The sequence below is a fragment of the Lycium barbarum genome, chromosome 12, assembly GCF_019175385.1.
Source record: "Lycium barbarum isolate Lr01 chromosome 12, ASM1917538v2, whole genome shotgun sequence".
NCBI lineage: Eukaryota > Viridiplantae > Streptophyta > Magnoliopsida > Solanales > Solanaceae > Lycium > Lycium barbarum.
The window spans coordinates 73,945,375-74,017,463 of NC_083348.1; the positions used below are offsets into that span (position 1 = coordinate 73,945,375).

The 72,089-nt window shown below is 35.5% G+C and overlaps 1 protein-coding gene and 1 long non-coding RNA gene across 3 annotated transcripts; both read right to left on the minus strand.

Annotated features, from left to right (window-relative positions):
• Positions 1–27,745: 27,745 nt before the first annotated feature.
• Positions 27,746–36,615, minus strand: LOC132621473 (uncharacterized). Of its 2 annotated transcripts, XM_060335757.1 has the most exons (11): positions 36,471–36,526; positions 36,298–36,377; positions 32,968–33,346; positions 32,251–32,495; positions 32,022–32,106; positions 31,743–31,928; positions 31,499–31,666; positions 31,222–31,413; positions 29,343–29,514; positions 28,319–28,490; positions 27,746–28,179 (listed from the first exon to the last, which is right to left on the minus strand). In XM_060335757.1, the coding sequence occupies exons 3-11, from the start codon at positions 33,313–33,315 to the stop codon at positions 28,083–28,085; spliced, it is 1,665 nt and encodes a 554-aa protein (XP_060191740.1). In that variant the 5' UTR covers positions 33,316–33,346; positions 36,298–36,377; positions 36,471–36,526; the 3' UTR covers positions 27,746–28,082. The 2 variants fall into 2 exon arrangements, with proteins under 2 accessions (XP_060191740.1, XP_060191739.1); XM_060335756.1 differs by lacking the exon at positions 36,298–36,377 and having other exon boundaries at positions 36,471–36,615.
• Positions 36,616–39,587: 2,972 nt separating this feature from the next.
• LOC132621210 (uncharacterized) lies at positions 39,588–40,901 on the minus strand. Its single transcript, XR_009575455.1, has 3 exons — positions 40,820–40,901; positions 39,854–39,940; positions 39,588–39,768 (listed from the first exon to the last, which is right to left on the minus strand). It is a non-coding gene; the product is annotated as an uncharacterized LOC132621210 (long non-coding RNA).
• Positions 40,902–72,089: the final 31,188 nt, after the last annotated feature.

The following is a 72,089-nucleotide window of genomic DNA, read 5'->3' on the forward strand; positions in this document are numbered from 1 at the left end:
CACTATTACATATTGATCAGACTCAATAATCTATTTGAAGCCTGCCTTATTAAGAAAACTAGACATTAAATTTTTTCTCATAAAAGGAGTAAAAAGTACATTTTTTAATGTTAACACCCTTCCTGAGGTAAAGCTCAACTCGACATCTCCCTTTCCAAGCACTTGAGCAGTGTGAGAATCACCAAGCATGATGGTTTTGGGATCCTCGAATGGAGTATACACTTTGAACCAATCTTTATCATTGCAGACATGACAGTTTGCACCAGAATCAGCACCATCCATCAACATTTTCAACCATATTTATGTCTGTTATCACCGCCACAAGTGGCTCTTCGGTAACGTTTGCCTGAGGTGTAGGACCAAGTTTCCGAAACTTGCAAAATCGAGCAATATGCCCACTCTTGCCACAGACAAAGCATGGTCCTCCACTTTGTGCTTGTTGATTTTGTACTTGGTTATTACCACCATTATTTTTCTTGGGAGGTCTACCATTATTTTTCTTGAATATTTTCTTCTTAGGCTTTATAGAGGTATTTTTGTTAGCATTAGGAGAAACATTATTTGAAGTAATTAAATTTACCTTATTTGTGATGGGTTGTAAGTTAGAGCCCGTTTGGATTGGCTTACAGCTTAAAGCTGTTTGCAGCTTATAAGCTGAAAAAAATAAGTTGGGGTAGTCCAACTTATTTTTTTTGGCTTATAAGCTGTTTTCAGCTTATAAGCTGCTTTAGATAAACTAACTCAAATGGGTTCAATTATTTTTTTGAGCTTATTTTAAGCATAAAATGACTTTAAGCTGGCCAGTCAAACACTCAAAAAAGCTGAAAACAGCTTATAAGCCAATCCAAACGGGCTCTTACTCTCTTCCGTTTGCAAAAGTGCATCTTGGCCCCTTGCCTCTTCTTCCATGCGGATTCGCATAATCAACATCTCAACCGCAGTGTTATATCCCGTGTGTTTGTCGATTTGAAAAAATTTGAAATAATTTGGGCTTGAAAGAAATAAGGTCATGTTTGATTTTATTTAATATGTGTGTGTTGTTCATGGACCATTAAGGTGGAAATAGCGAGAAAGGCGAGGGGCAAAATCAAGAATTTCGGAAATTAATCTCGGGAACTACAAAATGGGCCACAACTAATTGGGCTAGAAAGAGCAAAAAAAAAAAAAAAAAAAAAAACAAGGCCCAATTGTTAAGGGGTGGCCGGCCACTACATGGCCAAGCCCATGGAATTAATTAATTTATTCCATGTGCTAAATAAATAAAAGGGACCATATACTTATCATATTATCCATAGAACATTCAAGAGAAAAGTTGAGAAGGAGAAAAACAAAAGAAGAAGAGCAAAAAAACTAAAGGCCATTCGGCCAAGACCAAGAAAATTCACCCCTTAAAATCTTGTCCCAAAAATTATTTTCTTGTGGTATTCCTACTAATTCAAGGGTCCTCTATAACGTGGTGTAGTTGTTTCGGAAGATAGGTCGCTTGTTCCGTCGATTTAGAACTTTGGTCAAGTGAAGAAGCTAGGAAGAAAAGGTAAGATTTAATTCCTTTTTATATGTTATGAAGGTTTTGTTTATGTTATGGAATGTAGAAAAGGGTGGGATTTATGGAAATATGGAAGTTGCATGATGAATGTATATATATATATATATATATATATATATATATATATATGTGTGGCCGTGTGCATGTGTTGTTGTAAAAGCAAGGATGAGTTAATTTTATGTAGTATTCTAGTTGTGGTTGTTGTGAACTCTACATTGGAAATGAAAGTTTAAAGGTGTCACGACCCGACTAGGGCCGCGACAGGTACACGGGGCTAACCACCGAGCACCGCTCGTTTTCTCACTCGTCATAACCATTTTACATTTCTTTATCATTCATAATCTCATAACCATAAGACAACCATTTTTCATAAAAAAAAAAAACAAATGATTTTATATACATGTGCCTCTTAGGCTATCAAAATAACATATACAAATATAACATAGTAATCTTGTGAGACCATCTAACCCACACTGCGCGTCTACGAGCCTCTACTGACATATTATACATATAGACGGAGCAAGACTCCGTCGTGCGCGAAATACATATAGGAACCAAAAGAATAAACATAAGCACCTCCGAACAATGGAGTGCTCTCAATCAGCTGACAGCTACTAAGAATCTGGATCAAGCTCACCTCCCTGTCTACCTGTGGGCATGAACACAGCGTCCGAAGAAAACAGACGTCAGTACGAAAATTGTGTAGAGTATGAGAGGCATAAACAATAACAATATATCAATGAAATAGGAAGGCATCAATGAAATAAGGAGGCAACAAGAAAGAGCAATTTGTACTGGCTGTCAAATATAAATGAAATAATGCTGCTGACTTACTCATAATCATTATCATGTCATGTATGTATGCATATATAAGCTGCCCGTCCATGTAGGAGCGGTGTGATAATCATAGCCTGCGTCCAGACCTCCCGCGTCCGGGGTATAAGCTGCCCACTATAGTGGTGTGCACATCTACGTGCCTGCCCGGCCGACTATAGCGCGGCGCGGTGTGAGAAAATACATACATATATATATATATATATAAAGCATGCATAAGAGCCCAATCAAAAGCCATAACTATATCAGAGTGACGTAAGGTCGGTGGCTTCCGACGTCATTATGGAACATTCATTGACATCCTGCCTCACCTTGAAGGAATTAGCATATAAGGTGAGTGTAAGCAATAAATAGCATCATTAACATCATAAGATCATTACAACATGAGTATTGGGATTTCTATATTTTACTCATTACCTTGTGTGGCTAATTATGGACATAGACTCATATTTTCCGGAACTTAAGGGAACTCATGGATAAAAAGAGAGTCAAGCTATAAGATTCATGCCATAGAAAGAAAGAACTAGCCTCACATACCTTGAACTCTATTTAATGTCCAACGTCTACTTCTCGAGCTCGCAGGTCTAAAATTAAGATAACATAGGCCATAGTTAGATTATCCACATCACTTACTAACCAATCCAAGTACGAATGAAACTTAACAAAATTCGGGCAGCATTTCCCCTATAAACTTAACAATCCTCGAAATCCCAACTTAGCCAAACATCAATAAAAATACCAACAACAACAATACTAATAATTCCATATCAAACTATAATTAAATCCATTCTTAAATTACTTCCAAAATAGCCCACACGATAATAAACAGCAACAACAATTAATTTAACAACTCCCAATTGTCACCCCGTAAGTTTCCATCCAAAATATGGCCATGACTCATATAAGCTTAACCACATAATGGAAAATAAAAATATTACCTTTGGTAACCAGAGCCGGCCCTTCCAAATCCTCCTTCCCCTTTGAGCAACTTCTACTTTACAATCACAATGAGATAATCAAGCTAACTAGCATCACGGGCATTCCGAGAGGGAGATATGCGTTATTCTCATGTGTCTTTTTTTTTTTTTTTAATGTTGTAAGAACTCAATTGAGAGGCTGTTGTATATTGGTTTTGCTTTACAATCTTAAAGGGAAAGTCCCCAACGTAGAACATGTGTAGCAGCCCATATTTTATAAGAAAGGGACAAAGAAAATAAAAAGTAGATACCTTTAATAATACTCCCCCCTAGGCACGTGTAACTCATCATAATTACTCATGCAAACTTTATCACTATACCAAGCAACAACATCCTTATGTGTCATGCAATTAAATACATTGCTGGCACTTGTCCATCATGCATGGACCCTATTTATATTATTTACTCCACAATCCAAGATAAATTCTTAATCACAATTTATTTAAATAGCAATAATTTTAGCACACTTCCTACACTCATTATCATAATCATGTAGTAAAACATAGTCCATAGCCTCTTTATACACACACCAAATATTATTTTCAATCACCATCATTCCACTTTCGAGTCTTAAATAATTTTGGGACGTCATTCCTTTTACACATTGATCTGTTGATCCCCATACTTAATATGACCAAATCCTCAAGGCTCGGATAAATTGGAAATGGGTCTGGTCGTGATCCCTCTCAACTATTGTCACCTAGTCCTTTGTTTTGTCTGTGTCTTAAAAAAAATGAGGACTTTGACACATGAAATGACCTTTGTTTTCTTTAATACAAGTTAAAGTAAAGTGGCTTTCAACTAAATGATAAAAGTTGATCTCATAATTCCCTTTTATGACCAAGTAATACACATGTATGAAATGTAAGGATTGTCATTTGGTTTTGAATATGTGTGCCAGCTTGCACACTCGAAGTCTCCAGCGAAACAAAAAAATCATTACTTTCATTGCATGTATGCGTCCTTATGTGGAACTATCCCATGTTGCTACTGATCACATTAATAATGGTCCAAAAATATTTAGCTTAACCTTTAATCTTTCCAACACATACCAAACATGGTTTTAAACACTTACAACCTTAAGAATAATAATTCTCTCTGAGCATACATAGTACTTATGACTTATCTTAACATACAAAAACACGAGATGTAACAAAAGGTTTTGGTTGAAGTTGGAAATAAGGGGGGGGGGGGGGTGAGCCGTAGGTGTGCATGTGTGTGTAGAAGGATGAACCAATTTTATTTATGATGTTAATTGTGTTTTTGTAGCCTTGTGGTGTGAATGGAAGAATACTAGCCAAAATTGGCATGAAAATTGGTTGTTAAGTTGTTGTAGGAAGTTTTGTGATTTTATGGTAGATTTATGTAATTATGGAAATGAAATTGTTAAGGTGAAAATTGTGATCATTGTTAATGAATTGGAAGATAAAAATGTGTTGTGAATATTTACGTCGAAGGTTGAAGGTTTCGGATGAATTATGGTTTCGGTGGAATTTTTATATAATTTGTAAAACAATATGAAATGCTTCCGAATTGCGTTGGAATGATCTTGATTAGTAAATGAATATGAAAACATTGATATTGGTTTGGAAGTGCGAAGTTAGATTGGAAGTTGTCGCACTATGTAGAAAAGAATACTATTCATGCTAGAATGCGTTTTAATTCGATTATTGATGTTGTTGGTATGGTTGTTGACATTTGGAGCCGAGTTAAATCTCGGGGGTGTTGTATGTATAGGGGAGATGCTGCTCAAATTTCTGTAGACAAGTATGAGTTAAGATTGAATTCCTAAAGGCTTGTAATTGATAATTGGTAATTGTGACCAATTGTAGATTCTAGAAGAAACGGGAATTGAGTTTGGACAAGCGTAAGGAGCAACTAAGGTATGTAAAGCTTTACCTCTCTTTCTCTTGGCATGTCTTAGACATAATAGGTTTGGATACGAGCCTCGGGGACGACTCTATTCCTAGAAATCCGAGTTTGAATTTAACCCTTTTTCATTCAATAGAATTGAATCATATGTTCCATGCTTTGTTGAAAGAATAGTGTAGGTGTCTATAAATTACCTAAGAGGATATGGGATTGCCCTAACGCCTTCATAGATGACTCCATAAGCTTAATGTACATAATTTGAGCCCACCACCTCAATTGACCCGAGGTGGGCCCACTATTCACGATTCCTCTCCTATTGTGTATTGACTTACTTTCAAGCGATTTCAAAAGGGAACGTTTTAACTACCCTTCTAACTACTAAACGACAATTGTTTTAAATACTCCATTGAGTCTTATAAGATATTTTGGAACATGGAAACGATTCCAGAAAAAATTTATTTTTACGTAACCTATTGTGGTATCCGAAATACATGCACTGTGATTATCGTGCGATTTCATTATTAAGGTTTGTTATCGAGATATTCCATCGAGTCTTTGTAAATGTATTATGTTTTATATTGCATTTAGTTTCTCACTACTCCACTCGTGGATGCCTCAATGTTTCCTTCACTGAGCCCAGGCCAGGATATGTTATCAAGCGTATTCCACTGCATTGTTCGCCGTGCCTCGATGTGAGGGGGCAGGTATACACGTACATGGGTTGTGGAGTATGCTGTGCCATGTACGCCTATTCTGATATGATATGATATGATACGATATGGCCATCTGATATGATATGATATGTTGCGGAGTTATTCCCTACTCTGGAGTATGATGTGTTGTGGCGCCGGTGTCGGGGTGGCGACCACGTTCTGTTCACCGAGTCCCTTAACGGGGGCCGGATATGGAATATGTTTTTGCATACACTATTTATGTTTTGTAAATATGTATTTGGTATTCTGGACATTACACTCATTTTCTGTACGTTCTGTTCCGATTATGATTTTATTACTGTACTCCAGGCTTTACATATTCCGTACTGACCCCCTTTCTTAGGGGGCTGCGTTTCATGCCGCGCAGGTACAGACGACCGATTTGCTGATCCGCCCGCTTAGGATTTTATTCTGCTATCTTGGAGTGCTCTCTTGTCCGGAGCCTACATTTTGGTACAGACTTTTTCTATTGTACATATATGTGTTATTCAGGGGTATGACGGGGCCCTGTCCCGTCTTATGATTCTGTTATTGTTCCGTATAGGTCTGTAGACATACATGTGGGTTGTGTATATGTTTTGGGTTGATATGTTCTGCGATAGCCTTATCGGCTTTCCCGCGTTATATCTGTTTACCTGTGGTAATTAGTAACGCTATCTGCCTTCTATATCTGTATATTCTGTGTAAATGCTAGTTTGGGTTGCTTCGGCTGAGGCGCGGATATTGATACGCTCAAATTACACCTATTAATGGCGTAAAGCGGACGTTGTCAAATATAGTAACCCAAACAAGGTTGGGGTCGAATCCCACAGGGAATATGGAGAGAAAATGGTACTAATTGTATGCGATACTAATCTTTAAAGGCTTTAATCCTATTCCGAATATTTTAAAAAGGAGATTTGGTTTGTATTTGCTATTTTGAACTGTTTGAAATTTGTTTGGTTTTGGAGAACCAAAGTTGTGTCCCCGCAATGATTAGACGTTATGCTATGGGTGTCAATATGATATATTTCTAATGGGTAGCGGTTATGCATGCACTTAATCTCTAATACACTTTCTAATATTTTCCAATAGTTAGAGAGTATTTCTTTTCATGATTTTCCCAAATGCAGAAAAGTTATAAATAAGGTTGATTAAATATGCCAAGTAGAACTCATCTTATTCCTAAGCGAGTTCATTAAATGAGGGTTAGCGCCCCGAGTCCTTGTTATATTATTTCATATCACACCCTAGTTCATCTTTCCAAATAAACTAGGGTTTGTGCATGAACAAGTGTTTGCAACCACTTATAGAACAATGAATACATGAAATAATAAAATACATCACAACCCATTATATATATATACAATGTTAGATACCCATTACATAGCACCCATCAGTTTGGGTCCACAACTTTGATTAAAGAGACTACTCACACATTATGGTCTCAAAAGTAGTAAGCAATAAATGAGACATAAAGCTTACAAAGGTAATAAAGATGATGGAATATAAAATCTTGTTGTCTTCACTAAGCTCCAAAAGGGGAGTATTCAATGCTCACCTACCAATGGGACTTCTTAAGTGAGTGCAAAAATAAAATCTGCCTCCTTAAAATGACCTAAAATATTCTAAAATGCCTCGATCGTTCGACGATCCGTCGATTTCTTCGTCTTTTGTAACTTCAGCCCTGTGTACCGTTCGACGGTGCCGTTGACCAGTTTGACGCTCCGTCGAGTATCCCGTCTTTTTCTCCTCTGCTGAGATATCCTTCTTAACGACACCAACGACGAAGCGTCGATCAGTTCGACGCTTCGTCGATGTCTCCATCCTTCGTTGTCTTCAACTTTGTCATCACTGGAAAATCAGGATTATCGACGATTCGAAGGACGGTTCGTCGATCAATGGACGAACCGTAGATTCTCATTTCTGGCATCTTTTTTCTGTTGTTTTTTGCTTTTTTTGCTTTTGGGCCATTGTTTTCCTAAAACACAACAAAACATATTAACGAGAACCATATTTACTTGAAAACAACCAAGATTCATAGTAAAAAGGCGTCAAATGTGCCACAAATCTGCGGCATATCAGATATCTCGCTCTCTTTAAGGAGATTCAAGCCCACTGCAGCAAATCTACCGGTCCAGCAGTAACCTTGTGAAGAAATAAAGTTAATTTTTTGGAGCTACAAAAATACTAGATATTTATTAAAGGTTCTAGAATAACCTAGTGTACTATCTTAGATAATTATCTTGAAAAAAAATCTAGATATTCTAGAGTAATACTAGAAGATAAAGGTAACTAGATTTTTCTTATGGACGTATCTAGAATAATATGTAGAACATCCCTAGAAAAGTATAAATAGGGGTGACATTAGGCATTTGTAATCAACCCATACAAAACTCAATTGTAACACAATTCATGCCAATTCAAGAGAGTCTTCTTCCATTATAAAGTTCTCCTTTCCAAAGCTTCCTCTTCTTTAGTTGAATCTTTCGATTTCAGTTAACGATCTTGGCCTAGCAGAAGGTCTCCTTGATTTACTTTTTCTTCTGGTATATTTCTCTACATGGTATCAGAGTCATAGCCACAAGTTGGCTTCTGGATTTTATTTCAAGATCGGGTTTGTGGTAGATTCAACTGATTTCTCTAAATGGATTTGAGCGGCTGTGTTAATGACTGAGGATGGAGTTGTTGAATCAGTCAAATTATAAGGTATGGAAGACATGTATGAAGTCATACCTTGTGGAAGAGGATTTGTGGGATGTTGTAAATGGTAGTTACACAAGTCCTCCTATTGACGGACCGAAAAATAGCAGCGCATACAAGAAGTGGAAGCAAATTAATGCGAAAGCGGAGTTCATCCTAAAGATGTCCATTTCTCACAACTTGTTTGATCATATTATTAGGTGCAAATCAGCTCATTAGATATGGAGGACCCTCGATCGACTGTGCAACAAGAAGGATGAAGCCCGACTACAGATATTGGAGAATGAATTGGCGAACACCACTCAAGGTAATCTATCTATTGCTGAGTACTTTTTAAAGATTAAGAATTTATGTTCAGAGATCTCTTTATTAAACCCCGACGAGGCTATCTCTGAAGAACGAATGAGAAGAATTATCATTCGTGGTTTGAAGCCAGAATATATTCCTTTTGTTACATCAATTCAAGGATGGGCTCAACTACCATCCTTGGAAGAGTTTGAGAATTTATTGTCACCACAGGAGATACTAGCCAAACAGATGACTAGTGTATGTTTTAAAGAAGGGGAAGGAAATGCTCTTGTAGCCGACAAGAGGAACTTCAAAGGAAAAACATTCACAGATACGCCACACTCCCTGTTACGCCCTATTTTGAACTATTCCAAGATAGTTTACAACTTCACGGTTCTTCTAACTGGTTTTAAAAGGGTTAGAGTCGCCACCTAATTTTAAGGAAAAATAGGAAACCTATATGTATCTGTGTGTCTAGCTCCATTTTAGTCCACGAAACCTATGAGATTCTAGATAAGGGTTTTATTTACTCCGAGGGGAAGGTATTAAGCATCTCTCAGAGCCCGTCCGAAGACAGTCCTTAAACTTAGTTTAACTGAACACTAGAGGGGGATCATCTATCTGTTTATCATTATTATAACCTGTTTTCAAAATATTGTGATTTCATTAAAAACTACACTAGGTGATTATATGCTAAGTATATACAGTGTATAAAAAATGTATTTAGACCAAACATCAAGTATTTATAAAGAATGTATATATAAAAAAAGAACATATAAAAGAGTATAAAGAGAATGTAAAGAATGTATGTATATTAAACATATAAAGAACACATTTCAAGTATAAAAGAGTGTATATCAAACATAAAATGTATAAATAATTGTATAACTAGATATATTAGTGCATAAAGAATGTAAAAATAATTTACGAATATCCATTGGTGTAAAGATTTTAAATAACGAAATTATTCAAAAAAGTGAAGTTTATTTGACTTGTTTCTACCATTTAGTTAAAAAGAGAGTTCGTTTAATGAATATCTTATCAAAACAATAAGGAACAAAACACTAGTAAAAAGTTTTAGTAAAAAATAAGTATAAGGAATTGTGGATAAAAAATGAGTGAAAATATGTAATGCCTCTAAAGAATAAAAGATTTGTAAATGGACGATTTAATATTTTCCTAGCGTCAAAATGTGAATTTAACTTAATTAAAAAATGTATTAGTGTACACGAAACAATATAAAATGTAAGTTGTATTAAGAGTGTATAAAGAATCTAAATTAAAGGATGGACTAGTATTTTTGCCTAATTGTCAAAAGTGTGAATTTATTTAACAAAGTATTTATACCAAGTCAATTTAATCTAGTTATGAAAGTATTGACGGCCTAAGTCTTGCCTAAAGCGAATGACAATTTTAAGTTTAACAAACAAGGCGACAAGTAAATAAATATATCAACCCGTCATTCTAAAAATAAAGTTTCCACTATACCATGAGTTTATGTTTTGTACAGTTATATAAAAAAAATGCGGAAAGTAAATACAAACAGTGATTCGATGAAGTCTCCGGGTTCCTTCCGAGTGTCGTCTTCCGGATGTATCTCCGGGTACCTGTATAAACACTTAGTAAAAGTGTTAGTAAGAGAATAAATAACTATCGAATGAATTAAAGAAATAATGAATAAACTTAAAATAAAAAACCTGTCTTTTGTACATGGGAGGCCTTGAAATTTTCTTCATCGGCCATTTGGGTTTAGTATTCGCCCAAATGAATTTAACTAAATGCGATAAAAAAAAGGTAACAGTACCATTGACCGCCAAAAGTATTTTTTCGAGCACAAAGCCAACATTTATTTAGTAAAAGAAATGTAAAATCAGTCCGAATACTGATAGTAACAGTTGGCAGTAGCCAAAGGAAGCAAGTTTCGCCCGTAAAGACGAAGCTAAGCTCATCGCTGAAAAATAAAATAAATGCAAAACCAGTCCCAAAACAAAAAGAGACAGTAGCAAACACCAATCATTTAAACGCTGGCCGGAGATCTCAAACAGTCACCAGAAAATTCAACTCCGGCCAGATCTAAAACGGGACAAAATGGATTGGCTGGAAACGCAAAAAATAGTCCAACAGTAGCACAACAAACAACCAATAACAAACATTAGCAGAACCAAAAATATACTACAAAATATAACTAAGTAAAAAAAAAAATTCCACAAAGCAGCAGAAGCAACGGGTCATCAGCGAGCACGGTATGCCGGAGACGATGCTCCGGCAGTGTCAAAATTAGCATAGGGACGTCGGAGAATGGTGGTGGAGCTCGGAATGGGAAGGGGATGTTTGGTTCGTGGTGTGAGGAAGAAGAAGTGGACTGGTGGTTGCTAGAGGTGGAGTTGTTGGTTGCTCCGGCGACGTGAGTTCGCCGGAGAAGATGGCGGAGAGGCGGCGGTTTTGTGGGGGGAGGAAGAGGAAGTTGTGGGGTAGTGGGGGTTCACGGTTGGTGGTGGGGACGGAGAAAAAGGGTTGGTTTTGTGGTGGTGGGCAGCGGTGGTGTGGTGGTTTGCGGTGGCGTGGGTGAGAGAGAGAGGGAGGCGAAGTGGTGGGGCAATGGTGGTTGATGGAGGTGTTGTCGTGGTGGTGTGGTTGGGAGACGAAGAAGGAGGTGTAGGGGTGGTTTGGTGCGTCGCCGGAGATCCGAGCTCCGGCATGGTGGCGGCGGCGGCGGTTTTTTTTTTTAAGAGGGAGAAGGAAAGAGAAATAATGTTTAGAGAGAGGAAGGAAAAAAAATCTAAAAATTGTGTGTTGTGTGTGTTGTGCAAATGAATACAAAAGATGAAAAATAAAATTAAACCCCTCCCTTTTCTTATAATATCAATGAACACCCTCTTTTGTCCAAAAAATAAAAGAATGCACCCCCTTGTCCCCTTTACCTCTTTTTAACTATTGTTTAAAAATGTATTAACCAATGGATCAAGAACTCAACCCATCACCTCAAATGTCAACTTTTAAAAAGGTGACGAGACCTTGACTTGATCGAATTTTTGTTCTGCGTTTAAAAATTAATTGCTCTGGTTTTATCTGCACTGACGGACTGTACTAAAATATAGTTAATTAATACATGTGTAAGTATAAAATGTAATTATTAATGTATAAGATATGAAAATGTATTGCTATAAAATTAAGAAACAATTATTAATTGCACAAAAATATTAGTATTATGCTGTATATGTGCAAAATAATAATTCTTGGAAAATGATAGTAAATTGATAAAATTCCTAAAATAAGGATAATCATCAATAAATTATTGAAAAATGTAAAAATGTGTAAAAAACAAAATGTATTTCACGCTCTTTAACGAATCAGGGCACCCAAAATGTTAAGTTTAAGCACGTCGAGCCAAAATTAGGTGTCAACACTCCCGATTTTAAAGTGTTTCCAGCTCGCCAGAAAAGGAGGAAGAGTCTACTACTAACTATAAGAAGACTCTGAAGTGTTACAGGTGTGGTAAAATTGGACACATAAAAAGATATTGCCGAACAAAAGAGAGCAACATGGCTCAAGTTGAGAAAGCTACTGAAGAAGAAGAGGACTGGGGAAGGTTCTTCGTAGCTGGGGCTCGAGTAGTAGATGCCCTGGCTTCCTTCAATTTTGAAAGAGACCGGATCATGGATTCAAGAGATAATACGGTCCATCATGTGGAGAAGGAAGGCATTAGTGTCATCAACAAAAATCAAGAAGATTCCAAAGACGTTCAGACTAGTGACGTGGTAGCTGCTATCGAGGAAATCAACGAAGCAGATCCTGAAATTGGTAATAAAAGTCTGGACGTGGAGGATGTTGAAGTAGATCCTGAGCATGAAGTTTCTGAAACTATATATGACAATGGTGACCATTCCGGAGAAAGCATTGAGGGAGTTGTAGTGGAAGTTGAAGTCTCTGGCCAACCATCTGCCATATCAGAGTCAATCACTAGCTCAGATCAACTACTGGAAGCAGATAGAGAAGCTAACGATCAAATAAATAAAAAGGTTGACCTTGAAGGCTCAATTTCATATGGAGAGACGGATAATATGGTTCTCGGATGCTCTGAAACTGACAAACAGTTCATTGAGGAGCTGAAAAGAGAATCTGGTGGTGGATCCTACAGTAGTGTTGAGTCTTCGTAGGAAATTAATAGTCAGATCGTCACCGACTCAGGTGCTTCTCCAGATAACACAATTGTTAAGGAGCTAAGAGAAAGGGGGAGTCTGGAAACTCAAGAATGTGAAGTTCAGCATGAAGATGAGTCACGTGGTTCGCAAAGGCCAAAAAGAAATACTGGCAAGTCCGCCCACTACCGAGATGAAAATTTTATCAAGACATATTCACGTTTCTTTGGAGGCTCAATTATTAGTGGAAAACCATCATCATTTGAAAAAGGAAGAAGTGTCGGGAAAATATTGTTGAGATCTTCACCAAGGCACGCCCAAAAGCTTCGGTTGAGTTCTTCCGCAACAAGCTCGGGGTAGTTTCCAAAAAATCACTTTAAGGGGGAGTGTGAAGAAATAAAGTTGATTTTTTGGAGCTACAAAAATACTAGATATTTATTAAAGGTTCTAGAATAACCTAGTGTACTATCTTAGATAATTATCTTGAAGAAAAATCTAGATATTCTAGAGTAATACTAGAAGATAAAGATAACTAGATTTTTCTTATGAATGTATCTAGAATAATATCTAGAGCATCCCTAGACAAGTATAAATAGGGGTGACATGAGGCATTTGTAATTAACCCATACAAAACTCAATTGTAACTCAATTCAAGCCAATTCAAGAGAGTCTTTTTCCATTACAAAGTTCTCCTTTCCAAAGCTTCCTCTTCTTTAGTTGAATCTTCCTATCTCAGTTAACGATCTTGGGCTAGCAGGAGGTCTCCTCGATTTACTTTTTCTTCTGCTATATTTCTCTACAAACCTTTCTGACTTGTCCCCTCCAGGATACAACAGCCCGATCACGTCGTACAACTCAACAAACTCTAGACAAGATGTTGAGTCCAAACCTCCACCAAAAAGAAGAACACCTTCCTTCAACTAATAAACTCTCTTTTATTTTCCTCGCTTTTCAAGAACTCTCCAAAGTACATATTTTTCTCTACTCCCCACAAGTTAAGGATGGATAACTATTTATAGGTGAGTAATATTATCCTTGTAATAAATTGGATGAAGAGGTGAAATAAAGGTGTATTAAAATGATGAGAATGTGGAGTAGTAAATGAGATAATGGAGAGATGAGTTTCAAAAGAAGCAATGGCCATATTAATTCAGCCAAGTAACGTTTGGAAAATGAAAGGTCAAACGGACACACCATTACTGCCTATTATGGCTGCTAACTAAAAAGCTTAAATGTCACTTTATTGCATCAAAAAACCGTAAGAAATTAGGAGACTCACGCTGCCTCTTTGTGGCTACCAACGGAAAAGGAGTTACAAGACATAAATTGCCACAAAAAGGAATAAGTAATGCAGATTAATGGAAACTTTAATATGACATTTTTAATATTAAAATGTTCACCAGAACCATCAAAAAACCATACGAGTTGGTAAATACTAACATTTTTCCATGTCTTAGTAGCATAATTTATTTACATAAAACGTTGATCATATGTTTTTGTTTTAGCAATAGTTGCAATAACTAATTATTTCACATAATTCATTTCCTGCGGTTCACATTAGGTAGGGCCATTCCCCACATTTCAACCCAAAAATATGATACTAGTACTACTTAATTAGTCAGAATTCTGAAATATTTTGAGACCCAAATAGCAAGATGCAGCTTAAAACGCCCTTCCCCGTTAATAATGGAACTCCATTGGCATTTCATGTTATTTCTTTTGATGTCAAATTTCCCTGTAATATAATAATCTAGTTGAGAATATTTTGAAGTTTTTCTTAGAACCCTCATATTTTCATTCAATTTAATTTTCTAAGATGTGCTTATATCCTTGAGAATATCACACGATCTAAATATCGAAATTAAATAAACTTATATACTTTGGGTAACATGTTATCTATTGTGTAGTTTGAACAAGTAAAGATGATCATTTTAAAAAGTATACGTGCATAGGTCAAAACCTTTGAGCTGCGAAACTTACCATTTAAGCTATTGAATATATTACTATATTATGCAGCATCATTTTATTGTTTGGTGTTTTTCAATAATTAAGTGATGTTAGTAAGAAAGTAGCCAATGAGGTAGGCCTATGTCAAATGGTTATTTTAGAAGTTTTGGCTTAAAGGTAGAAAGTCATTTTCACCACCAATAAATATATCCGCAGTACCTTTCTCCAGATTTTTTTTTTCTCCCAGAATAAAAGTAAAAGAAATTTATTTGATAACCTAAATAAGATGGACAAGTTTGGTGAAATTGGACCGGCAAAATATCCCAAACATGACACGTTGCTCAAGTTACATGTGAACAAAGATTATATGACTATATCTATTTAACAATTCATTATCCAATTTGACGGTGTCCAAATCATAGCTTAATTAATTAACGAAATCCAGAAGTATCTAATGGTAATTCATGCATCCTTATTGTCTTAAATCATGGATTAATATCAAGGGGCTGAAACCTGAAAGAGGGTTTAGAGGTTGCCTCGCTCCCATTGGAGTTCCAGTTTTACCCTTGACATTGATAATTATTGATCACCCCATGATAAATGTAAAGCATAAATTATGAAGAAGAAAAAATAGGTTCTTGATATTATTCCTGTTCCCTCCCACGTATTTGTCACTTATTATTACAAACAAATAGTATACTAGATCAAAGGAGTCTGCAATTCACAATAGTATATTTTGTTATATATAGTAATGGTTTGCAAGATAACCATATATGCAGTAAGCAGAATATAAAGATCATGGATAATTTAAATTTTGACCAAAGAAATTTCACGCATTTTTTGCCATTAGTCCTTCTCATGACAACATTATTACACCTTTGGTGACTATATTATTGTTGCTTGTCATTTGAAGTATTTGTGACCGTTGCTATATTTTCTTGTAGTGTCCGTACAACTTTGTTGTACGAAAAGTACATTGACTTTTATTACTCTTTTAAGTTTTTGCCAACAATAGAGAGATCAGAGATGTGGACTTGGTCGCCATTAATATTTTTTCAAACAAAATTACTTGCTGAGCAAGATCGTTAGGATCATGTCATTTACTTTGACCGACGAATTTGTCTCCTACGTTGTTTTTTCCTTCTTTTGACTAATCAACACTGTGACATATCAGTGTTACAGAGGAATTCAAATAGTGATGTCAATTCCACGACCTGTTGAGATAAAAATTCCCGTGATGTTCGTATTGTATTTTTATTTCTTATTCTTTTTGCCGTTTACTTTTCTTTGAAGTAATGAGTACATTATAATTTTCCTAATAAATCACAGAAGCATAACAAAATAACACATTACGATGAGATATAATAACAAATGCTAATGGTTATGGTAAACCGGTAAGTATTTCTTTATCCTTAATCGAAGATTTCGGATTCAAGATCAAGAAATGAAATAGGTTTTAGTAACTTACATAAACAACTACAGTTTTGATAGCACTTTCTCCCCAAACCGAGGCTTCTAAGCACAAATTAATTCAAATTAGTCAAGCCCATAACGAATAGTGAACCTGAGTGTGTGAAATCAAAAGAAACAGTTAGTGCAGATTATTTGGAGAAGTGTATAAGGTTTTTATAAGGCATCACATGATAATAAAATACCTATGGCTGGACGATGTAGTTATTGAAACTGAAGTAACTAAACAGGTTAACGGCTTGTGATTTCAATTAGTAATTAAAACTTGCAGCTGCTCCAAGTTATTCAAACATGTGAATTCGTGATGTTTAACTTGACTTCTAAGTTTACTTAAGCAACAAGCCGATGACTTTTTCAAAAGATAAGTACGAGAAAATTTTAAATAGCAAAAAGAAAAATCTTACAATAGCTTCGTATGTGCAGCTCACTATTTTGTTGACTCGAGTATATGCTTCTTACAATGCGATGGGATTTTTTTTTTTCTTTGGATAGGAACTATCGTGACGTGATGTGATGAGAATGGGTGATGATCTTGAGATAAAGAAAAAGAAATTGTAATTTAAATGACGTTTGATTTGATGGAATGATAATAGCTTCTAAGGTTGGCTGGGTGTAGACTTCCAACCAACCACCTTAGTTCCATGTCTTGACTTGGTCTATTTTGGCAAAAGAAATCTCTGTTTGAAAATTCCAAAGCGTGACATGTAGTGGTGCTTTTTAAAATATTTGTGGTATCTGACTGAGCTTGAACGACCTTACTTAATTTCCCAAAGTACTGTAATCAGATTTTTATTTACATTTGATTCGTTAAAAACCTTTTTTAAATCCTTATAAAAGAAAAATTAAACTTACATGTAATTTAAATTTTGTGCGCTGTCAGTATACAATTTTTTTCACTCCATCAGGTAATAATGATTTGCTATAACAAGTTACCCATATTTTTTTCAATTTTTCTAAAATGTAAAAGAGTTTAAGTTTGGTGCACCGACAGTGTATCAATTTTTTACACCATCAGGTAATATTAACCTGCTATGGCAGGTTACCAATTTTCTCCTAATTTATTTTCTTTTTCCTTTTTCTAAAATTCACACTTATTTTTTCTTTATCTCTCTCCCCTTCCCTTTAAATCCTCCATCTGGTTTTTTTTTATCTCCCCTTCCTCTCTCTTCCGTTCAACTACTTGGAAATTGGCAAACCTGATCTGCTGTAATAGTTGTTCTATATGTTGATTCGCAATTAAAGTAAAAAAACTTTACAAACACTTATTAAAAAGCGATATACTTATTCCAAGCTTTCTATTGTTAAATTATTCAACATTGATAATTGTTAAAGTTCCATTGCAGCAACCCTTCAGATGCTTGTAGATGGAAAAAAAATTGAAATTTATAAGGACTTACTCTTAAACAAGAAGTTCTCCGAATTTCAAAACATATGAGATGTTTAAAGAATAACTACTAATTACAAAGTTCACAAAGTTTGAAGGGTTAAAAGTATCAAGAATTACTTCACCAATGGTTTTGAGAGAGAGAAAAAAAAAGGTCAAAATTGTAAACAACTTTGAGAAGAAAATTATTTGGTTACCATTAAAACTAGGAATTAATTTTGGTTAGAGTATATAAGTAGGATTCTAATTTTAAAAAAGAAGAAGATAAATATATTTACTAAAGAAAGTTATTGTATTTACCTTCAGAATTACTTGATAGTGTAAAACATTTTGTACACTAACAATGCACAAAACTTAACGGTTTTTTTATCCACTCTCATCCCTTTATCCTCCCATCATTTTCGTTTCTCTCCACCTCCTTCCTTATTCGCTGATTTCGCTGTCTGCCATGGCGGTGGAACAATAGCTTCGAAAGCATCTCTCTAGAAATTTATTCAGAATTAAAGTGACAAACTCAACAAATACTTAATCAAAACTATTATGTATTCAAAATGCTTTCCATTGTTCAAAATTCCACTTAATGAAAGTTTAAGCAATAAAATCCCTTCAGAGCAATAAAGAGCATAACGAAACACAATGTATACGAATGGACCCTCCCATTCTTTTTTTTTTTTTTTTTTTTTTTTGTTTTTGGTTTTTGGTAGTGATCAGCTTTTAATCTCCAGTGTACTTTTTCTTCTAACAATAAAGCTCCCCCTGATTCAAATTGTTTGAGGCAACGAAGCATAAATTCTTAGTAATTGCTTCAGCCATGGTTTCAGAGGAACCCAACAAACATGTCTAAACTATAAATAATGTTGGAAGGAAAATAATTCAGTTATCATTAAAAGTAGGAAATAATTTTAGTTAGAGTACAATTAGGATTCGCTTTGCCTTTAATGTTATTTTTCTCTAAAAAATGTTACTATATTACTTGAGATAATTAATTTGATTACCTTTGAAATTACCTGATGGTGTAAAAAAAAAATACACCAATAGTGCACAATACTTAAACTCTACAAAAGATTATTTGGAATACATTTTGTTTTCGTTTTATTTTTGGTTCTTTATCGGAGTTGCGTCAAGATATCCATACATTTGCATTGACTTGGTGACAGCAGTCGAATATCTACCATATGGAGTTTCTTCACTTATAGGAGACAACGAACAAATTAACTAAGGACCCGTTTAGCCATAAGAATTATTCATTTTTTTTTGAATTTTTTTTTTCACTTTTTTAAAAAATTAGTATTTGGTCACGAAAATTCCAAATACTCCCTCCGTTCATTTTTACTTGTGCACTTTAGATTTTTCACGCTGTTTAAGAAATAATAAATGAGGTGCATAATTTACAAATGTACCCATATTAATTGGTGCATATTTTTATTGGATTTCAAAAAAGATTTAAGGTAAGTAATTAATACTGTGGGTAAAACAGGAAAAAATAAATTGTTTTATCTAGATATGCTAAAAGGGACAAGTAAAAGTGAAAATCTATTTTTAGAATACTGGACAAGTAAAAATGAACGAAAAGAGTACAACTTGAAGTTGTATTTAGAATTTGAAAAACAAGAAAAACTTGTTTTTCAAGTTTTTCACTTTTTTCACAACCAAAACAAGTACAATTTAACAAAACAAAAGCTATTTACAAAAACTATGGCCAACCACAACTCCAATCGCAAAATTCCAAAAAAAAGTGAAAAAGTTTTTGGTTTCCATGGCCAAACGCCTACTAAGAGTGTTACCTTCATTTATTCATCATCCTTATCCACCTCTTAGAAATCTAATTTTCGACTATCATATTTCACAAAAGGACTATACTTAGGATCTTATTCTTGCACTCATCTTTCTTTCTCCCTCTCCCTTCCTTCAATTTTCTTTTGTACTGTATTTCTATTTTGCTTGAGGATATATGCAACAGTTTATATCAGAAACAAGTTTGAGGTCATATATATTTTACATCAAAGATTCTCTGTGTGAATAATTCTTGATTGTCTGTGAAAATATAAGTCTAAAAATGAAGAAAATTAAACAATTCTTCAGATTGAGGTGCGAGTACCTCACTCTCTCTAAAGATATTCAAGCTCATTGCAGTAGAAAGTGATTGATGGTGGGATAGTGGTTTGGAAGAAATTATGGTCATCTCCTAATAGGTATAGCCACTAGAATATATAAAAGGTCATGCACTTTAAATATAGTAATTTTTAATACTAAAATGTTAAATTTCCAAAATTGGGTAAGAACCTCAAAGGTGAATAGTAGAGAAAAAATAAGTAATTCTCCTATTACAAAGGAAGGTGAACCAAGGAGGAGAATAGAAAGAACCATGAAAATGCTTGCGAATCTAATAAATTTCTTACATCTGATGAACTGGAAAAAAATAAAACAGTTTTCCTTTTCAGTATTCTAACTAGTCACTACCATCCATAATCATCGATACTCAACTTACTATTTCCAGAATTACTATAACTAGCAGAATGAGATGTACCACTCTCTTGTTCTTCTTGCTGTAACTTGTCCTTTGATAATTTCTCAGCCTGATTTTCATGATTATAATAGTATCCATACATATTCCTAGTGTCCTCCCCTATTGAATTACTTCCAAAAAATTCATTCTGATCATCATAAGTTGGTGGTCCAAAACTTAGGTTAATTGGACCCTTTTGATTCTTGAATATTGGCGAAGGGTGACATCCAGTATGTTGTTGCACTAGTGCCCGAAAATTCGTGATGCTAGCGTTTAGAAGAGTTGTAGGGGTTTTCTTGGATGCTCGAGACCTCCTTCGAACCGGCTTCACTATGCTGTTTTTAGGGCTCAAATCATGAATATCATCATTTCCAGCAATTTGTGAAGAATTTTCGGGACTAAAACTATTGGAATATTGATAATCAAAAGTGTTTTGAGTATTTGTAGTTATGATGGTGGAATCAGAAAAACACTCATGTGGATTTTCTATTGCAAAATCAGTTTGTTGGTAATAGTATGGCATTTCATGATCCATCCACTGATGAGTAGGTAAAGTGGGGATAGTGTTATCCATGGTTAGGTTTTTGGATTGCATTCATTATGAAGCCAAATGCTTTGGCTATTGTCATGAGATTTATATAGGACCTCGTTGTAGTCAAATTGAGACATTTTTGACTTTGAGTTTAGAAATAATGTTCATCTTTTGAAAAGTAAAATGTTGACCCTCCCCAACCCCCACCCCCCTACCACCACCCCTAGATCTCCAATTATATCAGGAGGGAGAATTTGATTTTATGGATTATATTCTAATTCTAGGAAAGCACACCAATTGTTAGTAATTGAATTCTGAATATTTTTTATATATATTTAATGAATTTCTTAATATAAATATAGATATTGAATTAAATTTATTGGGTTCGACTGAATCCGTACGTAACCTTCTAGCTCCGCCTTGTATCCAACCAATAAATTTATTGGCACACTAAAATTGTATAGAATCTACTTGTAATCATGACATTGGATATGAATTCAACTGCTAGATCTACACGCACCTACATTTTAGAAATTCTTATACGGTCAATATATTTTAACCTCTTGCAACAGCTAATTTGTTTTATCTTTCAAATTGCTAGTCTCATTTTTATTGATGATTATACGTTTTTATTTTTAAAATAACTTGATTGTGTAAACCTTTTCTCATCCAGGAATATTACTTTGACTTTTGTTTTCTTCGTTGGAAAACTTTAGGTGTGAATGCAATTGGGGTTTGATATAGAAGACAAGGTACATGTAACTTCTGGGAAATAGCACGCACGCTACATGACAAAGAGTGGAGATAATATGCCAGGAAAGAACGATGAATCATATCTAGGAAAATCCAATAGCATGTTATTTTAATTTTGCTTCTTCTTCACAAGATTAATTAATACATTTACAAAGTACACAAAATTAATTGGCATATAATTGTTGCAACCTGCACATGTTTACTGCGAGTGCATGAGGTAGGTGTTTCTTGTCTTTTTCAGACGACTATGAATTCTTATCATGTCATATCTTTTTTGCCCCATGAAATCTGTCTATATTTAATTATGATGGATATATACAGGTAGAATTTTGTTCCAATCGGCACGAGTCAAAATTACACTAAAAGAGAACAAAAAACTTCAGGGAAAAACGTGAAAGTAATTGGTTGACAAAGTGATTTGATATTTAATGAGATGATGTACAGTCGATTCTGTCTACGGCTTTATGTTAGGTTATAAGTTTTAAAAAAATTCATTTTTTTTAAAACTCCGTATTTAGTTAAATAGTGTCACATAAATTGAGAATGAGGAGTATTAGGTAATGTTAGTATAATTAGGTGGGAAGCAAAAGCAAATCAGTGATTTAATTGTCAGCCTTCTTTAAGTAATACTTTCTCATGACAGGATCAAGATTTGGTTTTGTTATTTCTTAACAACAGGAAAGGATTTCTAGTCAATAAAAACATTTTGGTCCGACTTTTCCTTACTTTTCAACCAAGAATAGATAGAATATAGTGCATGAACTTGACCATTCAAATGTTGGGAAAAAGAAGAGTATTTGGGAATCCTTTCAGTTCAAGTGAAAGTTCTCTTTTAATTACTCAATTTAAGCCCCTCATATCAGCTTTATCGTTTATTATATTTTCTATATAGTTATTTCTTTTTAAAATATCATTATTAATACCCGATTCGAAAAGTAAACTAATTTAAAGTCAAAGTCAAGTCAAGTCAATTATGGATGCTCCCTACTCCGCAGTTTCTTTCTCCTATATCTTAGAGCTGTTTATTTACATCTCTTGGATCGTGTTGCTTCTAAGAAATATCATAAGGATGGAATCATGCTTGACGACGAAAATGTAGATATTACTTTTGGGAAAATTTAATTAATTGATTATCATTTACTTTATGATGCACTACTCTTGCTTCTTCCTCATTAATAAGTAGATTATTGGAGAATTACGTGTAAAAACAAAGCATAAAACTATAAATTATCAACTAAATGGCACCACTTAAAAAAAATGATAACTGCACTTCAATTCTACATCAATTGAGATGCTATATAAATCATCACCGACAATAAAAAAACAGAAATAAAAATGAAGGATTGGTGTGGTCAAAGGTCACAATTAATTTCACTGTAACTTGATGCGTGGAATTTGTTGTTTACTTTGTAGTCCAATGTATCCATGTTACTTAATATCTAGTCAAGTAGAGTAGACTGAGTCCATTGGAGTATTCCTATTTTTTGCCAAGTCCGGAGCCAAAATGGCTTATTTTTGGAGCTAATAGCCCAAAATAGGATGCGTTTTTTTTTTATACTAAAATGGGTATTTCGTTAGTTATCCAACGAAATACCCACAATCAACATTGTTCCGGTCCGGATTGTTGCATTTTGCTACACTTGTAGCGAAATGTAACAAATAATTTTTTATTTTTTCTGCATTTCGTTTGTATTCCAACGAAATAGATTTTTTTTTTTTTTTGTATTTCGTTTATAAAAAAACGAAATATGAATTTTTTTTTATTTCGTTCATATAAAAACGAAATATGAAATTATTTTTTTTTGTATTTCGTTGGTATATGAACGAAATAGGATAATTTTTTATTTTTTTTGTATTTTGTTTATAAAAAAACAAAATATGAATTTTTTTTTTTTTACTTCGTTCATATAAAAACGAAATATGATTTATTTATTTTTGTATTCTGTTGGTATATAAACGAAATAGGATTTTTTTTTTGTTGTTGTATTTCGTTTATAAAAAAAAGAAATAGGAAAATATATTTTTTTATTTCGTTTTTATAAAAACGAAATAGGAATATATATATATATATATATATATATATATATATATATATATATTTTGTATTTCATTCATATACCAATGAAATAGGATAAATATTTTTTTTTTGTATTTCATTTATATAAAAACGAAATAGGAAAATAATTTTTTTTTTGTTTATATACCAACGAAATGTTTTGTCCCATTTCGCAGGTATATAACGAAAACCCCTTTTTTTTTACCGTTTTTCTGCTCTCCATATCGCTATGGTTTTAATTTTATTTTTTTGTTCATTTCTGTTTGTTTAATCAGTTTCAGACGGGCATTGAATAGTTGTCAAAATAATATCTTTTACATTTCGTGACTTAATCTGCGAAATTTTTTACTTTTCTCCGTTTATAAATATTGTCCTATCTTTACCTATGGTATATCCTTCGTCTTTCAATTTTCTTTTATCAATCTCATATCTTTCATCTATTGTTTTTCTCGTATCTGTTTCATATGCTTCAACTTTTATTTTTTCTCTCATATATTTCATAAAAGATGACGGAAACTCATGTTAAAGTGTATTTATTTTGGGGTGGTGAAGTTGTGTATGAAGCAGGTTCCGTTAGACACAGCTGTGGTCCTAAAATAGGGCAAAGGTTTCCAATTTCCCTAAAATATGATCGTCTACAACGCGTCTTAAGGAGTAAAATGTTCGTAAATGATCCTGAACTATCGGTGGTTATAACCGGATGATGTCCAAGTTCATTTACAGCCGATGGTTCACCAATTTATGGTGAGATGCCAATTACGGACGATGAATCTTTATCGTCATTTCTTCGTTGTCCTGAGATTTTTAAAAATCACATACGCATAGCGGCGCTTCACATGTATGCTACAGTTCAACGCTCTATCCAGGTCGAAGTACCGACCGACAATGAGTTCGATTTTGGAGGTACTACCTATCTCCCAAGTTTGAATATTGGTTTTTCAAGGGGTGTAGTTCAACAACAAATAATTGTAGGATTTGGTAGTTAGTCAAATGATACAACTAATTATGGTACACAGTATGATGGTATGGCTTCAACGCACGATCATAACTTTGATTGGAGTGGACAGAATCGTGAGACGGGTGGACCAAGTAATGCTACTACGCAGTTGCATAATTTGAATTGTAATGTACGACACCCTTCACATCCTGATCCAAGTGAATTGGACAGTGATAGGTAAATATAATCATCTTTTATTCACTTTATTCATGGATTGTATAATTGTGTTTGACTTGTAAATTCTATGAGTTTTTCTTATTTATAGGCATAACGATTTTGAAGATAACCCCACATTGACTCAGCTCACACAAATTCTATGAGTTTTTCTTATTTATTTCATTTTTTTATAAAAGAAATACAAAAAGAAATCATATTTCGTTCATATACCAACGAAATACAAATATATATATATATATATATATATATATATATATATATATATATATATATATATATATATATATATATATATATATATATATATTCATATTTCGTTTTTATATGAACGAAATAAAAAAATATATTTTCATATTTCGTTTTTTATAAACGAAATACAAAAAAAAAAAAGTTATCCTATTTCGTTCATATACCAACGAAATACAAAAAAAATATATATTTTTTCATATTTCGTTTTTATATAAACGAAATAAAAAAAAATCATATTTCGTTTTTTTATAAACGAAATACAAAAAAAAATCCTATTTCGTTGGAATACAAACGAAATGCAAAAAAAAAAAAAAAAAAAAAAAAAATTGTTACATTTCGCTACAAGTGTAGTGAAATGCAACAATCCGGACCGGAACAGTGTTGATTGTGGGTATTTCGTTGGATAACCAATGAAATACTCATTTTGGTATAAAAAAAAAACGCATCCTATTTTGGGCTATTAGCTCGAAAAACAAGCCATTTTGGCTCCGGTTTTTTTCCCACCTCACACCAACAGGAGGATTAATAATGTTCCCACTCTAGCGTGACTCAACTCTCTACACCTACCAGTTGGTGGAGGTGCTCAGCCACTGGAGCAAGCCTCACTTGTCCTATAGTTCACTTGCATTCTAGTAATTAAAAAATTTCTCATTATAATATTCCCTTTCCCACGTACTTATGCAATAATGAGGTACCAATTGATACCATAATGTGATGAAAATACAAAATGGGATGCTTAGCTTTATCCTTCAACTTTGGTAGTCTGAAAATGTTCAAAGATTTGACAAGTAAAAAGGAAGAACAACTCGAAACAACAGTCAAATATGAAAACCACAAAAACAAAAGAAGACTAATAGTCACTATCAGTTCACACTTATTGACACCATCATTCCCTCTGAAATAACTATACTTACCCACTACAAGTTACAGCATCCTGGAAAGAAAATGATATTTCAAAATTGTCTCAATCAGTAGTATGTTTTTCATTCATTGCATTAAGAGAAGAAGAAAATTTATTGTGCCATGCGTTGCAATTAGATAGAGATGTCCAATAAGGTAGGAACATGTGTTATGTGTACCTTTCAACTTTCAAGGTTGAGAAGATCCCTTTCATTGACTCTTCCTCCTCAAGAACAAGTGATATCCTATCCTTGCTAAAGAAGAATACATTAGGATCATGTTTGCACCATAATACTTATATTTTTGGGAAAAGGGTCAAACTTACCCTCCAAGTATGGTTTATAGTTTAATTTTGCCTTCCGTCAAAGTTTGGGATCAAATTTGCCCTCTCCGTCAAAGTTTGGGATCAAATTTGCCCTCCCCGTTAGGATACTTGATAAATTTGCCCTTATATGGATGGAAGTCTGACTTGGAGTCCACAACACAAAAAGTTAGCCACGTTGGATCCACATAGGCTCCCAATCCCAATTCTCTTAACCCAATTCTCTTTTGGAAAAAAAAAAAAAGTGCCCCTGCAACATTTGTTTTGTCATAGTGAAGGTTTCTTCATGAACTCTTCAGAGCATTTCTGAACAGAGGAAAATATTTTTTCTCATAATACATTCCTAAACGTATACCGAAAGTAAGATCAGAAAAGTTAGGCAAAAGTGATAACAAGACAACAAAATAAATTTGTGCATTTCAGCGTTGAAAATCCATTTTCAGTTCTCTTGAATAGTTTTTGAGAGCTTCTGACGGGGAGGCGACAACAATGAGTTAAGTTAGCTCCATCAAAGTTCACCTAAGATAGATGTCATGTCAAGAAAGTTTTGCTGGTCAGATAAATTCTATGTTTCTGGAGAGAACAACGAATCCTTGGTCATATTAAACATTTGTTGTTGCTGCTGCAGAATTTTTCTTACATGCCTCCTATTTTATGCATTAAATGTGTACCTCGATGCGATTAAAACTCCGGCTTTTCACATTACTACATGTGCCTTAGTGTCAGCAATAGTCTAGACGGGTTAAGAGAATTGGGATTGGGAAACGGGTTAAATAGAGAATTGGGTTTGGAGTCTACTTGAAGCCTATGTGGATCCATCGTGGCTAATTTTTGTGTGTTGCGGAGTCCAAGTCAGACTTCCATCCATATAAGGGCAAATTTATCAAGTATTCTAATGGAGAAGACAAATTTGATCCCAAACTTCGACGAAGAGGGCAAATTTGATCCCAAACTTTGACGGAGGACAAATTTAAACTATAAGCTATACTTGGAGGGTAAATTTGATCCCAAACTTTGACTGAGAGAGTAAATTTAATCCCAAACTTTGATGGATGGCAAATTTAAATTATAAACTATACTGTAAATTTGACCCTTTTCCCTATATTTTTCTTTTCATACAGAGTCCTATATTTCGAGTGATCTAATCCACCCTTATCAATCATTTTACCTAATTTTAAGGGATATTTGATCATAATCAAAGTTCCAAAAAAAAAAAAAAAACAGTGAAAACATATAAAACTAGAATTACTAAAATTAGACTTCTGCTTCGAATAACAAATATATACGATAAGCTGAAAATCAACCCCAATCGTGATAAACCCTAAATATCGTAAGTCGGTTTACTGCGAAGAGAGTACATAAATCCATTTCACATAAATTTTAGTTAATCTGCTAAAAATCTTGTTGAATTCACAATAAGATAAAAGTTTAGTCAAGTTGTTCAATTGAGATTTCCCACTCAATTGTCAGCTATAATTCCTACATCTGGAGACAAAGGCACTTTATGTTCCAAATTCGAGAACCTACCGTACAACAAAACCGTCTGCAAATAGTAATCTTAAGCCTAAGCACCATTAAAAAAAAAAAAAAAACAGAGATTTACAGACAGCAACAACAAAACAAAACGCAAAATTCCCTATCCCTCAACAAGTACAATACTCTTCACTAGATCTCTAAAAGTCGTATCGGCATTTCAAAAAGCAGAGATTGATGTTTCCAATGTTACTTGTCAGGTTCATTACTGCAGATGCTGCTCATATATCTGCATATAAGTCTCAGAAAGTGCAACCATCTGAGGAAGAGTTTCAGAAACATGTAGGTCTTGCATCTCATACCTGCATCAATTTAAAGCATTCGGTTACCAAGTTAACAGAATAAACTACTTCCTCTTTTCTTTTTTTCCATGTGTGTATTAATTAAAAAAATTCATATTAGAAACACATAAAACTTATTGATATGAGCTGTGTAACTAACCAAAGTTCTTCTGATTTTCGCTGGACAAACACCCTGTAGGATCCTTCGCCTGGCTTACCATCGTGAACAATATTAGCAATCAAATCATACTTCGAGCGAAGTTTCTCATTCTCCTTTGGTGCTGGCAGAGGAATATAATCCTTGAGCTCTAGATTCTTCACAGGGAAGTTAACTGAAAAAAGATGCATGAAACGTCACAAGTCATGGGATAGAAGCCTAACAATGCAGCCCCTAAGTCTACGATACCTACTCTAAGGCTGAGAACCTTTTCTGTTATATCTAGTTTTCATTTCTTTCCTCCTCTACACAGCCCTCTCCCTGCTCTACCTAGATGTCTTGTGTGAGAACAAAGTGGAAATGGAATAACTCTAACAAGTAGATTTAGAAAATATTGATCAGGAAGAAGAAATTAGACCTCACTGACAAGCAGGAAAGTAAACCTGGAAAACTAAACTCCACATCATTGACCCAGCAGGAAAGTAAACCTGGAAAACTAAACCCCACATCCCGTCTCCCCACCCCCCTCCTTAAACGCCCGCATGTGGAGAATTTGCAATCAGAAAGAACAATTCTACAAGCAATTTAAAAAAAAAAAAAAAAAAAAAACCTTCAAACTAACAAAACTAGAACTTCAAACCCCTTGCTCCTCCCCACCACCTACCCCTCAAAAGAGGTTTACTGATATTCAGGTGTAAAAGAGGCTAAATGACACATCCTAATCTACAATAAGTTCTATGGAGTAGTATATACTAAATGAGTAGCAGAACCCAGATTGTATAGAACAGCTTGCTATCATGTCCAACCAAAAATGACAATTTGAGGTATGTGAATTTGATGGTATGAGCAGCTGGGTAGGGTGGGGGGAACTGGCGAGCTAGAAGGAGTATTGACGAGGCTTTTACATCCATTGGGGAGGGTATATTAGTGATATAGTTGGAATATATACAAGGCTTCTACATCCATTGAGTTAAATATCTTGGTAATTTAATTCAATTCAAGGATATCATCAATAACGAGTACTCACCAAGTGTAGGATTCTTCTCCATGAAGAAATTGTTCTTTGTAAACCTACGCATGTGGAGAATTAGATACTGTGGCAATTTTGTTACACGGTATCTCATCCTTGCTATACGGGGCCTTACAACTTCAGTCACAGTCTCACCATCAAACTTCTTTAGTATGTTGAATAATGGAACCTGCATTTACAAAAATCAAATGAGTACAAACTTCCAATGCATCATACTACAGAAGGATACAGATAAGGATGTCACAATACTCAGAGACTAAAGTTTACAGATTTTGTGAACCATATTAGACATAGTTCAAAAGCAGGTGTTTCATTAAGTTTCAAGCACGACACATGGAACAGAAAGTCTTAGATAAATAGCATCTTCTCCAAGGTTAATGGATGAAGAAAGAAACAGGCAAAAGTGAGCAGAAATGGATCATGAATGTGTTAAAATAGCGTCTGGACAGCTATGATCACATTGCATCACGAACAAGCATAGTCCTTCAATCTAGTTAATTGAAACTCCAGAAATCTGTATCTCACATCCAATTCAAAGAATGACAAAGACCACCTTTGTTGACAAAGACAAAAAGTGAGTGAATTTAAATGAGAATTGTATGATTTCCCCTGAATATATTGTGAACTGCAATTCTCTTGGTTTGGGGGTTTCGGGTTTTTTGGGGAAGGGGGGGTAAATCGTTTCCTCATTCTTCTTCCCTTTAATTTCTTTTATTTCCATACACTTCACTTTCTTTCTTTTTTTTTTTTTTTTTTTAAATGTCTGTGCCTCCTTTTCTCATTTCATGTCTTTGCTCTCATATTTTACCTCTTGTTATGTGCCCTCCCTTCCCCAACACACAAGACCAACATCCAGACTACTATGATTTTTATTTCTTCTTTGTAAATAATGTTCCTCATTACACCTGATGTATGAGGTCATTGTCTTCAAAAGCTTGCACTTTATTTCTTTTTGCTCCTTTTTGGTTCTCAATCACTTCTGATACGTTTATTCAATTTCAATATTTAACAAATGAAAAATTAGTCAGTAGAACAAAGATCGCAATATTCTGAATATCTCAATGAGATAAGTTTACTAGTTTCCTGTGATTAATCTTGAATAGCGCCAGGATAACTCGCCTATAGTTTCAAGAACCTTCATTTCATTTGACTAATGGACAACGACTTATCGCAAGAAGACAAACTATTGTCGAGTAATGTTGGTAAAACCAGTTGTCCTTGCAGATATGACTCTAAACTGTTTTTTTTTTTTTTGGTAAAGTAAACAAATTTCATTAGAAAAGGCATCAAGTAGATGCAAAGTTACAGAGAGAAACCTAAGCTTCAAACATAGAGCTGCATGAAGCTAGATTGGTGAGCAAAAACCTGTGCAAACAGTCTAAACTGTTTTGTAACAAATTATCTGAACCAGAGATGAGGTGCTTCTCCTTATTTAAAAAGCAGAGGAAGTTAGCTTTAACCAACTACAAAGGAAACTCTCAGTAATTAACCCAAAACTTCGGCACATCTACATAATTTCATTCACCTCAGATAACTCAAAAATCTAATTAAACCCTATAACACTCGACAAACGAACTTAGTGAAGAACAGTACGGTTGTTTTTCCAAGTGCAAACTATTTCTTAAACTAGGTGCAATCTTTTCTTCAAAAACCAACTCGCTCTCACCTTTTCTAGCTGACATCTAGACACTTGCATTTCAGCATGTGCACGAGAGTTAGTACAATGATACACTCAACATGGCCAGGTAAAGGGGGAAAAAGTCCAATACGAAGACCATCCAATCACCACAAACTGTCAACAAGGGAAAAAAACAGGAAAAAGGCAAAACCTTTCCAATGATAATCACAGTTTAAAAAACTGAACTTAAAAAAGAACCTGGGGAATAATATTCTTTTCCATGACATCTGTAAAAAGAGGTGGCGGTGGCAAATCAAGTCCAAGCATTAGGAAAGGCATTCTGCTAGTTTCCATGCCAATATTGTGAGATCCATGTTCACCATCTTTCCCACTCTCCCTCTTCTCAGCAATAGGTCTATTATGCATCTCTTTCACAACCTCCAATTCTCCCTATGAGAAAAAAAGCACCATATATTTACATAATGATCAACTGGTATAATTGAAATGTAGAAAACAGTTATCTGTTGCAGCAAACCTGAAAGCACCGATGGATTATGCTACTGCCTTTTTTGGAAGTTCTAAGCTCTGCGTGAAGGGTATTCAGGAGCCATGACATAAATTCAACGGGGTCAGACTGTGCACCTATCCGAAAACGCTTTTTACTAGCTTTCATAACCGCTTGCAAGAACTCATGTGGGCTCACCTGTACAAACATTTAGTTAAAATAAGAAGATCATGAAGAAAAAACAAATAGTGAATTCACCAATGATGGTATGCACCTGTCCCTTAAAGTTCCGTGCATGCCAAATCTTTCGGGTAAGCTCTCCAAATCTATGAACAAGAGGAGATCTATTGTGTTGATAATTTTCAGGGATTAGGAAGAAGTTTCTCAAGGGAGTTACTCGCATCAAGGACTGAATCGTGACATTGACAAAATCAGTCTCCCTGATGTTATTCAGCCCAACCTAACATATATCACAGCACTAAAAGATTAGAATCTTGACTAAAGGAGATATAGTAACTTTAACAAATAAATGTAGCATAAAGAAGTTCAGTACCGTTCCAGGAAGATAATCAGACCCATCAAGTGCCCTAGACCACTGCCGGCTCTTATCGAGTTGCTCAACCTGTTCCTGAGTAAATCTGTTAAATAAAGACCAAGCAAACAACAATGGTGAATCGCAGTCGTATATTCACAGGAAGGATCCCCAGCTTATAGATACAGGGGCAATATACCAACACAAAGCAAGAAATAAGTGAAAGCAATCCAGAGTAATCTTGACAAACCTTGGATTCAGAACATGTATAATGTCATCAAGAGATGGATCTATGACTTCATATCCATCAGGAAGACAATAAACTTTCTCTGTTCGTAAATTGATAAACACGTGGTGTCCTGCTTCAAGACTGTGTGTATATGCATGGGATTTCGGCCCCCTTCCTTGGTAATACTTCCCACAAACTAAACATGCATACACATTTAAATTTGTGAGAGAGACCGAACAAAATTTCTCGAAGTCAAAATCCAATACCTGCAGATGTAGACAAAAAGTATTAAATGGGATATACCAGATAAGATAAAAATAAACAAGAGAGAGAGATAACCATCAGTCTTAGTACATGAGCTAAACCAAAATGGTTTGATGATGCAATAATCAATACAAAATGCATCAAGTGTAACAAAAAATCTAGTTTGACACTCAACTACTATAATACACTTTTTTTATGAGGAATAACTATCAGACACTTAAACACGAGTCACAAAAGTATCAAGCTATTGATACTAAATAAACAAAAAGGTGAGGTTTCAAAACCAAAGTAAAGAATGGACAAGCATATCAGAACTTCAGTGCCACTAGGATGAAAAGTTGTCACAATTCTGCTATGCAATATAAAGTTTCAGAATTTCACCATTACATGTAAAACTTCAGTATAGACATCTGCGCTTGCAGGATAAATTAAAATAGATAAAACTGTCTCAGAGAAACTGAATCAAAAGGTTACCTGTCTATTTACAGCATCAAGATAAGGGCAGTCCCTCCTAATCTCAATTGCACGATTTCGCTTCCCTTGGCTTCTGCCATTATATTCATCATCCTCATCTTCTTCGTCCTCAGATGAGTAGCCATTTTGCTCCTTGTTTCCACCATTATTAATAACTTGCTCAGCATTGTGTCCTCTCCTACCATCATCCTCATCGTCTTCATCATCATCATAAGATGCAAGAGGAAGAAGTGGATTCTCGAAAGCAACTGGTGGAAGAGAGGGAGATGAATGATCCATTACCTTCTGCCGTTTTACGCTTGCCTCCTCATCCTCCATACCAGCTTCTACTTCTCGCTTCTTCGTCATTCTCTTCTCACTTCAAACAATTAAAGATTCACTGGAGATGATAAAATTTCAAATCAGTTACCTCACATCAAAAACAATTCAAAGTCATCCAAAAGATGTTTTGAAACAAAAGATCAACGTTTAAACTTGCTTATATTATAAATAGTTGGAATATTATTTAGCAAAGTAAAAATTTATGCAAACCATTGATTCTACAATCAATGTAATGATTTGACTAGATTCATTTATTTTACATCTTCAAAATTCAAAGATAAGAGCAGCACTTCTGCAAAATTGCTAACCTGCAGTATAACAATTAGAGGAAAATAACAAATTCAAAAAAACTTGGAGAGTTACTTTTTGGGGAAAAAGAAGCATGTGACAAACTGACACCCATTTGAGTGTTTTTATCTTCTTCTTTTTTCCCGATTATTCAAGGTAAACCAGAAGGAAAAAGGAAAAGGATGATCCATGTGATTGCAAAAGGACGGATGACGCTCATTTATTTTCTCTCACCGTCAAACACAGAAACTAGATAAAAGAACTCTTTAACTCCTCAAGGAACTTATTGACTCTCATCCCTTTTTTCTTTTTTTTTTTGATTAAGCACCGGGTGTCCGGGTCTCTTTGAGCCCCGACTAATCCCGGGGGTGCACAGGCCCTCGGCAAGGAGTTTCCCGCAAGTGCACCACGGGTAATTCAGGGTTTTACCCCAGTCCGATGGCCCTCAGAAATTGTTTGCACCCAGTGGGTTTCGAACTTGAGACCTTGAAAGGGAGCACCCCAAGGCTCAAGCCAATTACCACCAGGCCAACTTGAGTCCTCACAAGCTAAGTTACTCAGCTCTTTGAAAGTGTTGCTGTACCCGTGTCACAAGAACAACAGTCACGGCCTGCAAGTTGCCTCTCTATCTACTATCTAGCCACACCCATATTTAGGCAAGACATTCATACAATTCTCACAATCCTGTATGCACCAAAACAAACACTATAGACATTACCTCCCATCTACTAAAGACATTACCTCCCATCTCCTAGCCTTCTTTTTTTTTGATAACCAAAAATAGGTTAATTATGGATCCCAGGCCCATATCTAGCCTTCTTTTTTTTTTTTGATAACCAAAAATAGGTTAATTATAGATCCCAGGCCCATCTCCTAGCCATCTAAACTATGGCTTTGTGATTGCTTACACTACACAGCATACTTACACTAATATATAATCAATATTTCCTTCTCAATGACATTACAAGAATCAAAAAGATTAAATTAGTACACCACAATCGAACAGAATAACATATCAGTTTGCCTTATTGGTACCACACAGAACCAAGCCTAGTGCATATACTTACACTTTCAGTTTGCAACTGTAGCATAGTTTAGTGGCCCATAAAGAAAGTGATTAAGATGAATACAGTGGAAATATATCAACATCATGAAAAGAGAAAATGTAAGAAGGCTGATATTGCAGGATCCGAAGTCCAAGGGAAGGGACATCTTTGACACACTTAGCACAGAGGAAATATTGTTGATATATCATATATGTAACAAGCATGTTATCGTAGTCATGCTTTTTTCGAAATGTAGAAAAAAGAACTAAAAAATATTTTTCTGCTTTATCGTATTGACTACTGTATTTCCTTTACATAGTGATTTTGATATGCTTTACTTGAGCCGAGGCCCGAGAGACTATAGGAAACAGCCTCACTACCTTCACAAGGTACGGGTAAGGTTGTGTACACACCACCCTCCCACGAGTTGGGATTACACTGGGTACGTTGTTGTTGTAGTTCAATATAGAACGAAACGCATTCCGTTTCTTAATATGAAACAAGCAGTTCAAACAATAACTCAGTCTCATTTTTCCTTTTGTCATCTGTAGCAAATCGAGAAAGATAAAAGACATTTTTAAGGACACCCTGACTGACCAAACAAACTTTTGGGAGCAGCTACAGTGATAACTTTGAATAATTTGTCTTCTCAGAAGAAATGCATCCCTTGCAATGTGTACATATCTATTACTCCCTTTGTCCCAATTTATGTGGCACACTTTCCTTTATAGTTTGTCTCAAAAAGAATGTCACCTTTCTATATTTAGAAATAATTTAGCTTTATGGGATGATTTATAGCCACACAAGTATCTAAGGCTTGTTTTGAACCACAAATTTCAAAAGTCTTCCTTTCTTTCTTAAACTATGTGCCTAGGCAAATGGTGTCACATAAATTGGGACGGAGGGATTACCATTTAATATCTAGAAATGCGCCAGCATCCACCAAAGATCGCAAATAAGCCACAACTTTAATATTTTCCCGCTTTATTCTACCCTCTTACTTTTATCCTTCTGCCTTTTGCTCCATGTTATATTTTCAACAATTTACTTAGTAAGTCCTATCACTCCAAAAGAAACTGAAGGCCGACACACAAAGCTGCAAAACATTTATTATGAACCCTACAATGCTACAATCAGGCTACCAACTTGCCGCCAAACTAAATTCTGTAAAAACAACTTGTACAATTATTCTGCACGCCAAGCTATAACAGACACCCCATACTCTTCAATCTTCATAACTAAAAGAGATAACGCATCAAAACTCCCCTAAACTATCACGTTTTGACTAGTTTCATACTTAAAGTACCTAGTTTACGTTACCCCTGAATTATAACCTTCACGTGCTAAACCCCCCTAAACTATCACGGTTTTTATTAGTTTCATATTTAAAGCTATGCCTAGCTTAGGTTACCTCCTGAAATATAACCTTCACGTGCTAAACCCCCCTAAACTATCACGGTTTTTATTAGTTTCATACTTAAATTATGCCTATCTTACGTTACCCCCCTGAACTAATCCCACATACCCACATCCAATAATATGGAATCTAGTTAATTTCCTCAGGCAAAAAAGACCTAATATACTTTAAAAAAAAAAAAAAAAAAAAATATTACTTCTCTGCCCTAAATGATTGGATAAAGGAAAACACAATTTGAAGAATTTGACAATTACTTACATGATGGCAGCAAGAATAAACTGAAATCGAGTAAGGAGAAGCTGTAAAAGTATTGGACAGATACATACACAAATTACACACTACAAAACAGGCAAAAAAGTAACCCATCAAAAAATGCAAACTGAATAAAAAGAAAGGAACAAATTGAAGTATAATAAGGAAGAGAATAAAACCTGGAAAATCAACGTTTGAGGGAATACAAGTAGTTTTGCAGAAAGCGCCTGAAGGAACATAAGCAAATAGCCGATACTATTTTGACAATTTTTATTTTATTTATTTGGGTTATGGGCTCGGGGCAGGAATATTAGTGACAGGCCTAAAGCCCTAACCCAATCTCCAATTGGATTTTTTAAGGGAATATTACAGCCCACTATATATATATACATATCGGTGTATAGATTTTGTATATTTGGATTACTGTCAGTAATTAAGTTTGGCCGACGGTACATTTAAGTTTCACAATTTTTATTGAAAAAGATTATTCAGGAAAAAGTCACGACGGCAACTAATTAGTCAAGAAACCAGAAAGGATGTTTCTGTTTTTGCTCATAAGAAAATTAAGTTAAATAGATCAGCTTTCAAAATATTTAAATGAAACTAAATTATAAGAATACAATCATTTTTTGAGCCTTTGTGTTTTGCAACCATTTAGGTTTTGAATATTTTGTTTCTCCCGTTAAAAGAAAAGGAATAACTAATATAAGTTGAAAAATTACGGGCCTGTTTAGAAAGTCACCCAGGTAATTGGAATGGGGTATAATTACACAGTTTGGCATGTTTGTTTGACCAAGTAATTGCACAGTTAGATGGGAATTGAGTGTAATTGAGAGGGTGTAATTAAACTCTCCAATTCTCAAGAGGGGGCTGAGAATTGAGTGTAAATTACACCCTGTAATTACAAGATTGCTTTTTTGTTTATTTTAATTTCTTTTTATTTTTAATTTTTTTTTATTTCTATTATTTTAATTTCGTTTTATTTTTATTTCAATTATTTAAATTTATTTTTTATTTTTACTTGTTAATTATTTTTATTTTTTAAAATGTACTTTTATTTTTATATTATTTATTTTCATTTCCTTTCTTCTCATTCCAACCTTTACCACTTGTGGTTCCACCTCTTAATATTAGAAAGAATGAGTCATTAATAAACTTGGCATATAACGAGTGACGTTATTAAAGTAGAATTTCGATGCGAATGAGGTTATAGACTTATATTTTCCTCTTCTTTTGAATTATTTACTTAAGTTACGTTGAAACTTACTTATGTAATGTTGGAATTTGACATAAGAGTACTATGTTAAACTATTTTTTTTATTTTGAATTTAGGTTATGTTTTCAATTTTAAGTTATTTGTTTTAGTACTCTTGACTTGTTATTTCACATTGCATGCTGTTTATTTTTCACTTACAGTTGATGGATTTTTTGTGTCAAACATTTGAATAATGTTATGGCATTATATTTAAAAATATTTTTTTTTGTCAAACATCCAATCCATAACGTTCTCACAAAAAAAAAAGTCTTCTTTTAAGTTTAAAATTAAATATTATTAATTTGAAAAATATATATCAATTACTTTTTAAAATATTAGTTACAAATATATGATTTTTAATTAAAATACTTTCAAGAAACAATGTGTTATTAAATAACTAATTTAATATCATTTCTAAAGTCAAGTATTTTTTAAAATATTAATTTTAATTTTTTTTGTAATTAGATTTTATTTTTAAATAAACTAACTGTGTAATTATACTTGTGCAACCAAACAACATACTCATAATTACATTGTAATTACGTTATGACAAACAAACAGGTCATTGTAATTACACTAGTGTGTAATTACTAGGTTGTGTAATTACTACCCTAGTAATTACACCAATTCCAATTAGCAGGTGGCTTTGCAAACAAGCCCTAAATGAAGAGTTGGATTGGATGAAAACAAGGGCAAGCGCACGCATAATCAATTTTGACCCTTCTTAAGGCTTAATCGAAGTTCATAAATTCTTGCAAGGGTAGTCCTTTCAAATTTAATACATACGTGTAAGAAGCTTCACTTGCAAAAATCCTAACTTTAGAAATTTGGTAATTAAGCTCAGCAATATCAAATAATTCGACAAGTGATTGCACCTTATTCTTATGGAAGTATAATAAGAATGGAAAAGGGTCAACAATACTCCTAACGTATTAAAAATGGTTCATAAAAACCTCTGTTAACCTTTTGGTCCAAAAATATCCTTAACGTTTTATTTTTTTGGGCTCGAATATACCCCTGAAACTAATGGCGTTAATTTGAGTGTTATAGCCACGTGTCGTCTTCTCAGCTTGCCATGTTTTTTTTATTTAAAATTAAATTAAAATTCACTCGTTTATTAAAACGCAACCCCCATGACCTGATTTCATTTTAAAAATTAAACATCCAAAGTGCTAATACAAATCCTGTTCTTGTCGCATGTCAGAAGCTTTGTAAGTACGTATGTATATGTTTAGCATCCAAGTTTTCTGCAGTCTAAGACCTTAAACATCCTGTGCAAAAGCATTTAAAAACTGCGTCGAATCAAGATTCTAATCCAAATTTTGTGCAGCTTATAGCCATTTTTTTTTTTTTTGAGCTTTCATTCGTTTTCCTATAAGGTAAATTGGACTAATATCATTGCTGCAACATAAGGATAACCTTTAAGAAAGCACGCCCTCTTGTTGAGGCTAGAATCTTCAGAAATGAAATTTCTGCTTCCTTTAATCCTTAGCTCAACATTAAAATGAATCCTCAAATAAGATTGTTTAATCTAGCACAAAAACAGGTCTCGGATCTAGATTGTTATAATAGGTTGCCAATGAAACATCAGTTGGATCTACAAAACGATGGTTTATTCCAGCATAAGAACATGATTTGGAATTTAATAAACTGGTGGATTTTAATTTAATCCTAAATAAAAAGCATGGCAAGCTAAGAAGACGACACGTGCCTATTTTAAAGATTCAAATTTAACGTTTTTTAGTTTCAGTACTATTTTTGTACCCAAGTAAAATGTCAAGGTTATTTTTAGATCAAAAGGTTAATAGAAGATATTTACGAGTCATTTTCAATATGTTACAGATATTTTTGGCCTGTTTACATTGAACTTGAGAGTCGAAAGAAGAAAGGTGAATTACATATAGATAATTTGAAAGAGCTTAATGCACACACCCCGATAATGTAATGAATTTTTACACTATTATATCGCATTTTGTTTAATGAATAAAACTGACCTGACAATGTAAAAAAAATTCAGTATCAATGTATGCTCAATGTGAAATATAAAAAAGATAAGCCCACAGGAGCTAATTTTATTACTAAAAATGTTTGATAACTTTTCTACTAACAAAATTGAAAGGGGTAAAACAAAATGAAATAGAAGAAGAACAAATTAAGGAGCCCTTCGTGCTAGCTATTCAGATCTTTGCATCATTTACGACCCTCTGGATAATGGATATTACCTGCAATGAAAGGGTGCAGATAAAAAGTTACAAAATACTAGTATTAATTTTCACAACAATATATATATTATATTACAATAAGTACCTTGTGACCGAAATCGTATCATGTTGAATCAACACAAATTGATGATATGTTCTTCAACTGGAAGATCTCGTGTTGTTCCTTTTCAACCTAATTAAATATTAGCTCATTACTTATATTTAGTTTAGAGAAGATGACCCATTCTACAACTATTTGAAAAAAAAGAAATTATTGAAACTCGTTACTCACAAAAAGATAAAGGGATTAATTACTATAACAGTTTGATCTTGGGCACCAAAAAGGAATCAAAATCAACAAAATTTGAATTAATAATTACATTTTAATTATTCTTTGTTTTTTCCTTGGGAAATTGTCTCTTCACTGACGACATTTTAGCTTTGATTCAAATTCAGCAAAAGTTGAACCAAACCCAAAATGTCATCAAGCAAAGAGACGTTTTCTCAAAAAAAGCATAACGAATAATGAAAACATAGTTATTAATTTAACTTTTGCTGAAATTTTTTTGGTACCCAATTATCAAAATGCTATTAATTTCTTCATATGCTTACTATTAATGAGTTTTAGTTAATTTTTCAAATAGTAAAATGAGTCACTTTTTCTGGATTAAATATAAGTACAAGCTAATATGATACATTCTTTTTAATTAGAGGAGAAAAACATGAATAAATCACAAAATACAGCGATTGCGACCGGTGTTAATTCTTATCTGATGGATGCTGATGATAGTGATTGTAAGGTGATAGTAGACATAATAGTTATAAAAGGTATATTCACATGAGTCTTTAACGTCGAGTCTTAATGTTTTCAAGAATTTATATACAAAATGTGAATAAATCAAACTTATTTAAAGCAAAATGAGACATGAAAAAACTAGATGCGCTTAATTGGCTAATATATATATATATATATATATGCACGATACAAATTCGAGCATACATTATGTGAAAATAAACAGGGTCTTAGCCCTATAATAGAGGAATAAAATGAAAGCGAGAAAAATAATCTTACTATGTGAAAACAAAGAATTCAGAGAGAAAACGAGAGAAACAAAACTCCACAGATAATCATCTAAAAGAGCTTACAATTGAGTATGATATTAAGCGGACATATGTGTCTTATATATAGTATTCAATATTTAATTCTACTCCCTGAGTAGAATCTTGTATCATATTGCAGTCTAAAAAGCAGATGACATAAAATTAATTGACAGATCAGCAAAACTAAACAATATTTATTTTTTATTTTTAAAAAAATATGTATATATATACACACATTAAATGGTGAATTCATTACCTTTAGAGTTGCTTTTAGTCTATGATATTTGTCGTATATGAATACATGTAATCTTTAACTTTTGACCTAGACTAGAAAGACCTGTGGATGCTAATAATTCCATTCGATCCACTGACTTAATGGAACTTATCAAAGATTATTAAATCATCGGAAAAAGGCCAAAAATACCCTGAACTATTCGAAAAGGTTTAAGAATACTTCTGATCACCTATTTATCTAAAAATACCCTCCTTTCGCCTACTTTGGCTCACTTATGCCCTTAAAACTAACATACCTCTATTTTTTAGTTTTGTTATTTGTTACGTGGCGCCTCCCTATTGGTCGAAATTAAAACCTACCCCTACTGGATTTTTTCCCTTCGCCCCACCCAACGACCTAAGACCATGACCCAATTCATCCACCGAATCGGGTAATGGGGCGGGTTCGGATTAAAACAATTTCCTGGGTCAAATATTTAATTAAATAAGAAAAATGGTTGGTTCGTTCAGATCATGCCACATGTCGGGGGAATGGTGTCGTCAAAGGGAGGAGTATAAATATTAAAAACAATAACGACGGGAGTAGATATCATCGACAATTCAAACAGAGGATGAGTACAACTATTTTGGGATAGTACAGGGGTATATATAACCATTTTCCGTAGTGTATTACCCATCAATCACTGTTCTCCCACTTGGCCACAATTGTGCATAGTAATTGTCAGTCTGTCCTCGGACGCCGGAAAATCCCCACCAAGGCCAACCTTCAACGCAATACCACAAGCTCACCACGAGATTCATCCCTCACTCCTCTCTCCCCGTTTTTGCTATCAAGACATGCAAGTTCAGATCTGATCGAAAATTTTCAACTCCGCAAGGCCAGAAAGTTTCAACTTCAGTGGTGCGTATTTTGACTATTCTTTAGATCTGCCCGGTAATAGTTGTCATATTTTCATGTATCTCATTGCTTAGTATCCTTGCAGCTGACACTTTCCCTAACGAATTCTTCTATATGGAAAATGATAGAAAAACATTCGAGACATGGATTTGTCCTCTTGTTTGTACCCTAATTAAATATTGTGATGATATGATCATTGTCACACCCCAACCTTGGTAGGGCATGATGGGCACCCGACTCTCTTCAGAGTCGAGCGAACCCTAAGACATTCGCTCTTATTAAAATCTGTCATTTCAAAAAAAAAAAAAAACATGAAAATTTTTCAAAATAGAAATCACTGTTTTAATCAAATTATGAAAACTTTTCATCAATTATGTACTTCTTACCAACTGAAATAATATGAAAATGCATACTCTTTTAACACATATACATGATTTACATTCCTCGACACCCTATCCACGGGACGCTGTCTGCAAAGTCTCTAACATATACAAGTACCATGACACAAATACTATGACTCGACAACACTCCGAACTGAGATGGAGCTCGCCAATTCAGCTGGAACATCTTCTAGCAATGTCTTCTACTCATCTGGGTGTACCTGCGTGGCATGAAACGCAGCCCCCGAAGAAAGGGGGTCAGTACGGAGTATGTACTGAATATGTAAAGCGGTAACAAGTCATAATCCAGGAAAATGCGACAGTGAACAACTTTAGAAACCAAACTGTAAGTAGCCTGAAACGAAAGAAAGGAGTCACAACCATACCCAACACCTGTAGCCTTCGCTGGAAGAACATAAATGTGTACACAAGTCTCAAAACAGTCTTTAAGTAAACAATGCAATCCAACCAACCTTTCAAAATAAGTAATGCGCACTAGCACATTTCCTTTAAATAAATATTGCAACACAACACACGTGCCGCTTCCGGCACAATATCAATAATAGCCCCTTCGGGCAGCCGCTTCCGGCATAGTAACATAATAGTCCCTTCGGACGGCCGCTTCCGGCATAATAATGAAGATGGCCCCTTCGGGCATGCCGCTTCCGGCATAATGATAATCATGGCCCCTTCGGGCATAATAATAATGATAATGGCCCCTTCGGGCATAACAATAATGATAAAGTAAACATAAGTAGTAAATGAAATGAAGTAGTAAAACCTCGCACCCCTTTCAGAGTGATTTTAAAAAAAATAGCTCACTCAGACATAAGCTGAGGCCATAGCACACTCAGGCGTAAGCTGAGGCCATAGCACACTCAGTGATCAGCTGAGGCCATAGCTCGCTCAGACATAAACGGAGGCCATAGCACACTCATGCATAGGCTGAGGCCATCGCACCCCCTTCGGAGTGGTTTTGGAAAGTCTATATATTAAAATCTCACACCCCCGTCGGAGTGGTTTTGGAAAGTTTAAATAATAAAATCTCACACCCCCGTCGGAGTGGTTTTGGAAATTGTCTTTATGTTTCCTTTAATACAAAACAAACTTTCTTGAAATCATTAATAAACCACAAACACGTTTCAAGTAAATCCGAGTTAGCATAAGAAAAAAAGGTTAACAACCGTATGCATATGCAAAGTAGTGAGAAACTAAATGCCTTTCAAGTATCATTACGGACATTATTCAATATAAAACCTCTACGACCATCTTCATACAATTCGAGACCGTCCACAGAAGCTAGGGACGTTAACCAAAAGTTTCCCTTAACTATCGTACAGAAATAAGTCAAATGGAGCAACACAAAGGGTCTCGGGAATCGTGGGCCCACCTCGGGTCAAGTTGAGGTGGCGTACATAAGTTACGAACAGTAGGCCATGTGAAGTCACTTATGAAAGTTTCAAGGCAATCCGGTTCCGTTTGTGAAAGTTACGGATGTTTAAACTATTTTTCTATCAAAATATAAAGTACCTAATTCAATTACATTGAACGATTAGGGGTCAGAATTAGGCTCAGATTTCTAGGAATAGAGTTTCCCCCAAGGCTTGTATCATAACCTATTATGTCTAGGACATGCCAAAAGAAAGAAAGGTTAGGCTTTACATACCTTTTCCGCTTCTTACGCTTCTCCAATTTCAAGCCCCGAATGCCCCAAAATCTACAATTGGTCACAAATACCAAACATTGATTATAAGCCTTTAAGAATGAAATCTTAAATCGACACTTGTCTTATTCTTTCAAATGAATTCATTTATAATCTGCCGAAATTTCGGCAGCATCTCCCCTGTAAATACACCATCCCCGAGAATCTAACTCGGCCAAAAATACAACAACAATCATATCTCCAACTTCAACAATTACTCCAAAATACACTCCAACATTAGTAGCTCCTTTTATATAATTCAACAACAATTTTCTTTATTTCCAATTCATAATTGTTCACATATTCAAATACAATTCCGAAACCATTCAACAATATTCAAGAACACTTCAACAACCCGCACAACATTTCAAACGGCCTAACCAACACATACACTACCCGAATTCTTCCAAATTCAACAAGAACAATTACAACACATTTCCTTTCTTCCATATTCATGAGCTACACCAACATTTTTTTTCATATTAACGACACTATTCACATAAATATAAAAGCTAAGTTCAATCACATTGGCCTCCAAAAACAGTCCATAACAATTACGACTCCAACTTGAATCATTGGACTTTCATTAACATCATAGAATCCACGACGACGACAACCCAAAATACTAAATAGAATTAATTCATTCTTGCCATACAAGGTAGCCTATATTTGGCCACCACCCCCAACACACAACTTCCATAGTTTTCATCCATTTTACATCATGGAATCCATATCACAACAATCAAACTGCTAGATAAAACCATTTCATTCTTTCTACACAACACACCCTATTCGGCCACACCATACACATACATATTTCATGAATTCCATCCATTTCCACATACCACAACATGCATAAATCATTCCTAACACAAGTAAAAGAAGATTGGATACATACCTTTTTCACTCAATTTCTTCTCGGCTAGAATCCACAACTTGCACACGAATGTTTTTGTTGCTCCAACAATTTCTTCATGTTAGAGAGGACCTTCTAATTAGTAGGAAAGCTAGAAGAAAATATTTTTTTTGATCAAGATTTCTCCAAGGCTTTATTTGGTATGCCATGGCCGAAATGGCCCTTGTGCTTTTTCTCCAACTTTCTTGAAAATTCCTAAGGGTGGAGAATGAAGAATGTGTTCTAATTGTCATCCTTTGGGCTATTTATTAAATTTCCATGTGGGCTTTGGCCCATCCAACTTGGAAGGCCCACTTGGAAATTCAAGACTTTTCTTCCTTTTTTTTGTTTTTTTTTGTTTTTGAATTCATGAAAAATAATTTTTCCTAATTTCAAATTTGCCCTTAGCCTTCCTCCATATTTCTACGAATCATCTTGCGAATTTTCCTTTTTACCCTTATCCTTTCTTAATATTTCCACTTCAAAACTTTCATGAACAACTTGTGTGCTAAACAAGGTCAAAAATATAGCCTTGCCCTTAACTTCCCGCAATTATCTCGAATTATCCGAATGTACAAATACGGGATATAACAATCATGATGCAATTTCTTCCCAGAAAATCTATCCCTTTTTAAGGACTATCAACTTTTTCGCTCTTGTTTTAGTAAGCTCACAGTTTGTCACGCCCCGAACCATGGCTTGGGCGTAACACGGCACTCAGTGCCTTGCTGCATGTGACCGAGCGAACCACATGACTTGTTGAATCAACATGGGGCATGAGCTAATGTGGAATATGATATAAACATGCATGGCGAGAGTAAAACATGAGATTAAATAATCATAAGTCTGAAAATATATAATAAATTCTTAGCCAATACTGGCTATACCACTCTGACCATCTGACATGGCATAACTGAACTAATCTAGTCTATGAAACCTCTGACATGAGTCTAACTGCTAAACTGTTTACCGGGACAAGGCCCCCGGCATACCTGAACTGCATAACTGAAATAAATATAAATAGAGATAAAACCTCGAATGAGATGGGGCTCACCAATAGCTGATACGTGCAAAGTCCTAACAAGCTGATTCGTCGTCCTGTAAATCCGCATCGTGAAATGCAAGTACCCAGGCAAATAAAAAGGGGATGTCAGTATATTTGAATTGTATTGGTATGTAAAGTAACTGAATGAAATAAGCATGACACATGAAATAATATAACTAAAACTGAAGCTGAAACTGTATCTGTATCTGTATCTGTAAGCTGAACGTGAACATGAGTATCATCTGGCATGAATTTATATATAACATCAGTGAAACATTTTAAGTGGGAGAGCCTTAGTATAACCGACTTATAACCACTAAGTATGTGTGTGGCGTCTGATCTTTGCCCGACCAGCTAAGCCATCTTGTACCTTGCTGGGGTACAAGACATGAACATGAACATGAATGAATCCAATAACCCCGAATGTGTAAACATGAGGGAATCATCCTAACTGCATAGAGCGATCCTTATCATATGTTGGCATACGCAATTTCAAGCTATCTGATCCTTCTCGGTAATCTGTGCAACTCCCAAAAACATGAACATAGATATATTTGGCTTAGTATCCCATTAAGTATTTAAACATGTTTGTAAACATGATTCGTGATTGGATTATAACATGAAGATAAATATATAATATAACTCATATGAAACATGGAAACATGTAGAAGTTCATGAAAATAGACATAAAAGTTCATAACTTGCATTTAAGAACCCATGGAATGCAAAGTATGGGTTTTCATGGATTACGGACCGATTCTCAATAACCAAAATGGACTATTAATAACACAATAACAAATTAATAATACAACATGGTATATCATGGTACATGTACTTAGGGTTATCGTGAACATGGCTGGAAACCCTAGTTTTGATGAAACTTCGTATAATCATGGAAAAACGTGGCGTGGGGAAGAACAATGATGTTCCCAGGCGAAGATAGAAACCCTACATACCTTAATCGTTCCAAAACTTGTAAAAAGGTCTGAACTTGAAGAAGATTTCTAAAAGCTTTAGTCTTGAATCCTTGTGATGGGTTTTCTTGAAACCCCTAGGTTAGGAACAATTAATTCTTATTTAGAAATCATGGATATACGTTAGAATTCACTTGGAATGATTTTAATAGGCTTACTTTGGTGTATTTTAATTGTGGTAAGAGAGGGCCTTTGTGCTAGGGCTTCAGAGTATGAAAAACTGAATAAAATACTGAAGTCCTGTATTTATACTGTTCAGAAATCAGAAGGATTTTACGCTCACCTATACGATCGGTAAAAATATTATGGTCCGTAACAGTGGTCGTAAATCTGGAACAGAAACTCAAAATTTTCCCACAGTAAATACGGTCCGTACAATGGTGACTGTATTTCTCATGCCAAATTCCAGAAACTAAGATTTTCTCATGTATCGATGCGGACCAAAATATGGTTCGTATTTAATTGTACGAAAGGAAGTACGGTCCGTCTAACTTATACGGACCGTATAACTTGGGGGTAAAACTTGATTTTCGTTAAACTGGAATGAATTTAATTCTAACACTCCCATCTGAAATCCTAAGTCCTGAATCATGATCATATCTTAGTTAGAAGGTACGAGGTGTTACAATATCTCCCCCTTGGGATCATACGTCCTCGAATGATGGGTCATGGTTAAGAATGCAACTGGACATAGCTTGAATACGAGAACATGAAAAAACACGACATGGAACATGGGAGCTGAACTGACATGACATGGTTTCGTGAAAACATGAGCACTAAGACATGAGACATGAGTAGGGAATATATGAACGTGAACGTGAAATGTGAGGCATGAATACGTAAGGGACATGGCATGGATAATGAAGGTATTTACCTTGAACGTTTTCTACTTGTTGTTTAAACAAGTGAGGATATCTGGATTTCATGTCTTCTTCGGCTTCCCATGTAGCCTCCTTAACTTTTTGACTCCTCCGTAAAACCTTTACAGAGACTACTTCCTTAGTTCTTAACTTGCAAATCTGACGATCTAAAATGTCCACAAGGATCTCCTCATAGGTTGAGCTATCCTTAACCGTTATAGTGTCAGCAGGAACAATCAACGTCGGGTCTCCCACACACTTTCTCAATATGGACACATGGAACACTGGTGTACAATAGACAACTCTTGTGGAAACTCAAGCTCATAAGTTACTTGTCCAACCTTTCGCATGGTTCTGTAAGGTCCAATTTATCTGGAACTAAGTTTCCCTTTCTTATCAAATCTCATCACACCTTTCATAGGTGAAACCTTTAAGAACACCTAATCATCAACTTGAAACTACAAGTCTCTTCGCCGCACATCTGAAAAGGAATTCTGGCGACTCTGAGCCTTTCTCAAACGCTCTGGAATCAACTTGACTTTCTCCATGGCGTGATAGACCAAATGTGGTCCCAACAACTCTGTTTCGCCAACTTCAAACCAACCAATGGGAGATCTACACCTTCGTCCATACAAAGCTTCAAACAGTGCCATCTTGATACTAGTAAAGTAACTGTTATTTTAAGCAAACTCTATGAAAGTCAAGTGATCATCCCAATTACCTTTAAAGTCTAGAACACATGCTCTCAACATGTCCTCAAGATTTTGAATAGTACGCTCTGCCTGGCCATCTGTATGCGGATGAAAAGTTGTGCTGACGGTTACCATAGTACCCAATCCCTTCTGAAAGGATTTCCAAAATTTCACTGTGAACTGAGCACCACAATCTGAAATAATGGACACTATTCCCATGCAATCTGAAAATCTCATGAATGTACAACTCGGCGTAATCTTCTGCTGAATTTGTAGTCTTGATTGGCAAAAAGTTCATTGACTTGGTAAGTCGGTTGACAATCATCCAAATCGAGTCGTGTCTACAGGATGAGCGAAGTAGACCTGTTATGAAGTCCATATTTAATATCTCCTATTTCCAAAAATAAATATTAATATTCTGAGCCAACCCACCAGGCCTCTGGTGCTCGGCTTTCACTTGCTGACATTCTGACACTTAGCCACAAAATCTGCTACATTCTTTTTCATGTCATTCCACTAATAAATTTTCTTAATGTCATGATATATCTTCGTGGAACCTGGATGGATAGAATACCTGGAATTGTGAGCTTTTGACATGATTCACTTTCTAAGCTAATCAACATCTGGAACACATAATCTGCCTTAGTACCTCAAGGTACCATCATCTCCCCTTGGTTCGAAAGTCGCTGTCTTATGTTTATGAATCCCCTCTTTCAGCTACAATAAAAGGGATCATTTAACTTTTTCTTCTTCACTTCGGCCACTAGGGAGGAATAAGCCTTGTTCTAAACAACAACTCCACCATCTTCGGAGTCCAAGAGTCGAACTCCTAAATTAGCTAAGCGGTGAACATCCTTGGTCTTAATTCTCTTTTCAGCCTCAACGTGAGCTAAACTTCCCATGGAGCGACCACTAATAGCATCGGCTACAACATTTGCCTTCCTTGGATGATAGAGAATATCCACATCATAATCCTTAAGCAATTCGAGCAACTTCTCAGCCTAATATTCGACTCTCTTTGCTTGAAAATATACTGTAGGCTTTTGTGATCGGTGAAGTCACGACCCAACCAGAGGGCCATGTCGGGCACCCGGAGCTAACCTCTCAAGCACCTCTTCTCATACATCTCATAATCATATCTAGGTGGACCACAAATATAACTCATAACCATCATAATTTGTAAGGGCATGAGTCCTAAAAGATAAGGGCACTTCTATATAATCATCCTCACCTATGCCCATATGCACAAGCCAATAAGGCTGCCAAAAATGATACTAAAAAATATGAACCGATGAGATTATAGAACATCTAACTATATACATCTGTCTACGAGCCTCTACATAGAGTGCATGAAATCATAAAGACGAGACAAGACCCTGTCGTGCCCAAATAGGTACACAAAAGAATAATACCACTAGACTGCAGCTCCGAAGCAAATGGAGCGCTCCTGAGAAGTCGCTGATGAAGCACCTAAGGACCCGTTCCGTCTCCCTGCCTACCTGTGGGCATGAACGCAACGTCCACAAGCAAAATGACGTCAGTACGAATAATGTACTGAGTAATTAAGGCATGAATAACAGCATAATGAAGATATGGAAAGTAACATAAGATAAAAGAGATAACATGTATATATATATATATATATATATATATATATATATATATATATATATATATAGTTGCGGAACATGCAACCCGATTCATATATCATATCATCCCGCGTCCGGGGCATCCCCCGTCCAGGGCATTCCGCGTCCGGAGTAACATCATAAGCTTTCCACTGCAGTGGTGTGCACATCTATGTGCCTACCCGGCTGACTATAGCGCGACACGGTGTGAGAAAATACATACATAAAGCATGCATGAGATCCCAAATGAAATGTTACTACTCTATCGGAGTGACGTAAGGTCGGTAAACCTCCGATTTCTATTATGGAATCATCATCATTGCTATATCTCACCTTGAAAGAACAATTATTATAATATGAGATCGACAACAATAAATAAAATCAATAATCATGTAACTAGCTCAATAATATCATGAGAACATCAAGAACTTTAAGCTTTGGTGTCTCTAGAAATGGAATCATCATCATCATCATCATCATCATAGAGAATATTTGTCAACAATATCATGAGAACCTTGGGAATTACGAGCTTCTAGCATTTCTAGGAATAGGAATATTGTGGATATCATGTATAGGTTCACAACAAAAGAATCATGCCTTAAGAAAGAAAGGGTTAGCCTTAACATACCTCGTCGTCTCCTAAACTACTCAACGCCTATCCTCCCGAGCTCGTAAATCTACATTCAAGATGATTCACACTGCGGGTAAGTCATTGAAACTCTTATGTGGTCAAACTAAATCAATAAATGAGCTAACGAAAATTGAGCAGCATTTCCCCTTATATCTTCTATTTCCTTCAACTCAAAAACAACTCCCAAAACCACAATAAAAACATCAACAATTCCATAGTCAAAAGATTACATTCCAATGATACTCAATCCAATTCCAAGCTTCTTTTCATGAACAATCCATAACACCAACTTCAATACAACTGCTTATACACTTGTATACCACACTTCCTCAACATCATTATTACCCCTCATAACAAGATTATACTCATAACATGCTAACAATTATAGCTCAAGTTAATTTACAACTCAAAATATTATCAATTCATATTTGAACTTTTCCCCATAACTCTTTTCACTTTCTAAGACTTGCTAAACCTTCAAATCAATTTAACATAGGGGATAAGATGAACAACAAATCTTGTATTTGAAGAATTTCAACTCACACAATTTGCTCCAAGACTTAATCCCCACAACTCCAAGTGAAAGCAAGAACATCCAACTTCCATAAATTAACTTAGGTTTCAAGGTTGATCTTCTCTTGTTTTGATTTGGAATGCTTTGGAGTGTTTATGGATGTTAAGGGAAGCTTAGAGAGACATTAGGGATTTATTTTGGGTGCAAAATGAAGCCTAGGTCGTGGAAATATCTATTTATTGGCTTAGGAAAACAAATCACCGACTTCCAATTTCTGGAAATTTTGGGCAAAGTACGGGTCATTGTTCATCCCGTACTTCAAAGTACGGGTTACTGTTCATCCCGTACTTGGAGGTAAAAAAATTTCAACTTTCTGGAAATTTCAGGTAAGGTACGTCTAAAATGTACAGGACGTACATTTTTGTACGGGCCGTACTTCATCCCGTACTTCTCAGAATTGCGATCTGTCAGTTGCATAGAAAGAAGGCTCGCCGAACCTCAATTTACATAGGTTATAGATTCCGTAACTCCTCATATTCTAGGAGATATGCCTCTTTGAAGTTGGACAAAAATCCTATCCAAAATTCTGCCAAGTTTTTTCAAATTTTCAACAAACCTAATTTCTTTGATTCGCTTGATCCCGAAACCTTTAAATACTTGTCTAACACTTATTAAAAGTCTTCCTTAACCTCATAGGGGTATCATAGCCTCTCTGGACTCACGTTAGTTTTCTTACAACGACACAAAAATTTACGAGGTGTAACAAGTGAAAATATCAATATGTACTCCATATAAATAATGATGACATATCTTAAGTGCAAAAACTACAGCTGCCAATTTCAAGTCATGAGTCGGATAATTCTTTTCATGAGACTTAAGCTGTTAGGTTGCATAAGCTACAATCGTACCATGCTGCATTAAGACACATCCAAGACCAATTCCCAAAACATCGTAATATACTGCGAGCCATTCGATTCCCTCTAGTAATGTCAAAACTGGAGCAGAAGTCAACCTCTTATTCAACTCTTCAAAACTTTCTGACCACTGAAATTTGACCTTTTTTTTTAGTTATCCTAGTCAACGGAGCTGAAATAGAAGAAAATCCCTCTATGAAACGTTTGTAATAGCCTGCCAGACCCAAGAAACTTCTTATATCGGATACTGAGGTGGGTCTGGGCCAATTCTTTACGGCATCTATCTTCTGAGAATCAACTTTCACACCTTCCCCTAAAATCACGTGGCTGAGAAACGCCACTGACTTAAGCCAAAATTCACTCTTCAAAAATTTCGCATAGAGCTCACGATCCTGAAGCGTCTGCAATACTATTTGGAGATATTATACATGTTCAGTCTCACTACGGGAATACACCAAAATATCATCAATAAACACATATCGAGATAAAGCTTGAAGACGATGCTCATAAGATCCATAAAAGTAGTTGGTGCGTTTGTCAACCCAAATGACATGACAAGAAATTCGGAGTAACCATAACGGGTTCTGAAAGCGATCTTCGAAATATCAACTTCCTTAACTTTTAACTGATGATATCCTGATCTGAGGTCAATGTTGGAATAACACTGGACGCCCTGAAGTTGGTCAAATAAATCATCTATTCTGGGGAAAGGATACTTGTTTTTAATGGTGACTTTGTTCAATTGGCGGTAGTCAATGGACATACGTAAGGAACCATCTTTCTTTCGGATAAACAAAACTGGTGCACCCTAAGGTGAGACACTTGGCCTAATAAATCCCTTGCCAAGAAGATCTTTCAACTGGGCTTTTAACTCTTTTAACTCTGCTGGAGCCATTTTATATAGCGGAATAGAATTCGGCTCAGTGCCAGGAAATAGATCAATTCCAAAGTCTATCTCTCTGTCAGGAAGATCTTCTGGAAAGACTTCTGAAAACTCATTAACGATTGGCACGGATTAGAGAGTTGGGGTCTGGATATCTGTATCCCTGACTTGGACTAAGTGATAGATATACCCCTTGGAAATCATCTTTCTGGCTTCAAGATAGGAAATAAATCTACCCCTGGGTACTACTGAATTACCCTTCTACTCTATGACTGGCTCATTAGGAAATTAAAATCTTACTATTTTTGTTCTACAACCCACTGTGGCATAACATGAAGCTAACCAATCCATCCCCATGATTACATCAAAGTCTATCATCTCTAACTCTGCTAAGTCAGCTATGGTCCTGCAGTAATAGACTAAAACTGGACAACTCCTATAAGTACGTCTAGCTATAATTGGCTCTCTTACTGGAGTGGACACTTCAAAGGGTTCATGCAACTTTTATGGTTCTATCCCAAATTTCTTAGCAATAAATGAGGTTATATAAGATAAGGTGGATCTTGGGTCAATAAAGGCACAAACGTTGAAAGTGAAAACTGTTGGTGTACATGTGACAACATCTGCACGTACCTTTATATCCTGACGACCTGCTAAAGCATACAAGCGGTTTTGAGCTCTTCCAGCATTACTAGATTTAGCTGCACCATGCCTTGACTGGACTTGAGAATTTCGAGGAGCTGCTGAATTTATGGACTGAGCCACCTTACCTCCGGTACCCTGCCTTGTTGATGGACAGTCCCTCTGAAAATGACCCCGCTGGCCACACCCATAGCATATATCCATACCCATAAGACACTCCCCTGGGTGTCTGTTACCACACTTGCTGCAAACCAGATTATCATAAGTCTGTTGACCCACACTAGCATGAGAATAGGAGTATGCTGGCCTGAAAATCTGTCTCTTCTGATCATTTCTGAACTTTAGGGCTGGGGAACTGGATGCAGATGGAGCGGGTCCTGATGACTTGTTCTTGAAGAATCTTCTGCCTCCACCTCCACCTCCCTCATGATTGAAGTTACCTGTATATTTGGCTCTTTTGTTAAATTCCCTGTCCTTTTATTTCTGAAGAGCCTCTCCCTCTTTCATCTTGTCCTCAATACCCTAAACAAAAGCAACTATCTTAGTAATGGTCATCGTCCTATTCTGAAAAACAATATTCGCATCACCATGTAAGTCGGGTATACAGCCCAACACAAATCGCCTAAGGCTCTCATATCAGGAACCATATATTGAGCATACTTAGCCAAAGAAACAAACTTGAGATAATACTCATTCACACTCATACTATTCTGCCTGAGTCTCTCAAATTCGTAGGCCTTCGCCTCTCTGACATCAATCAGCTGGAAATGGTCAATGAAAGCATCTGCAAACTCATCTCAAGTTGTTGGAGATGCATCTTCCCCGCGAGACTGTTCCCATGTTTCATACCAAATATGAGCAACATGTTGTAACTGATAAATTCCTAACTCTACTGCCTCTGTCTCAGTAGCATGCATAACACGAAAGACTTTCTGAAGCCCATCGATGAAGTTTTGCGGATCCTTCGCCTTAAGAGACCCCGTGAACACTGGAGGCTTCATATTCAAGAATTCCTTGGTCCTAGAACTGTTCGGCCCTCCACTAGCACCTGTGCTAGGAGCCATTTTCTAACATTGAGCTTGGTTAGTAACAATTTGGGTGAGCAGGTGGATTGCTCCCTTAACATCCATGTTAGTAGTACTAGGCTACGGAGTAACTGTGGGATGGACCTCCGCAGGCCTTTCGGTAGATGGGGGTGCAGTTAGGGGTACTGCATCCGATGCAAGGCCCTGAGCCTCGGTGTGAATTTTCTGAGTCTGAGAGTCTTCAGCAATACTCCTTTGGCTAGTAATTGACGTCCTCCTGGTGTACTTTCTTTTTGCATGCATTGCCTGAAATACGTAATATGCACGAGTTAGAAGATTTATTGAAAGCATAGTTTTAACTGCACGATCTAGAGTATGAAGGAAGTGAGACAATCCTATATATATTAGTAGTCAACTGTTTATATGTGGGGCGCGCACACACATATAAAAGTAACCCCACTGGACACAGTTTCATAGACTCCCTAAGACACTTGAACCTAGGCTCTCATACCAAGCTTTGTCACATCCCGAACCATGGCCTGGGCGTAACAAGGCACTCAGTGTCTTGCTGCATGTGACCGAGTAAACCACATGGCTTGCTGAATCAACATGGAGCATGAGATAATGCGGAATATGATATAAACATGCATGGTAAGAGTAAAACATGATATTAAATAATCATAAGTCTGAAAATATATAATAAATGCTGAGCCAATACTGGTTATACTACTCTGACCATCTGACATGGCATAACTGAACTAATCTAGTCTGTGAAACCTCTGACATGAGTCTGATTGCTAAACTGTTTACCAGGACAAGGCCCCCAACATACCTTAACTGCATAACTGAAATAAATATAAATAGAGATAAAACCCCGAATGAGATGGGGCTCACCAATAGCTGATATGTGCAAAGTCCTAAAGAGTTGATCCATCGTCCTGTAAATCTGCATCGTGAAATACAAGTCCCCAGGAAAATAAATAGGGGACGTCAGTACATTTGAATTGTACTGGTATGTAAAGCAACTGAATGAAATAAGCATGGCACATGAAATAATAGAACTAAAACTAAAACTGAAACTGAAACTGAAACTGTATCTGTAAGCTGAACATAAACATGAGTATCATTTGACATGAATTTATATATAACATGAGTAAAACATTTTAAGTGGGAGAGCCTTAGTATAACCGACATGTAACCACCACATATATACGTGGCGTCTGATCTCTACCCGACCAGCTAAGTTGTCTTGTACCTTGCCGGGGTACAAGACATGAACATGAACATAAACATGAAGGGATCTAATCACCTGCAATGGGTAAACATGAAGGAATCGTTCATGAATGGATCTAATAACCTGCAATGGGTAAACATGAAGGAATCGTCCTAATTGCGCAGAGCGATCCTTATGCTACGCTGGCATACATAGTTTCAGGCTAGCTAAGCCTTTTCGGTAGCCTGTCAACTCCCAAAATTATGAACATGGATATATTTGGCTTAGTAGCCCATGAAGTATTTGAACATGATTATAAACATGATTCGTGATTGTATTATAACATGAAGATAAATATATAATATAACTCGTATAAAAACATGGAAACATGTAGAAGTTCATGAAAATAAACATAAAAGTTCATAACTTGCATTTAAGAACCCATGGAATGCAAAGTATGGGTTTTCATGGATTACAGCCAGATTCTCAATAACCAAAATGGACTATTAAGAACACAATAACAAATTAATATTACAACATGGTATATCATGGTACATGTACTGTCACGACCCAACCCCGTGGGCCGCGACCAGTGCCCGAGCTGGGCACCTATACGTACCCGATACCCCAAATTAGCATATTAACAGAATAATAATATAATAATAATATTAGTGGTCGCTACAGAATTTAGCAGAAAAGCAGACTTGGCACACATAGGCCGATAAGGCCATCACAGAACAGAATATCCCAAACATATGTACAGAACCCACACAGATGTATCCACAGACCTCTACAGAACATATCATAATCATAAGACGGGACAGGGCCCCGTCATACCCTGAACAAAGTACATATCCAGATAGCAGTGACAGACTGTACCAAAAGATGGGCTCTGTAGAAGAGAGCGCCCCAAATAGCAGAAATAGGATCATAAACGTGTGGATCAGCGAACCTGTCGTCAGTACCTGCGCGGCATGAAAACGCAGCCCCCGAAGAAAGGGGGTCAGTATGAAATATGTAAAGCGGAATCACAGAAGTCAAATCATAATGGTTACAGAAAATGAGTACAGAATCCAGAGTGTCAAATGCATATTTCCAAAACAGACAGAATGCGTACAGAAACATATGTCATATCATATCATATCCGGTCCCTGACACGGGACTCGGCAGACAGAATGTGGCCACCCTCCCGACGCTGGTGCCACTATACAGAGGAATCAGAAAAAGGGGCGTGGCCCCGTATCATATAATGTCATATCAAAATGGCCATACAGATCAGATCAGAATAGGCGGACATGGCACATCATACTCCACAGACCCATGTACGCGTATACCTGCCCCCTCACATCGGGACGCGACAAACAATGCAGAGAATTTCGCTTGACAACATATCCTGGCCCGGGCTCAGTGTGGGAAACATTGGGACATCCACGAATGGAGTAGTGAGAGACTAATGCAATTTAAAAATATCATAAATGTTTTCAAAGACTCGATGAAGCGTATCAAAGACAAACCAATCCAATGGAGTCGGACGGAATCATAATAAATGTATTTCGGATATCATAATAAATTACAGAAGTATAACTTTCCCGAAGTCATTCCGAGTGTCAAAATAATTTATAATATTTAACAGAATATTTAAAATAATATTCGTTAAGCGATTAGTAGGGTAATTAAAACATTTCTTTCAAAAATCGCTTAAAAAGGAAGCTTTAACACATTAGGGGCAAAACCGTAAATAGCGGGCCCGCCTTGGGACAAACAAGGCGGCGGGCTCAAATTGTGCCCTCTAAGCATATAGTATCACCTAAAAAGGTTATACAAACATTCTATGACTTTCTGAATAATTTAGAGCAAAATTGCATAATTTCAGAAAAAGCGTATCAAAATGGTTCAATTCTACTGAAGGAAAAACTGAAATTTTGTCTTGCGGATTCCGAGGGCCAAGAGGTCCTTCGAGGCCCGGATCCGACCCTAACACACTAGGGGCATGCCAAGGGAAGAATTGGGGTTGCTTTACATACCTTTCGCGCTCCTTAAGCCTTTCCAAACTCACTTCCCGTTTCGTCGAAAAACTGCAATTGGTCAAGTTTACCAATTGTGAATTATTAATGTCATTATTTCAACTTTAAGCATATTTGGCTACCGAAATTTCGGCAGCACTTCCCCTATACATATGACACCCCGAGAATTCAACTCGGCTATAAATCATCAACAACAACCCAAACGACAACAACAATATCAACAATGAACATTAAAACACAAATATCCTTCAACTAGTCATTTTTCTCACAAGTTGACATAATCTTCAATTCAACCCAACTTTCAACTAAGATCAATAATTTCATATTCAACAACCATCATGATCATCACCATATAGTTCTAGAAACATTTCATATCGTTTTCCTTAAGATATACACTCGATATACATGATATACAATCTTCCGCCAAAATCATAACTTATGCAAAACATCAAATCTTTGGCATACAACTTCATAACAAGTTTCCAACTTCCAAATTCATCAACCATAATCATAATTCACATCTTAACAACTTCATTTCCATAATATCACAAAATTATTCTAAAGTGACATAATCATCTACATTCCAACTTCAACCAAAATTCATTCAACTTTCATTCCCAATATAATTTCCATCATAACCACAACTAGAATGCAACATAAAATTCAACTCATATATGTATACAACATATATACACCCATGGCTACATATATATATATACATACCCACTTTGCAAACTTCCTTATTTCCATAATTTCTACTCATTTCCACATACCACAACATAAACAAACCTTCATAACATAAGAAAAAGGAATTGATTCTTACCTTTTTCTACAAACTTCTTCACTTGAACAAGTTGTCAACTTGAAGAAATAAGTGCTCCTTCTTCCAAAACAATTACACCAAGTTGTAGAGGACACTTAATTTAGTAGGAATTCAACAAGAAAATAATTTTAGAGGCAAGATTTTGAGGGGTGATTTTTCTATGGCCAAACCCGAAATGCCCTCTTTTTGTTCTTGTTTTTCTCTTGTTTTTCCTCCTATTCTATCTCTTGAAAGTTCTATGGAATTTGGATGATTAAGTGGTCTTTTATTCATTGACCACATGACTTAATTCCATGGGCTTGGATCCTTTTTAAGGACCATGGCCGAATGGCTCCTCACTTGGGCCTGATTTTTTTTTTCATTTTTTTGGGCCAACTCGGTTGGTCCCGAGTTGGGCCTAGCCCACTGACCTTTCGACCTTAAAACGTTCATATCTCCTTGTACCGACGTCACCTGGGAACCCACGACCTATGGATGGAAAGCTAATTCAATTATCTACAACTTCTATTTCAAGGTATTTTCGAAATTCCAAACTTACAATACAGTTTTTGCCCCCCAAAGTCAGGTCACCCGAAAACGTTTTCTTAAAAATATTCGTTTGGAGGGTTTCCACTTTGATTTGGTCCAAAGGTACTTCATGAGTTGTGTTTAACTTTACATATGTGATTCATATGACTTTTCAGATGTTCCAAAAAAAAATCTCGGTATGTGGGCCCCACCCCAGCAGATGCTCCAAGGTTCAAAAATACGGGATATAACACGTCTGTAATCCATGAAAAACCCATATCTTGTATTCTATGAGTTCTTGCATGCATGTTTTTAAATAAAATGATTATTTCATGAATATCCTACATGTCTACAAGTTTTCATGCAACTATATTATATAATTACTTTCATGCTATGATACAAGATACATACATACTAAATACAAGTTATTTCATGAAACCATGTTTACAAGTTATTTCGTGAAATCATGATTACAAGACAAGTACAAGTTAATTCATGAAAATCATGGGCTTCTTAGCCAACTATATTATGTTCATGTTTTTGGGAGTTGCACGAATTACCGAAAAGGCTCAGATAGCCTGAAACTACGTAGCCACCGTAAGACAAGGATCGCTCCGCCCAGATGGGACGATACCTTAATTTTACACTGAATGGATCCATCAGGCACGTTACCACCTTATACCTTGGCAAGGTATGAGGGCTCTGCTGGTCCGGCGAGGTACCAGACTCCACGTACCTACGTGGCGATATCACATGTCGGTTTATGAAATGCTCTCCCTACTTATCATATTTTGCTCTTATATATATAGATATGTACCCATGCTCATGCTTATGCTCATGTCCAGGTTTTCAATTTCAGTTCTTATCATGTTATTCCATATCCCATGTTATTTCTTTCAGTTACTTTACATACCAGTACATTCAAAGTGCTGACGTCCCCTTCCTATTGCCCGAGTTGGGCCTAGCCCACTGACCTTTCGACCTTAAAACGTTCATATCTCCTTGTACCGACGTCACCTGGGAACCCACGACCTATGGATGGAAAGCTAATTCAATTATCTACAACTTCTATTTCAAGGTATTTTCGAAATTCCAAACTTACAATACAGTTTTTGCCCCCCAAAGTCAGGTCACCCGAAAACGTTTTCTTAAAAATATTCGTTTGGAGGGTTTCCACTTTGATTTGGTCCAAAGGTACTTCATGAGTTGTGTTTAACTTTACATATGTGATTCATATGACTTTTCAGATGTTCCAAAAAAATCTCGGTATGTGGGCCCCACCCCAGCAGATGCTCCGAGGTTCAAAAATACGGGATATAACATGTACTTTGGGTTATCATGAACACATCTGGAAACCCTAGTTTTGGTGAAACTTCGTATAATCGTGGAAGAACATGGAGTGGGGAAGAACAATGATGTTCTCACACGAAGATAGAAAACCCTACATATCTTAATCGTTCCAAAACTTGTAAAATGGTTTGAACTTGAAGAAGATATCCAAAAGCTTTAGTCTTGAATCCTTGTGATGGGTTTTCTTGTAAACTCTAGATTAGGAACAATGAATTCTTATTTAGAAATCGGGGATATACGTCAGAATTCACTTGGAATGATTGAAATAGGATTACCTTGGCGTATTTTAATAGTGGGAAGAGAGGATCTTCGTGCTAGGGTTTGAGAGTATAAAAAATTGAATAAAAGACTGAAGTCTCATATTTATACTGTTTAGAAATCGGAAGGATTTTATGGTCACCTATACAGTTAGGGCTGGGCATAGTTGATTCAAACCGAAAAAACCAACCGAACCGAACCGAAGTTAATTTCGGTTTCAGTTTTTCGATTTATTCGGTTCGGTTTGGTTTAAATTTATAAGATTTAAAAAATTCGGTTCGGTTATTTACAAAATTTAATTCGGTTAAATCGAAAAACCAAATTTTAACAAGCCATTTTTTTTCTTGAAACATATAATATATTAGGCTTCTACCCATAAATAATAAACTAAAGAGGCTCAAATCTCCATTCCCTCTGTCATATCTCTCTTGGATTGTAGAGAAGATGTCAGCTGATAAACAAGAAATACTAGTAATAGAGGACTTAAGTGAAATGTGTGGAAAAGTTCTGCCACGGCATTAATTTGTATTTTGGCTGATGAAGTTATTATTATGCAGTCAACACTTTTCTACTGTCTCACACCGAGCTCTATTAGAATTTTCTGGAATGATGAAGTATCGGCTTGAAGTATAAAAACAACAAACAAAACAACAACATATCTAGGATGTGTCAACAAACAAAACAACAGCATATCAACAACAAACAAAACAACAGCTAGAAATTGTCCAAACTCCTACTTGTGGCTGTGGGAAAGTTTTCATATCTAAACCGAATAAATCGAACCGAAATTGCAAAAAATCGAATTGAACCGAAGTTATTTCAGTTCGGTTTCGGTTCCCATTTTTTACAAATCAAAAACCGAACCAAATTTGTGAAACCGAACCGAACCGACCAAACACCCAGCCCTATATACAGTCCGTAAAAATATTTACGGTCCATAAAAAAGGCCGTAATTCTGGAACAGAAACTAGAAATTTTCCCACAGAAATTGCGAACAGGAAATATGGTATGTATTATTTATACGGCCAGGAATACAAGCCGTACAAAATATACTGTTCGTACAATGGTGACCGTATTTCTCATGCCAAATTCCAGAAACTAAGATTTTCCATGTATCGATACAGACCAAAATACGGTCTGTATTTAATTGTACAAAAGGATCTACGGTCCGTAAAAATTATACGGACCGTATAACTTGGGCGTAAAACTTGATTTTTGTTAAACTGGAAATAATTTAAATGTAACACTCTCCGTCTGATATTCTAAGCCCTGAATCATGATCATAACTTAATTAGGAGGTATGAGGTGTTACACAGTCCTTTTAGATCGTGTCAAGATATTGTGTTGGTGAGACTTGAAGTTGCAGAACTCTTGTTCCTCCCTGTGATGATCAATTTATCTAGTATAAGTGACATGGATGTTTGATTTTCTTCACTGGAGCTCTTTTATGGATTTTGCTACCACTTTGTTTCATAGTTTGTTAGGATTCATTTGACATGGTTGTATATACACTGTAATTTGAGTTGGTTTTATGTATTTATGCAACGCATATACATTTTATATTTATATATATATATATATTGATCACTATACTTTTAGCAATGAGTCACCATGATATGGTATGTTTCTCTCTCTCTTTCTCTTTTTATTATCTCGCTTTATATATTTGTGACATTTGATTAAAACATCACATATATTTCTTACAATAATTATAGTGATACTATACATTATTTCTTCAATTTCATGTCTCTCGAACTACAAATTTTGTGTTCCGGAAAAAAGAAAACTACAAGTTTTGTGCTAACAACTAAATAATCATTCTAAGATGAAAAAAAAAATTGTCTTTGGTAAAGAGTGTTATTGGAAGTGCCCAACCTACATTCTTGGGACATTTGTATTGCAATTGTCTTACTTGAACATTGTAAGTATACACAAGCTCTTAGTAATTGTGGTGGCACAACTCTATCTCAATTTCATATTTTATTTTTTGCAATCATAAAAAATCAAGAAAAAGGCACATTCAAATAAATACTGATAACTATTTTGAGTATTGGACGAAGTATGAAACATATTCTGTTAAATGCATCACACATATCGTGATTCAAATACTATTTTAACTAATCTATACTTTAGAACTTGTTATTATTTACAGAACAAATGGCACAGTCTAATAAAAGTGTGAATCTTTCATGACAATTAAAGAAAATTAACTGAACTATTCATATAGTGAAGAGAAATTGAGATATGATTTCAAAACTGTAATTTTAGCTATGTTCAATAGAGTAATCGAAAAATTAATATAAATATAAATTTCTTAAAATAACTTACTGAACTAAACCGTTGACACCTCTAAAAAAGAAGAAATAGCTGGAAAATAAAAGGATATTATTGTGCAAAACCTTACATAACTCATTCTTTGCCACTGATGACGCATAAAATAAAATAATGATCGACATGGTAGTGTTAAATGATGAAAATGGTGATGGAGAAGAAGAAAGTGCTATCGATGAAAAAACAAGTGGAGAAGAGGATTAAAATGAGTTATAATTATAAGGTGGCATGTCATGTGGTGTCCACCTCAGCAAAATGTTAGTGTCATATTGAATTAAGAGTCCACCTTGAAAAGCCCTATATTCGAACCACTTAAATGACGGCAGGGTATATTTATATGGATAGTAATATAATATAACGGCGGATAAATATCCTTTTCCCATAGCAGAGGACAAATTTGACCCTTTCCCTTTTAAGGAATAGGCTAAAATAACTGTAAAAGAAAAAACGCCTTAAGATTTTAATCATGTTCTGTTACACCCCGGATTTCGCACGTTAAAGTCACATCATGAGTTAGTCGACGCAAGTTCAAAAAGAAATTATCTTGAGGTTAGAAGGCATTGAGCTTATTAATATAAATGGTTACCAGAGAATAAGAGAAACTTTGTTATAGCCATTTCTGTACATTCAATGTGCTCTACGAATAGAGGAATACATAGAGTTGAACATAGTAAAATAAGAAATTGAAATATTTCGAGGAATCCTTCATCAGTGGTTGTGAATGACTCATTTTTTCAATCTTTTCGACCTTGGTTTCGTAGGAGCAAGTCAGAAAGATTGAGAAATAGAACCATCTGATTTAATTTGTTCTCAATATCCACGAGATAATCATCTTAGGGTGATCCTTTTGTCGACGGATGCTCTTATTACACTCGTAGTCTCTGAAGGATGAGAAATAACTACAGTAAGTGGCAGAAGGTTTGGAGGGTGAATGTATCAAAAACAAACATGAGTTTCGTCAAAAGTCGGGAAGTTGGGAATACGATAACTTGTACTTTTGGGTGAGAATAGGAGTGCTTCACATGATAAGAAAGTAATGACATGAAGTATTTGAATCATATAATGGTCTCTTGTTAAGTTGGAAGTCAAACGAGTTGTAATACGAAAGTCAACAAAGGGCGCCACAAGTTAAGTTAGTAAATTTTACTGAAATTTGGGTCAGATGTCAAAGAGCTTTTCTCTCAATATACTTGGAGTTACGGGGTTATCCACCTATCAAATATAAGGTCTACGAGTCTAGTTTCCATCGCATTTTATCGTTCATGGATACGACATCGGAGTAGAGAGATATTCGCATTTTCGTTCAGGGACGCAAACTATCGCTGGTAGAGTGTGCTAAGTCGGTGGCTTTAAATTTGCCCAAGTATATATAGGTCCCTTGCACGAATTTTTCTTCCATTTTGTCACCATCCCCAACCTGGAAAAACCTCAAACTCTCTCGAATGAATCCTCCACCAATATCAATCCAAACCAAGAGCAAATCTATCAACTTTAACATAAAGAATAACATGGCAACTTCGAATTGTGATTTCTTCACTATTTCACCTTTCGAAGGAAAACCTTGCTTTGAAGTAACTTGGGGTTTGAAGTGATTTTCATGATCTACGGTATATTTTGATGTTATATCCCGTATTTTCGCATATTCGGAAAATTCGAAATAATTTTGACTTGTAAGAAATAAGGTCATATTTTGATTTTATTTAATATATATATATATATATATATATATATATATATATATATATATATATATATATATATATGTGTGTGTGTGTGTGTGTGTGTGTGTGTGTGTGTGTTGTTCATGAAATGTTGATGTGGAAATATGGAGGAAGTCCAAGGGAAAAATTGGGAACTTTGAAAATTAGTTTCGGGAATTACAAAATAAGACCCATAACTAATTGGGCTCAAAAGAAATGAAAAAAAAAAAGAAAGAAAAGGAAGGCCCAATCCAAGGGGTGGCCAGCCATGGCAATGGAAATAGGCCCAAGCCCATGTGACTAATTAACCCAAGTAATAAAAATAGATAAGGGCCACCATTTGTTCATTCTAGAACAATCAAGAAACAAAACAAAAGAGAGGGAGCAAGAACAAGAGAGGGGTTCGGCCAACCCAAGAAAAAAAGAATTTAGCCATCAACCTTGATCCAAAAATCCAAATTTTCTAGTATTCCTACTAAGCTCGAGACCCTCTTCAACGGGATATAAATTTTGAGGCAAGAAAGTACTTTTTTTTAGCAAGTGGAAAATCTTGAAAAAGGTAAGAATTCTACCCTTTTATGTTATGGAAGATTTCTATATGTTATAGTGAGTAGAATTTAATGAAAATCATGGAGTTGTTGTGTGTTGAGTGAGCCGTGTGGGTGTGTGTAAGTATATGTGGCCGTGTGATGTTGTTATGGTGAGGAGAAGATGGATTAATTTTATTTAGCTTGTTAATTGTGTTGTTGTGACCTTGTGATGTAAATGGAAGAATAATGGTTCAAGATTGACATGAAAATTAGTTGTAAGTTGTTGTAGGAAAATTGTGTGATTTTATTATAGTTTTATGTAATTATGGAAATGGAATTGTTAAGGTGTGAATTGTTGTTGTTGTTGATGAAATTGGAAGATAAAAATGTGCTGTGAATGTTCGTGTCGAAAATTGGCGGTTTCGGGTGAAATATGGTTTTGGCGGGATTGTTGAATACTTTGTAGAATTGTATCAAATGCTTTTGAATTGCACTTGAATGATCTTGAATTAGTAGTGAATATGTAAGTATCGATATCGGCTTGAAAATTCGTAGTTGAATTGAATGTTGATGAATTATGTTGAAAGGAAGGTTACTAATGTTGGAATGTGTTTTGAATTTATTATTGATGTTATTGGTATGGTTGTTGGTATTGTTGGTATGGTTGTTGATGAATTTGACCGAGTTAAATTCTCGGGGATGTTGAATTTACAGGGGAGATGCTGCCGAAATTTCTGTAGACAAGTGCTAATTAGAATTGGATTTCTAAGTACTTGTAGCTAATATTTGGTAATTGATAATATTATTGTAGATATTGGAGATCCCGAGACTTGATTCGGGAATTGATTAGCGGGCGATTGAGGTATGTAAAGCCTACCGTTCCTTCTTTTTGGCATGATCCTTTTTGGAATAAACAAAAATGTATATGTATGCTTATAAAGAAAATCCTACTCTTAGATGCCACTAGGATGGCTAACATCTTTGACCTCCGTAAGCTGTCCCATATGGTTCGATACGCATTTATGATGTTTGAAGATTCTAGTTGATATGTTTCCGAACAATGTCCGAAAAATATTTGACATGGCTAAAGCTTTGGATACATATATTTTGATACGTACATATGATCTTAAAGGCTCCATTTGATTTGCTCCTTAGTAATTGTTGAAAGCTCCCCTAATACAAATGTTACTTGAATTTCCAAAAAGAGCTTCTGAAATGCTTTTAGAAAGTTCTGTACTTCAAAAGTTCGTAACTTTCGTATATTAACTCTGATTGACCCGAAACTGATTTCTGAGCCTTCGGATGTCGTAAAAATATTTGTTCATCAAGTTTTGAAGCTTATTTATTTATATGCATATGGTTTCCGCACTACTCCGCTCGTGCCTACTACTATGGTATCGTTCGCCGGTTCCCGGGCCGGTTCTGTGATCGTGCGCACTATGGTATATTCGGCAGTATGGTGTGTTACGGTTCCCGACACCTCGCCATAGGGCCGGGTACCACTTATATACGGCGTTATGATGTGATATGGCATATGATATGTTCTGGTGTTGTGATATGTTATGATGATACGATATGTTCGGGGATTGTACGGAGATGTGAAACCTTCTGGAGTATGATGTGTTGTGGCGCCAGCGTCGTAGTGGCGGCCACGTTCCTGAGCCCTATGCATGATTTTTCATTTGCATGATATATATATATATATATATATATATATATATATATATATATATATATATATATATATATATATTCAGCACAGGTTTTGATATACTAATTCTGTATCCACATTCTGTACTCCTCACTTCGGTTATGATTCGAATTTCTGTATTTCATGCTTTGCATACTCAGTACATATTTCGTACTGACCCCCTTTCCTCGGGGGCGGCGTTTCATGCCTACAGATACGGACGTTCGTTTTGGTGATCCTCCAGTATAGGATACATATTCTGCCACTTGGATTACTCCTTTTGATCTGGAGCTCATATTTTTGGTACATATCTTCTGTTATACATATTCTGTATATATATGACTATTTGGGTACGGCGGGGCCCTGTCCCGTCATATGTTCTGTCATGATTCGTAGAGGCCTGTAGTCATATATGTGGGTCATGGGTCATGTTTGTTCGTTTGTGATTATGATATGTGTCTTATGCGGTCCCGTTTGCTATTATGGCCAAAACGGCCCATATGTTTGTATATGTGTGTATATCTGGGCGATGTGTTTTCCGCCAGCCTACTGGATTTGATATGATGTTTCTGTACGGGCGACCGCTTAAGATGATATTTGTTTTCAGTATCTGTTTAAAATAACGTATGTTAAGTTTGAATAAATCTTTGATATGTCGATCTGGTACGTAAGTCTGTTTGGGTGTCCAAATAGGGCACCAGTCGCGGCCCACGGGGCTGGGTCGTGACATTTAACTTCCTTTTGATCTCTTTGAACTTCTACAAGTAATTGATCATAGAAATTGGTGAAAAACCCCATAAAACAAGCTCTTCTATATTTTTATGAAACTTTCATGAACTTAGCTTATTTGTTAGGTTGTTTTATATGGTTTTGTTGTGTTGTTTGGAGTTGTGGTGATATGGATGGGATCATATTGAAGAGAAGTAGAGAAGCAGAAAAGTAGAATTTGGCAGCGTTTTACTGGAAAATTATGCTACAAAAGGGCCTATAAATTCACGCCCATGAGTTGCTCGATTAAATGTCTAAATGAAGATTTCTATAAGCTATGACCTTGGTTTTGATCTTGAATAGTCCGTATTATATAGGAAATCATTTGTAAGGCGTTCGAGGACTCGGGAAACATGTATAACTCCAAGACTGAGGTATGTAGGGCTTTCTCTTCTCTTTTATGGCATGACTAGAACTCGACGAATGTTTCATTGATACATTCTTTCCATGAAAACATAAGTCGATCATGTTTTTATACTTGATCAACCCTCTACTTCATATATGACTTATATTAAAGTACTGCCCATATTTCCATGTTTCTTTGGTTATTGATTGAAATGTTATCGTAAAACTTGAGTCGGCCGTACCCCGAAATGGTTAAGCTTACCTCTTCTCTGAAATAGCTTGTATTAAAGTGTATTCTCGCATCCTTATCTTTCTTGTCCATCACTTAAAGATGACGGACCTTCCATAGATATAAGTTTCCACTAAACATGAGATGAATAAGCTTCCTTGTGATGGACTAATCTTTATTTCATATATGATTGCATCAAACGCCTTTCATGCTTCCATATCTCTTTTGGCCACCGAATTGGAATGTTTCTGCTAAACTTGGATTGATCATATACCATCTGAATGAGTTGAACTCTATTTCATGTGTAACTCATACCAAGTATCTTACATGTTCTCTATGTTGTTGTATCTTGAATTGAAAGGTTAAGAATGTGGCGATAATAACGATAGTCGGAGGGTAACGACGATAGGTCACTCAGACTCTTTTTATGATATCTCTTCTAAGGTCAGTCTTGCATTGCACTTATATATATGTATTTATTTTCATTACCGAGTCGCGCTATAGTCGGCCGAGTAGGCACTTATATGTGCTCCTAGACATGTTTATTTTTTTACCAAGCCGTGTTGTAGGCGGCCGGGTAGGCATGTAGCTGTACACCTAGATGTATTTCTTTCTTAACCGAGCCGTGTTGTAAGCGGCCGGGTAGGCACGTAGTTGTGCATTGTCACTGATCAGTTGGGCAGAGATGATGTTATGATGATGAGCTCACCCTATAGAGGGATTTATTACTTTTATATGATATGATATATGCCTCCAGAATGAGGAATGATTTTTCGAGCATGCATTTACATTTATGTCATGGTTATGGTCGCCCTCAGTTGCCTCGTTCAGAGTTTCAGGTTGTCTCTACATCTCTTCCCATGTTATATGTATCTCTTATGCTTATATTATGTTTATGCTTACCGCCTTACATACTCGGTACATCTTTCGTACTGACGCATTCTGTGCGTTGTGATCATGCCCACAGGTACGGTAGACGGATTGGTGTATGTTATACCCCATTTTAAACGGGTCAAAGCGGAGTACAACATATTGGTGATTCCTACTTATTTATTTAAAGGAGTCGCCACCTAATTATTTTAATGGTGAATTAGGACACCTAAATATTAACTAAGGCAAAGCTAAACTAAACCTCCGTTAATGGTCTGCTTAATTAATGTGATTCTAGGTAAGGGTTCTTAGTAATCCTAAAGGGAAGGGGTAAGGCATCCTTTAAGATCCGTTTAAACACGGTTAACCGGTCAAACTTAGGTTATTTAATTAAGACTAGAAAGATACAAATATAGCATTTTAAATGTTCAGGAAAATAGCTTGTAAATATTATCAAGATTTCAAAAAATGGAAAATATAAGACTGCTATTTAAATTAAATAAGATAGTAATTTATAGAAAAGACTTCAGTTATAAGTTAAACTAAAGAAAACGTGGGATAATGCAAGGTTTTTATAAACATTCGAAATAACTCAATGGCTAGGTATCAATTGATTTTAACGGCTTAAAAATATATGGAATGACCAGACAAGATAGATAAATAGCTAGTGTAAATTTGAAAAATAACTTTATAAGTAGACTTTTCTTGGTTAAATTAGGCACTTGGTGAAAATGAAGGCTTCGTATATTTTGTTTTTTTAAAGATGCACTAAAATACTTCGTGAAATGAATTGAAAAATTTCCATTATTATACTGAAATAACGTCCGTTTTTTTTTTTTAAGATATACTAAAAACTTCGTAAAATGAATTAAAACATTTCCATTATTATATCAAAATACGTCCCAATTAACCCCACTAAACTAGGTATTCTACGTTAGCTAAGTAATCCCATACGAACATAAATAAATTAAACAAAAACATAAGACGTGCTTTAAAACGTAGCAATCTTTCTCGTCTTCTCCCCTCCTTATATTGCTTCTGCCCCGGTTATTTTCCGAGGGGAGAAAGAGAGACCTGAATAGAGAGATGTCATCTCGATCATCACTGGAATTAGTTTTGGCCAAGCTTAGTGAACTAGAAACACAAAGTGAAGCGATGAAATCATTTTGATCTAGCGACGAAATTGAGTCTCATTTGAGACTCCTCGCAACTCCGGATGTCATGCAAAAGAAGAAAAGAAAAATAATTAGAGCGGTGACATGATTCTATAATATACAAGATTTCATGATCGACAACCAACATAATAGAGCAGTTCAATATTCAAAAACAAACGAGTGACTTATGTATATTTAAGTATACTTCGTGTATACACATTCATAAGGATACTTAGAAGGTTAATATTGGAAAGCTTTTGCCCCCGTCTTCCCGATGTTGCACAAGTTCCAAGGGATTTCCATAAATCCCAGGCATGGCTAACACCGGGGAGGGTTCAAGCTTAATCCATAATGACCAACTAATCTCCCCATAAATGTACTAACTAAGCATACTCTAGATATACACATGTAAACATAATCAAACACAGTATACTTGCAATGCCCAAACACATAAGATTTTAAATAGACACAGAATCACCAAAACATTCGTGAAATTTCCTATAGCATATTAATGGAATGAAATAGACTTCAGTTTAGGCCAAATATTAGTGTGAAACTTAACACACGAGAGATTCAATTGCACAGTTGAACAAACGTGTATTGGACCGAATCATGACTCATTCATTTGATTAAAACGAATCTCAAAATGTCTCTATTACAGTAATGGCACATAGTGGTAGTCTCACATATATAACATAACCCTTAACATGACTTATGTCAACCTTCAGTAGCATACCTGAGCATTTTTTTCAGTTCAAAGCTTCAAACCAGCAGTGTTTATGCTATTATATAATAAGTATAAATAATAAAAAAAACTTTAAAAACTCATGCCAGCATGGTTTTACTCAACATTTCACCAAAATAGACGCAGGGGAAACAGAGGGATGGGGAGACACCAGGCCATCAGTCAGGATACAGCATTTTGAAAAATTAGATTCGACTTCACACATAGGTTCTCATTTGTACAACAAAGGCACATACTACTTAATCTGCTTACACTATACTCTGAATCTTAGAGGGAGAAATACACATGGGCAACACAAAACAAAGCCAAGGAAGGGTATAAAAAGGTTCATGTGGTCAAGGGAGGCATGCACTTTGGCTTAACAGTCTAAACGTGACATACATATGTTGGTGATATTATATCAAGATTAAAAGAGTTCCCAGTGAATACCATACTGATTTAAAGCACAAGAGAAGCAAACTATCATTTCTTTCCTTTTAGTTAGGGAAACAACCAATAATTTCAAGTTGTTGCAGTTGTCTCAAATGGTAAAACTCTATAGTAAGAATATGTCATAGCCTAGGTTATCCTAGAAGGACAACATCATTTTAACTCTTCAAATTTTGCCATGATCCCAATTGAAACAACTTGCATGTTCATGACAACTCTATTGCATAACCACAGTTGGACTAGTGTACAGACTCCTTAACCATATATCTTTGGAAAAACAACCATATGCTTAGACAAAGACCATACTCAACAAACATACATACTCAGATCCTCATTCAAATCATGGATATTATACTCA

What these genes read in the sequence shown, in the direction of transcription:
- LOC132621473 (XM_060335756.1), bottom strand. Translation starts at nt 33,315, where the DNA reads ATGACGAAGAAGCGAGAAGTAGAAGCTGGTATGGAGGATGAGGAGGCA. An exon ending in TTGATGCTGTAAATAGACAG is followed by an intron (nt 32,496 to 32,967) that starts GTAACCTTTTGA and finishes CTACATCTGCAG; the next exon opens with GTATTGGATTTTGACTTCGA. An exon ending in GGAGAAGAATCCTACACTTG is followed by an intron (nt 28,491 to 29,342) that starts GTGAGTACTCGT and finishes ATCTTTTTTCAG; the next exon opens with TTAACTTCCCTGTGAAGAAT.